Below are 72,089 nucleotides of genomic sequence, written 5' to 3' on the forward strand. Positions count from 1 at the left end.
TGCCGTAGTTTTTCTTGTGGTCTTTATATTTCAGGGCGGTATAAAAAGCACACTTCAAGTACATGTAAAAATCAGTGGAATTGTCATTTCCCAGGTGATTAATTACGTAATTCACATAGTGTCCCATTAACCAATGGACCGAGTTGTTTTTTGCTGCTGGAAAATAGCAAGTCTGAGGCCTGAGGAATGTAACAGGGGGAAAATTTTCCACCGAAGATCTCGTAAGAAAAGCCAGTTTGTTCCCTAATCCAATTACAGAGTTGTAGATTGCCACCGCACGTGAATCTGTGCACTAACGTGTCGATCAATTTACATTTGAGACATAGGTTCGTGTCGCTAACGCCGATTGCATGTAACCTTTCATTGGTGCTTACGGTCTCATTCACTGTTTTATACCACGCTGACTTGACGTCCGATGGTAGACCACGCATATTAATATTTTTCCATATGGCGTCCCAATCAGTGTGTGGGTATTTACTTTCCAATTTGTTTCTCCCCTCCATTTTCTTTCGATGGCACAGAATATCGCGGGCCGTGATCCGTCGTGAGTTGATGATGACACCGCCGAGATAGCTGAATTCCACAAAATATACACGAACGTACTGGAGCCGGTTATTTATTGTTTGCACATTCACCGGCGCCTGTAAACTGGCAGGCCTGACAACTTCAAATAATTTAGTTGTAATGCTATCAGCGTGGTCGCTAAGGATAGTGGCGGTCCTTTTTATAAAAAGCGCAGACGCCTTATTTCTGATGTCAACTAACCCCAAACCTCCATTCCTGGGATCTAAGGTCGCAGTTCTTGCGTCGACTCTGAATATATCCCCTCTCCAAAGATAGCTGGCAATGGTAGACATTATCTTTTTTCCAATCATTTTCGGTAGTGGGAAGATCTGTGCTATAAAGTAACTCCTGGAGAGAATGCAGTGGTTAATGAAAATCACCCTCTGAACTTGGTTCATGTTACGGTGGAGGTTTTCTCTTGTTGTTCCAAGAAGTTGTCCCGACGTATTTCTCCAATTGATAGCTGCCATTTTTAACGGACAAGGTGTCAGTGTTATTCCTAGTGCTTTGCATTGGGTGACCATTGTGGCCCAGGCTAAGGTGGTATGTTGAAAACCCCGCAGGTTTAGGAGTTTGCTCTTGTTTGCGTTGACACCTGCTCCGGAGACTCTACAGTACTTTTTAATTAGCGTTTCCAATTTCAAAATGTCGTCGGGATTTCGCAGGACGACTCCGACATCATCGGCATAGGCGTTTATGACTGTTCGGTGACCAGATAATGTGATGCCAGTTAGAGTGGCATGAACACTGCGGAGGAAAGGTTCTAATGAAAGCACGAATAGGAACATGGAGAGGGGGCTTCCTTGAGGAACGCCGCGCCTGATCTGAATCTGCTTTGTCCTCTGGCAGTTAACTGATATACAAGCGCTGATGCCTGTTGCAACATTTCTGATCACACTTACGACTCGCTCATTAAAACCTATTTTGTTCAGTGTGGCACTAAGGAATCTATGATCCACACGATCAAATGCTTTCTGGAAGTCAATAAACATGATAGCACATTTTATGGTGGTCACAGCAGTGATTGCAATTATATCTCTATATTCAGCTATGCTTTTGAAAATGCTCTTGGTAGGCACACAGGACTGGTATGGACTTACTATCTTTTTGGCCAACTGTGAGAGTCTGTTGTTTAAAATTCTGCCGATGATTTTATAATCGGAGTTTAACAGGGAGATAGGACGAAAGTTGTTGAGGTTTCTTTTTGCAGCATTTTTTGGGATTAGTACTATTGTGCTCTCTTTAAAAACAGCAGGTAAATGCTTTCCCTGAAGCACCTCGTTCGTCATTCGGGTAAACATGTCACCAATCAGTGGCCAGTATCGTTTATAAAATTCAACAGGCAAACCATCCGGTCCCGGCGATTTCCTCAGAGGAGATTTGCAGATGATTCTGTGGATATCTTCGTTAGTACACTCAACGAGAAGGTCTTCGTTTTCCTCGTCTGAGACCTGTGGAGCTATGTAACTAAGGAACTCATCGAAGGACTCTTCACATACCGGGTTGGCAGTGTATAGGTCTTCGTAATATTTGTGCACTGCATTGACGATGTCTCTCTGAGTCGTGAGTGTCTCGCCAGTTTCAGACTGAAGTCCATCAATGAAGGTGCGTCTCCTGTTTCTTTCGTGCTTCAGTAGATGGTACAAGGAAGCATGTTCATCCTCCACGACTGTCTTAGCCTTGGATTTTAATTTCAGACCCTCCATCTGCTGTCTTTTAAGACTGAGCAATTTGGCCTTAGTTTGCTTGATATCTGCCAGACGGACGTTGGAAGTGTTCGCCTGCTCATATAAATTTCGCAGCATGGTATAATAAAATTCTATGGAATGTTTCAAGTCTTTCGATCGTTGTACACTATACTGGATGAGAACTTTTCTCAGTTTAGGCTTTGCCCTGTTGCACCACCAGTCTAGTACTGAGACGTGTCTATCTGCAGAGCGGAGGCACAATGCCCACGCTTCTGTCAAACTTTCTTCTAATCCGTCGTCCTGCATCAGTGACGTATTAAGGTGCCATGAACTTCTAAAACGGCGAGTGGGTTGCGCAGTAAGGTTGATGGAAGCTAGCACGGAGCTATGATCAGAAAAGTAAACTGGAATCGTCTCTGCTTTAATGAAGGAGCTAACTAGACTTTGCGATATGTAGAGTCTGTCGATCCTGCTACGTGAGTGAGGACCTAGGAATGTAAATGCCACAAATGTGGGATACATTATTTCCCAAGCATCTTTAAGCTGTAAAACAGTGACGAAACGCTTCAGTTCAATGCAGTTATTAAAATTCGGAACCTGGTCTTTCTTATTTATCACACAATTAAAATCACCGCCTATTATAAGATCTTTTGGGTTTTTCCGTAATAAATAAATGATTTCTTCTTTATAGAACTGTGCTCTTTCCATTCTATTGGATGTGCCAGAAGGGGCATACAGATTGATAAGGGTAGAACCAAAGACTTTTATACCTATCGCTCTGCCGGAGTCCAACCTCTCGATATCCGAGACAGGAATCCCCTCCCTGACTAAAATTGCTGTACCGACGTTGGTGTCAAGTGAGACATTTAAAATCGCCAAATATCCAGGCACTGTAAGAGTAGTCAGCACTACTTCCTGTAGGAAAGCAATGTCCGTCCCTGACTCATATAAATAATCCTTGAGCGCTGTAACTTTAGTCACGGATGTAATCCTGTTAATATTGATAGTCGTAATTGTATATGCCTGGGACATTTAGTTTGCATAAAAAATAAATAAGTGATTAAAAAGATAACAAAATATTAATAAAAAAAAAAAGAGATGTGCAGCTTCTAGAAGGGAGAAACGACTCCGCTTAAACAAACATCTAAAAGAATAGTCAGTATTTGAAGCTCGGTAAAAACTTCATCTGGTTCCTCTGAAATATGACTAAGACAGTAGTACTATTAGAAATGAAACTGGTTCAACAAAATCCCTTTTTTTTTTTCATCTTACAGCCTCATTTTGGTGCAGGATTCCGAACATCTCGGGTTTTAGTTTTAGCGAGGGGCTTTGCATCACTAATGTCACTTGAAGGTACCTCCTTAGGTCTTTCCGTGATGATTTCATACAAGACGTTCTTGGCCGTCGCTTCCTCTTGTGCTGGTTGTTGTTTGCTTTGGTTACGGGAAGCTTTGAGATTAGGATGCGGTTTGAGTCGGCGTCTTCGGACATCTTGGTTCAACGCGCCGTCATTCGGATTGTCTATCTTTACCACCGTTGTGACCGAAGCTGCCTCAACAGCGTCCTTTTTACGAGTGCCATTTCCTTGTCTTCCGTCACTAGCTCCAGAGCACTGACTGAGTCGGCGGTTTGTGGGTCTGTAAGTTCTTGAGTTGGGTTCCGCTCCGTCACCTCTTGTGCTTCGGAGTGCGCCTCTTCCGTCTCCGCGACAATCGTTACTGCGTCCCCTCCGTGGACCGTTTGTACCTGTTCAGCCGCCGACAGCGGCCGGGTTGCCTCAGCGGCTGTCGTCACGTCAATACATGTACTGTTTGTTTCCTCGAGCACATCCGCATTACACTGCTTCTGCTTGCGGGTGGAAGGCGAATTACGGGCGGACTCGCCGTCCGAGCCGTCATTGGTCGTTTCCAACGGTCGCTTCTTATTCTGGAGATCGCAATCGGGAACAGAAGGGTGTGATGTAATGACGCTCAGGGGAGGGAACTCCGTAGTAGTTATGGCGGGCACTGCAGAAGTACATGCACCACTGTCGTTAACCGAAAGAAGGGAAGTGCTATTTGGTAAGACATCGCTGAGGGTCAGTTTTTGACGCTGTGTTAGATTGTTCCGAAGAACAAAAACACGGCGCGGACAATCTTGTCGGAAATGACCTGTCTCATTGCAAATATTGCACGTGCGCTCCTGACCAGAATACACAACATGTGCTTTATGGCCTGCAACGGATATATGGGACGGAATGTTGGCTTTCACCTCCATTTCAACGGATCTAATGCCATTAAAACACTGTATCTTGTATAGCTTCGACCATCTTTCGTTATAGATAGATTTAACTTCGCCATATTTAGATAGAGCGTCCTTGATCAACTGATTATCAATTTCAATTGGAACATTCAAAATCCTGACATTGGTGTACATGATATCAGCTTTTCGTACAGAGACATTACTTTTTGAACCGTCTCGATGAACAAATTCGACGGAATTACCCCATTTTGCAAGCAACTTATCGACTGTCACTGAGTTCAGAAATTTAACAAAAACACAGTATTTTTCAGCATCTAATTGCGTGGTATGAACAGAGTCAGAAGTTATACCGATTACCTCAGTCAGCCAATCGTGGATTTCCAGCGCAGTGGGTTGGACCGGCCGTGTTTCTTTCTCGAACGAGAAGACTAAAGTATTCTTCCTGACGGTGTCAGACATGGTCGTCGGTTCCGACGAAATTCCGGCAACAACCGAAATTGCGGCGAAGCACGAGACGTGGAACGGACGAAAGCACTATAAAAACACTTATCAGAGACACCACTCAAAAAATAACAGCGAAAATGTACAGCTAACTTCACGTAAACACCAAACACCGGCGATAGCGCTAACGTACGCGGAGTAAACAACAAGCACGTCCGACCGCGGCGACGGCTAAAGCCAGAATGGGGCATTAGGCCACACGGTCACTGACGACCAACATTTACATGTATACGACTCATCTCGAAACGCTCACACCCCTGAGGATTTGTGTTTTCGTTCTACACAGCCGTTGCCCTTGCTCTTTCCCACCCATTCGTTACATTCAACCTCTGACGTGACCGACCAAATATAGACTGAGAAACAAGACCACACACTTTGTGCATTCGGAATCGAAGGCAGGGCGTCCCTCGCCGCATTTGCTACGATTGCCATTTGCTACTTCTGCAGAAGCGGCGGCGGCGACGACGACGACGACGACGACGACGACGACGAATATCGCGAGAGGCTCTGAGATATGTGAGAAATACATCTATAAAATGTAATTCAGACTGCCTCGTCCCACCTTATGCTGTACCGCTTTGGCAAATGCTTTATCTGCGCCATTCGCCTTAATCGCATCTGAGAGTAATTCTTAAAAAAACGCCTGTCGCTAATTGTTCGTCATCACAGGTACTGTTTGCAATACGGTCACGACGGGCAACTGATTTCCAAAATTCATCTTTCTCCTGTGAGGATGGAACTTACGACCCCTGGTTTATTACACCAGTGCTCTACCACTGAGCTAAAAAGGGGCGGCCTAGCGGTACTCTTGGGTACTTCGTCCTAACGGTCGTCTGCATCATCAGACTTTAGCTGACAACACTTAATATTACCTGCTAATATATGCAGCTATGGCGACAAATTACTGCTTGGCTACACATCTGACACGTAACCGATGTGCTCTCCAAACAACAACACTTGCATTTCAGAACATGTCTTTCACACATGTCTACAAAATCACCTTCACCTTCAAATACAGTTTCCTTGCGACTGACAGAGACGTAGGCAAAGTTTAAAGTTGCTATTTCCATTAAATCTCGTTAATCAGAAAAACGGTGATTTACACCGGCAGCGGAACAAAATTCCGTTCCGCCCAGCGTCTGCCTCGAACCCACGACCCTGGGTTTAAGAGTCTGACGCTCTACCGACTGAGCTAGCCGGCTACCTCGGTGAATACCTGCCGGGTAGCACGTCACACAGTACTCGTTTGGGTTGGGTGGTCCCATACAGAATCTCTCCATGATGCCTAATGTTTTCCTAACGTCACACTCGTCACGTACTTCACTTTTATGTCATAATCATTTCTGAGAGGTAAAGAAATTGCATGACAACATGCAGAGCTAGTGGCGTCAAAATTAACACACATACTTTATGTGACTCAAAAGCCGAACGAGTTACTTTCCGACGTTGTTTTAGATGTGCAAGTGATAGTCAAAACTCGCTGTGTCGGCACTCTGCCGACCATTTCGCTAGTTAACACCAGTCTTGTTGTGTGTGTTACAAGCTGAAGAGCATCTCCAAGCAAAAAATGGTCAACAGCAACATTCAGACTGTTTCGTACTGCTCAATTGCTACATTACAACGTTATGTTTCTTTTTCACAACTGGAAAAAAACAAACGTGACAGCATTCGAAACTGTAATCTTCACATCCGAAGTCCGACGCCTTATCCATTAGGCCACACGGTCACTGACGACCAACATTTACATGTATACGACTCATCTCGAAACGCTCACACCCCTGAGGATTTGTGTTTTCGTTCTACACAGCCCCTGCCCTTGCTCTTTCCCACCCATTCGTTACATTCAACCTCTGACGTGACCGACCAAATATAGACTGAGAAACAAGACCACACACTTTGTGCATTCGGAATCGAAGGCAGGGCGTCCCTCGCCGCATTTGCTACGATTGCCATTTGCTACTTCTGCAGAAGCGGCGGCGGCGACGACGACGACGACGACGACGACGACGACGAATATCGCGAGAGGCTCTGAGATATGTGAGAAATACATCTATAAAATGTAATTCAGACTGCCTCGTCCCACCTTATGCTGTACCGCTTTGGCAAATGCTTTATCTGCGCCATTCGCCTTAATCGCATCTGAGAGTAATTCTTAATAAAACGCCTGTCGCTAATTGTTCGTCATCACAGGTACTGTTTGCAATACGGCCACGACGCGCAACTGATTTCCAAAATTCATCTTTCTCCTGTGAGGATGGAACTTACGACCCCTGGTTTATTACACCAGTGCTCTACCACTGAGCTAAACAGGCGCGGCATAGCGGTACTCTTGGGTACTTCGTCCTAACGGTCGTCTGCATCATCAGACTTTAGCTGACAACACTTCATATTACCGGCTAATATTTGCAGCTATGGCGACAAATTACTGCTTGGCTACACATCTGACACGTAACCGATGTGCTCTCCAAACAACAACACTTGCATTTCAGAACATGTCTTTCACACATGTCTACAAAATCACCTTCACCTTCAAATACAGTTTCCTTGCAACTGACAGAGACGTAGGCAAAGTTTAAAGTTGCTATTTCCATTAAATCTCGTTAATCAGAAAAACGGTGATTTACACCGGCAGCGGAACAAAATTCCGTTCCGCCCAGCGTCTGGCTCGAACCCACGACCCTGGGTTTAAGAGTCTGACGCTCTACCGACTGAGCTAGCCGGCTACCTCGGTGAATACCTGCCGGTTAGCACGTCACACAGTACTCGTTTGGGTTGGGTGGTCCCTTACAGAATCTCTCCATGATGCCTAATGTTTCCCTAACGTCACACTCGTCACGTACTTCACTTTTATGTCATAATCGTTTCTGAGAGGTAAAGAAATTGCATGACAACATGCAGAGCTAGTGGCGTCAAAATTAACACACATACTTTATGTGACTCAAAAGCCGAACGAGTTACTTTCCGACGTTGTTTTAGATGTGCAAGTGATAGTCAAAACTCGCTGTGTCGGCACTCTGCCGACCATTTCGCTAGTTAACACCGGTCTTGTTGTGTGTGTTTCAAGCTGAAGAGCATCTCCAAGCAAAAAATGGTCAACAGCAACATTCAGACTGTTTCGTACTTCTCAATTGCTACATTAAAACGTTATGTTTCTTTTTCACAACTGGAAAAACACAAGCGTGACAGCATTCGAACCTGTAATCTTCAGATCCGAAGTCCGACGCCTTATCCATTAGGCCACACGGTCACTGACGATCAACATTTACATGTATACGACTCATCTCGAAACGCTCACACCCCTGAGGATTGGTGTTTTCGTTCTACACAGCCGCTGCCCCTTGCTCTTTCCCACCCATTCGTTACATTCAACCTCTGACGTGACCGACCAAATATAGACTGAGAAACAAGACCACACACTTTGTGCATTCGGAATCGAAGGCAGGGCGTCCCTCGCCGCATTTGCTACGATTGCCATTTGCTACTTCTGCAGAAGCGGCGGCGACGACGACGACGACGACGACGAATATCGCGAGAGGCTCTGAGATATGTGAGAAATACATCTATAAAATGTAATTCAGACTGCCTCGTCCCACCTTATGCTGTACCGCTTTGGCAAATGCTTTATCTGCGCCATTCGCCTTAATCGCATCTGAGAGTAATTCTTAATAAAACGCCTGTCGCTAATTGTTCGTCATCACAGGTACTGTTTGCAATACGGCCACGACGGGCAACTGATTTCCAAAATTCATCTTTCTCCTGTGAGGATGGAACTTACGACCCCTGGTTTATTACACCAGTGCTCTACCACTGAGCTAAACAGGCGCGGCCTAGCGGTACTCTTGGGTACTTCGTCCTAACGGTCGTCTGCATCATCAGACTTTAGCTGACAACACTTCATATTACCGGCTAATATTTGCAGCTATGGCGACAAATTACTGCTTGGCTACACATCTGACACGTAACCGATGTGCTCTCCAAACAACAACACTTGCATTTCAGAACATGTCTTTCACACATGTCTACAAAATCACCTTCACCTTCAAATACAGTTTCCTTGCAACTGACAGAGACGTAGGCAAAGTTTAAAGTTGCTATTTCCATTAAATCTCGTTAATCAGAAAAACGGTGATTTACAAGGGCAGCGGAACAAAATTCCGTTCCGCCCAGCGCCTGGCTCGAACCCACGACCCTGGGTTTAAGAGTCTGACGCTCTACCGACTGAGCTAGCCGGCTACCTCGGTGAATACCTGCCGGTTAGCACGTCACACAGTACTCGTTTGGGTTGGGTGGTCCCATACAGAATCTCTCCATGATGCCTAATGTTTTCCTAACGTCACACTCGTCACGTACTTCACTTTTATGTCATAATCATTTCTGAGAGGTAAAGAAATTGCATGACAACATGCAGAGCTAGTGGCGTCAAAATTAACACACATACTTTATGTGACTCAAAAGCCGAACGAGTTACTTTCCGACGTTGTTTTAGATGTGCAAGTGATAGTCAAAACTCGCTGTGTCGGCACTCTGCCGACAATTTCGCTAGTTAACACCGGTCTTGTTGTGTGTGTTTCAAGCTGAAGAGCATCTCCAAGCAAAAAATGGTCAACAGCAACATTCAGACTGTTTCGTACTGCTCAATTGCTACATTAAAACGTTATGTTTCTTTTTCAGAACTGGAAAAACACAAGCGTGACAGCATTAGAACCTGTAATTTTCAGATCCGAAGTCCGACGCCTTATCCATTAGGCCACACGGTCACTGACGACCAACATTTACATGTATACGACTCATCTCGAAACGCTCACACCCCTGAGGATTGGTGTTTTCGTTCTACACAGCCGCTGCCCCTTGCTCTTTCCCACCCATTCGTTACATTCAACCTCTGACGTGACCGACCAAATATAGACTGAGAAACAAGACCACACACTTTGTGCATTCGGAATCGAAGGCAGGGCGTCCCTCGCCGCATTTGCTACGATTGCCATTTGCTACTTCTGCAGAAGCGGCGGCGACGACGACGACGACGACGACGAATATCGCGAGAGGCTCTGAGATATGTGAGAAATACATCTATAAAATGTAATTCAGACTGCCTCGTCCCACCTTATGCTGTACCGCTTTGGCAAATGCTTTATCTGCGCCATTCGCCTTAATCGCATCTGAGAGTAATTCTTAAAAAAACGCCTGTCGCTAATTGTTCGTCATCACAGGTACTGTTTCAATACGGCCACGATGCGCAACTGATTTCCAAAATTCATCTTTCTCCTGTGAGGATGGAACTTACGACCCCTGGTTTATTACACCAGTGCTCTACCACTGAGCTAAATAGGCGCGGCCTAGCGGTACTCTTGGGTACTTCGTCCTAACGGTCGTCTGCATCATCAGACTTTAGCTGACAACACTTCATATTACCGGCTAATATTTGCAGCTATGGCGACAAATTACTGCTTGGCTACACATCTGACACGTAACCGATGTGCTCTCCAAACAACAACACTTGCATTTCAGAACATGTCTTTCACACATGTCTACAAAATCACCTTCACCTTCAAATACAGTTTCCTTGCGACTGACAGAGACGTAGGCAAAGTTTAAAGTTGCTATTTCCATTAAATCTCGTTAATCAGAAAAACGGTGATTTACACCGGCAGTGGAACAAAATTCCGTTCCGCCCAGCGTCTGGCTCGAACCCACAACCCTGGGTTTAAGAGTCTGACGCTCTACCGACTGAGCTAGCCGGCTACCTCGGTGAATACCTGCCGGGTAGCACGTCACACAGTACTCGTTTGGGTTGGGTGGTCCCATACAGAATCTCTCCATGATGCCTAATGTTTTCCTAACGTCACACTCGTCACGTACTTCACTTTTATGTCATAATCATTTCTGAGAGGTAAAGAAATTGCATGACAACATGCAGAGCTAGTGGCGTCAAAATTAACACACATACTTTATGTGACTCAAAAGCCGAACGAGTTACTTTCCGACGTTGTTTTAGATGTGCAAGTGATAGTCAAAACTCGCTGTGTCGGCACTCTGCCGACCATTTCGCTAGTTAACACCGGTCTTGTTGTGTGTGTTTCAAGCTGAAGAGCATCTCCAAGCAAAAAATGGTCAACAGCAACATTCAGACTGTTTCGTACTGCTCAATTGCTACATTAAAACGTTATGTTTCTTTTTCACAACTGGAAAAACACAAGCGTGACAGCATTCGAACCTGTAATCTTCAGATCCGAAGTCCGACGCCTTATCCATTAGGCCACACGGTCACTGACGACCAACATTTACATGTATACGACTCATCTCGAAACGCTCACACCCCTGAGGATTGGTGTTTTCGTTCTACACAGCCGCTGCCCCTTGCTCTTTCCCACCCATTCGTTACATTCAACCTCTGACGTGACCGACCAAATATAGACTGAGAAACAAGACCACACACTTTGTGCATTCGGAATCGAAGGCAGGGCGTCCCTCGCCGCATTTGCTACGATTGCCATTTGCTACTTCTGCAGAAGCGGCGGCGACGTCGACGACGACGACGACGAATATCGCGAGAGGCTCTGAGTTATGTGAGAAATACATCTATAAAATGTAATTCAGACTGCCTCGTCCCACCTTATGCTGTACCGCTTTGGCAAATGCTTTATCTGCGCCATTCGCCTTAATCGCATCTGAGAGTAATTCTTAAAAAAACGCCTGTCGCTAATTGTTCGTCATCACAGGTACTGTTTGCAATACGGCCACGACGCGCAACTGATTTCCAAAATTCATCTTTCTCCTGTGAGGATGGAACTTACGACCCCTGGTTTATTACACCAGTGCTCTACCACTGAGCTAAAGAGGCGCGGCCTAGCGGTACTCTTGGGTACTTCGTCCTAACGGTCGTCTGCATCATCAGACTTTAGCTGACAACACTTCATATTACCGGCTAATATTTGCAGCTATGGCGACAAATTACTGCTTGGCTACACATCTGACACGTAACCGATGTGCTCTCCAAACAACAACACTTGCATTTCAGAACATGTCTTTCACACATGTCTACAAAATCACCTTCACCTTCAAATACAGTTTCCTTGCGACTGACAGAGACGTAGGCAAAGTTTAAAGTTGCTATTTCCATTAAATCTCGTTAATCAGAAAAACGGTGATTTACACCGGCAGTGGAACAAAATACCGTTCCGCCCAGCGTCTGGCTTGAACCCACAACCCTGGGTTTAAGAGTCTGACGCTCTACCGACTGAGCTAGCCGGCTACCTCGGTGAATACCTGCCGGGTAGCACGTCACACAGTACTCGTTTGGGTAGGGTGGTCCCATACAGAATCTCTCCATGATGCCTAATGTTTTCCTAACGTCACACTCGTCACGTACTTCACTTTTATGTCATAATCATTTCTGAGAGGTAAAGAAATTGCATGACAACATGCAGAGCTAGTGGCGTCAAAATTAACACACATACTTTATGTGACTCAAAAGCCGAACGAGTTACTTTCCGACATTGTTTTAGATGTGCAAGTGATAGTCAAAACTCGCTGTGTCGGCACTCTGCCGACCATTTCGCTAGTTAACACCGGTCTTGTTGTGTGTGTTTCAAGCTGAAGAGCATCTCCAAGCAAAAAATGGTCAACAGCAACATTCAGACTGTTTCGTACTGCTCAATTGCTACATTAAAACGTTATGTTTCTTTTTCACAACTGGAAAAACACAAGCGTGACAGCATTCGAACCTGTAATCTTCAGATCCGAAGTCCGACGCCTTATCCATTAGGCCACACGGTCACTGACGACCAACATTTACATGTATACGACTCATCTCGAAACGCTCACACCCCTGAGGATTGGTGTTTTCGTTCTACACAGCCGCTGCCCCTTGCTCTTTCCCACCCATTCGTTACATTCAACCTCTGACGTGACCGACCAAATATAGACTGAGAAACAAGACCACACACTTTGTGCATTCGGAATCGAAGGCAGGGCGTCCCTCGCCGCATTTGCTACGATTGCCATTTGCTACTTCTGCAGAAGCGGCGGCGACGACGACGACGACGACGACGAATATCGCGAGAGGCTCTGAGATATGTGAGAAATACATCTATAAAATGTAATTCAGACTGCCTCGTCCCACCTTATGCTGTACCGCTTTGGCAAATGCTTTATCTGCGCCATTCGCCTTAATCGCATCTGAGAGTAATTCATAAAAAAACGCCTGTCGCTAATTGTTCGTCATCACAGGTACTGTTTGCAATACGGCCACGACGCGCAACTGATTTCCAAAATTCATCTTTCTCCTGTGAGGATGGAACTTACGACCCCTGGTTTATTAGACCAGAGCTCTACCACTGAGCTAAAGAGGCGCGGCCTAGCGCTACTCTTGGGTACTTCGTCCTAACGGTCGTCTGCATCATCAGACTTTAGCTGACAACACTTCATATTACCGGCTAATATTTGCAGCTATGGCGACAAATTACTGCTTGGCTACACATCTGACACGTAACCGATGTGCTCTCCAAACAACAACACTTGCATTTCAGAACATGTCTTTCACACATGTCTACAAAATCACCTTCACCTTCAAATACAGTTTCCTTGCGACTGACAGAGACGTAGGCAAAGTTTAAAGTTGCTATTTCCATTAAATCTCGTTAATCAGAAAAACGGTGATTTACACCGGCAGTGGAACAAAATTCCGTTCCGCCCAGCGTCTGGCTCGAACCCACAACCCTGGGTTTAAGAGTCTGACGCTCTACCGACTGAGCTAGCCGGCTACCTCGGTGAATACCTGCCGGGTAGCACGTCACACAGTACTCGTTTGGGTTGGGTGGTCCCATACAGAATCTCTCCATGATGCCTAATGTTTTCCTAACGTCACACTCGTCACGTACTTCACTTTTATGTCATAATCATTTCTGAGAGGTAAAGAAATTGCATGACAACATGCAGAGCTAGTGGCGTCAAAATTAACACACATACTTTATGTGACTCAAAAGCCGAACGAGTTACTTTCCGACGTTGTTTTAGATGTGCAAGTGATAGTCAAAACTCGCTGTGTCGGCACTCTGCCGACCATTTCGCTAGTTAACACCGGTCTTGTTGTGTGTGTTTCAAGCTGAAGAGCATCTCCAAGCAAAAAATGGTCAACAGCAACATTCAGACTGTTTCGTACTGCTCAATTGCTACATTAAAACGTTATGTTTCTTTTTCACAACTGGAAAAACACAAGCGTGACAGCATTCGAACCTGTAATCTTCAGATCCGAAGTCCGACGCCTTATCCATTAGGCCACACGGTCACTGACGACCAACATTTACATGTATACGACTCATCTCGAAACGCTCACACCCCTGAGGATATGTGTTTTCGTTCTACACAGCCGCTGCCCCTTGCTCTTTCCCACCCATTCGTTACATTCAACCTCTGACGTGACCGACCAAATATAGACTGAGAAACAAGACCACACACTTTGTGCATTCGGAATCGAAGGCAGGGCGTCCCTCGCCGCATTTGCTACGATTGCCATTTGCTACTTCTGCAGAAGCGGCGGCGACGACGACGACGACGACGACGACGAATATCGCGAGAGGCTCTGAGATATGTGAGAAATACATCTATAAAATGTAATTCAGACTGCCTCGTCCCACCTTATGCTGTACCGCTTTGGCAAATGCTTTATCTGCGCCATTCGCCTTAATCGCATCTGAGAGTAATTCTTAAAAAAACGCCTGTCGCTAATTGTTCGTCATCACAGGTACTGTTTGCAATACGGCCACGACGGGCAACTGATTTCCAAAATTCATCTTTCTCCTGTGAGGATGGAACTTACGACCCCTGGTTTATTACACCAGTGCTCTACCACTGAGCTAAAGAGGCGCGGCCTAGCGGTACTCTTGGGTACTTCGTCCTAACGGTCGTCTGCATCATCAGACTTTAGCTGACAACACTTCATATTACCGGCTAATATTTGCAGCTATGGCGACAAATTACTTCTTGGCTACACATCTGACACGTAACCGATGTGCTCTCCAAACAACAACACTTGCATTTCAGAACATGTCTTTCACACATGTCTACAAAATCACCTTCACCTTCAAATACAGTTTCCTTGCGACTGACAGAGACGTAGGCAAAGTTTAAAGTTGCTATTTCCATTAAATCTCGTTAATCAGAAAAACGGTGATTTACACCGGCAGTGGAACAAAATTCCGTTCCGCCCAGCGTCTGGCTCGAACCCACAACCCTGGGTTTAAGAGTCTGACGCTCTACCGACTGAGCTAGCCGGCTACCTCGGTGAATACCTGCCGGGTAGCACGTCACACAGTACTCGTTTGGGTTGGGTGGTCCCATACAGAATCTCTCCATGATGCCTAATGTTTTCCTAACGTCACACTCGTCACGTACTTCACTTTTATGTCATAATCATTTCTGAGAGGTAAAGAAATTGCATGACAACATGCAGAGCTAGTGGCGTCAAAATTAACACACATACTTTATGTGACTCAAAAGCCGAACGAGTTACTTTCCGACGTTGTTTTAGATGTGCAAGTGATAGTCAAAACTCGCTGTGTCGGCACTCTGCCGACCATTTCGCTAGTTAACACCGGTCTTGTTGTGTGTGTTTCAAGCTGAAGAGCATCTCCAAGCAAAAAATGGTCAACAGCAACATTCAGACTGTTTCGTACTGCTCAATTGCTACATTAAGACGTTATGTTTCTTTTTCACAACTGGAAAAACACAAGCGTGACAGCATTCGAACCTGTAATCTTCAGATCCGAAGTCCGACGCCTTATCCATTAGGCCACACGGTCACTGACGACCAACATTTACATGTATACGACTCATCTCGATACGCTCACACCCCTGAGGATATGTGTTTTCGTTCTACACAGCCGCTGCCCCTTGCTCTTTCCCACCCATTCGTTACATTCAACCTCTGACGTGACCGACCAAATATAGACTGAGAAACAAGACCACACACTTTGTGCATTCGGAATCGAAGGCAGGGCGTCCCTCGCCGCATTTGCTACGATTGCCATTTGCTACTTCTGCAGAAGCGGCGGCGACGACGACGACGACGACGACGAATATCGCGAGAGGCTCTGAGATATGTGAGAAATACATCTATAAAATGTAATTCAGACTGCCTCGTCCCACCTTATGCTGTACCGCTTTGGCAAATGCTTTATCTGCGCCATTCGCCTTAATCGCATCTGAGAGTAATTCTTAAAAAAACGCCTGTCGCTAATTGTTCGTCATCACAGGTACTGTTTGCAATACGGCCACGACGGGCAACTGATTTCCAAAATTCATCTTTCTCCTGTGAGGATGGAACTTACGACCCCTGGTTTATTACACCAGTGCTCTACCACTGAGCTAAAGAGGCGCGGCCTAGCGGTATTCTTGGGTACTTCGTCCTAACGGTCGTCTGCATCATCAGACTTTAGCTGACAACACTTCATATTACCGGCTAATATTTGCAGCTATGGCGACAAATTACTGCTTGGCTACACATCTGACACGTAACCGATGTGCTCTCCAAACAACAACACTTGCATTTCAGAACATGTCTTTCACACATGTCTACAAAATCACCTTCACCTTCAAATACAGTTTCCTTGCGACTGACAGAGACGTAGGCAAAGTTTAAAGTTGCTATTTCCATTAAATCTCGTTAATCAGAAAAACGGTGATTTACACCGGCAGTGGAACGAAATTCCGTTCCGCCCAGCGTCTGGCTCGAACCCACAACCCTGGGTTTAAGAGTCTGACGCTCTACCGACTGAGCTAGCCGGCTACCTCGGTGAATTCCTGCCGGGTAGCACGTCACACAGTACTCGTTTGGGTTGGGTGGTCCCATACAGAATCTCTCCATGATGCCTAATGTTTTCCTAACGTCACACTCGTCACGTACTTCACTTTTATGTCATAATCATTTCTGAGAGGTAAAGAAATTGCATGACAACATGCAGAGCTAGTGGCGTCAAAATTAACACACATACTTTATGTGACTCAAAAGCCGAACGAGTTACTTTCCGACGTTGTTTTAGATGTGCAAGTGATAGTCAAAACTCGCTGTGTCGGCACTCTGCCGACCATTTCGCTAGTTAACACCGGTCTTGTTGTGTGTGTTTCAAGCTGAAGAGCATCTCCAAGCAAAAAATGGTCAACAGCAACATTCAGACGGTTTCGTACTGCTCAATTGCTACATTAAAACGTTATGTTTCTTTTTCACAACTGGAAAAACACAAGCGTGACAGCATTCGAACCTGTAATCTTCAGATCCGAAGTCCGACGCCTTATCCATTAGGCCACACGGTCACTCACGACCAACATTTACATGTATACGACTCATCTCGAAACGCTCACACCCCTGAGGATTGGTGTTTTCGTTCTACACAGCCGCTGCCCCTTGCTCTTTCCCACCCATTCGTTACATTCAACCTCTGACGTGACCGACCAAATATAGACTGAGAAACAAGACCACACACTTTGTGCATTCGGAATCGAAGGCAGGGCGTCCCTCGCCGCATTTGCTACGATTGCCATTTGCTACTTCTGCAGAAGCGGCGGCGACGACGACGACGACGACGACGAATATCGCGAGAGGCTCTGAGATATGTGAGAAATACATCTATAAAATGTAATTCAGACTGCCTCGTCCCACCTTATGCTGTACCGCTTTGGCAAATGCTTTATCTGCGCCATTCGCCTTAATCGCATCTGAGAGTAATTCTTAAAAAAACGCCTGTCGCTAATTGTTCGTCATCACAGGTACTGTTTGCAATACGGCCACGACGGGCAACTGATTTCCAAAATTCATCTTTCTCCTGTGAGGATGGAACTTACGACCCGTGGTTTATTACACCAGTGCTCTACCACTGAGCTAAAGAGGCGCGGCCTAGCGGTACTTTTGGGTACGTCGTCCTAACGGTCGTCTGCATCATCAGACTTTAGCTGACAACACTTCATATTACCGGCTAATATTTGCAGCTATGGCGACAAATTACTGCTTGGCTACACATCTGACACGTAACCGATGTGCTCTCCAAACAACAACACTTGCATTTCAGAACATGTCTTTCACACATGTCTACAAAATCACCTTCACCTTCAAATACAGTTTCCTTGCGACTGACAGAGACGTAGGCAAAGTTTAAAGTTGCTATTTCCATTAAATCTCGTTAATCAGAAAAACGGTGATTTACACCGGCAGTGGAACAAAATTCCGTTCCGCCCAGCGTCTGGCTCGAACCCACAACCCTGGGTTTAAGAGTCTGACGCTCTACCGACTGAGCTAGCCGGCTACCTCGGTGAATACCTGCCGGGTAGCACGTCACACAGTACTCGTTTGGGTTGGGTGGTCCCATACAGAATCTCTCCATGATGCCTAATGTTTTCCTAACGTCACACTCGTCACGTACTTCACTTTTATGTCATAATCATTTCTGAGAGGTAAAGAAATTGCATGACAACATGCAGAGCTAGTGGCGTCAAAATTAACACACATACTTTATGTGACTCAAAAGCCGAACGAGTTACTTTCCGACGTTGTTTTAGATGTGCAAGTGATAGTCAAAACTCGCTGTGTCGGCACTCTGCCGACCATTTCGCTAGTTAACACCGGTCTTGTTGTGTGTGTTTCAAGCTGAAGAGCATCTCCAAGCAAAAAATGGTCAACAGCAACATTCAGACTGTTTCGTACTGCTCAATTGCTACATTAAAACGTTATGTTTCTTTTTCACAACTGGAAAAACACAAGCGTGACAGCATTCGAACCTGTAATCTTCAGATCCGAAGTCCGACGCCTTATCCATTAGGCCACACGGTCACTGACGACCAACATTTACATGTATACGACTCATCTCGAAACGCTCACACCCCTGAGGATTGGTGTTTTCGTTCTACACAGCCGCTGCCCCTTGCTCTTTCCCACCCATTCGTTACATTCAACCTCTGACGTGACCGACCAAATATAGACTGAGAAACAAGACCACACACTTTGTGCATTCGGAATCGAAGGCAGGGCGTCCCTCGCCGCATTTGCTACGATTGCCATTTGCTACTTCTGCAGAAGCGGCGGCGACGACGACGACGACGACGACGAATATCGCGAGAGGCTCTGAGATATGTGAGAAATACATCTATAAAATGTAATTCAGACTGCCTCGTCCCACCTTATGCTGTACCGCTTTGGCAAATGCTTTATCTGCGCCATTCGCCTTAATCGCATCTGAGAGTAATTCTTAAAAAAACGCCTGTCGCTAATTGTTCGTCATCACAGGTACTGTTTGCAATACGGCCACGACGGGCAACTGATTTCCAAAATTCATCTTTCTCCTGTGAGGATGGAACTTACGACCCCTGGTTTATTACACCAGTGCTCTACCACTGAGCTAAAGAGGCGCGGCCTAGCGGTACTCTTGGGTACTTCGTCCTAACGGTCGTCTGCATCATCAGACTTTAGCTGACAACACTTCATATTACCGGCTAATATTTGCAGCTATGGCGACAAATTACTGCTTGGCTACACATCTGACACGTAACCGATGTGCTCTCCAAACAACAACACTTGCATTTCAGAACATGTCTTTCACACATGTCTACAAAATCACCTTCTCCTTCAAATACAGTTTCCTTGCGACTGACAGAGACGTAGGCAAAGTTTCAAGTTGCTATTTCCATTAAATCTCGTTAATCAGAAAAACGGTGATTTACACCGGCAGTGGAACAAAATTCCGTTCCGCCCAGCGTCTGGCTCGAACCCACAACCCTGGGTTTAAGAGTCTGACGCTCTACCGACTGAGCTAGCCGGCTACCTCGGTGAATACCTGCCGGGTAGCACGTCACACAGTACTCGTTTGGGTTGGGTGGTCCCATACAGAATCTCTCCATGATGCCTAATGTTTTCCTAACGTCACACTCGTCACGTACTTCACTTTTATGTCATAATCATTTCTGAGAGGTAAAGAAATTGCATGACAACATGCAGAGCTAGTGGCGTCAAAATTAACACACATACTTTATGTGACTCAAAAGCCGAACGAGTTACTTTCCGACGTTGTTTTAGATGTGCAAGTGATAGTCAAAACTCGCTGTGTCGGCACTCTGCCGACCATTTCGCTAGTTAACACCGGTCTTGTTGTGTGTGTTTCAAGCTCAAGAGCATCTCCAAGCAAAAAATGGTCAACAGCAGCATTCAGACTGTTTCGTACTGCTCAATTGCTACATTACAACGTTATGTTTCTTTTTCAGAACTGGAAAAACACAAGCGTGACAGCATTCGAACCTGTAATCTTCACATCCGAAGTCCGACGTCTTATCCATTAGGCCACACGGTCACTGACGACCAATATTTACATGTATACGACTCATCTCGTAACGCTCACACCCCTGAGGATTTGTGTTTTCGAGTACACAGCCGCTGCCCCTTGCTCTATCCCACCCATTCGTTACATTCAACCTCTGACGTGACCGACCAAATATAGACTGAGAAACAAGACCACACACTTTGTGCATTCGGAATCGAAGGCAGGGCGTCCCTCGCCGCATTTGCTACGATTGCCATTTGCTACTTCTGCAGAAGCGGCGGCGGCGACGACGACGACGACGACGACGACGACGAATATTGCGAAAGGCTCTGAGATATGTGAGAAATACATCTATAAAATGTAATTCAGACTGCCTCGTCCCACCTTATGCTGTACCGCTTTGGCAAATGCTTTATCTGCGCCATTCGCCTTAATCGCATCTGAGAGTAATTCTTAAAAAAACGCCTGTCGCTAATTGTTCGTCATCACAGGTACTGTTTGCAATACGGCCACGACGCGCAACTGATTTCCAAAATTCATCTTTCTCCTGTGAGGATGGAACTTACGACCCCTGGTTTATTACACCAGTGCTCTACCACTGAGCTAAAGAGGCGCGGCCTAGCGGTACTCTTGGGTACTTCGTCCTAACGGTCGTCTGCATCATCAGACTTTAGCTGACAACACTTCATATTACCGGCTAATATTTGCAGCTATGGCGACAAATTACTTCTTGGCTACACATCTGACACGTAACCGATGTGCTCTCCAAACAACAACACTTGCATTTCAGAACATGTCTTTCACACATGTCTACAAAATCACCTTCACCTTCAAATACAGTTTCCTTGCGACTGACAGAGACGTAGGCAAAGTTTAAAGTTGCTATTTCCATTAAATCTCGTTAATCAGAAAAACGGTGATTTACACCGGCAGTGGAACAAAATTCCGTTCCGCCCAGCGTCTGGCTCGAACCCACAACCCTGGGTTTAAGAGTCTGACGCTCTACCGACTGAGCTAGCCGGCTACCTCGGTGAATTCCTGCCGGGTAGCACGTCACACAGTACTCGTTTGGGTTGGGTGGTCCCATACAGAATCTCTCCATGATGCCTAATGTTTTCCTAACGTCACACTCGTCACGTACTTCACTTTTATGTCATAATCATTTCTGAGAGGTAAAGAAATTGCATGACAACATGCAGAGCTAGTGGCGTCAAAATTAACACACATACTTTATGTGACTCAAAAGCCGAACGAGTTACTTTCCGACGTTGTTTTAGATGTGCAAGTGATAGTCAAAACTCGCTGTGTCGGCACTCTGCCGACCATTTCGCTAGTTAACACCGGTCTTGTTGTGTGTGTTTCAAGCTGAAGAGCATCTCCAAGCAAAAAATGGTCAACAGCAACATTCAGACTGTTTCGTACTGCTCAATTGCTACATTAAAACGTTATGTTTCTTTTTCACAACTGGAAAAACACAAGCGTGACAGCATTCGAACCTGTAATCTTCAGATCCGAAGTCCGACGCCTTATCCATTAGGCCACACGGTCACTGACGACCAACATTTACATGTATACGACTCATCTCGAAACGCTCACACCCCTGAGGATTGGTGTTTTCGTTCTACACAGCCGCTGCCCCTTGCTCTTTCCCACCCATTCGTTACATTCAACCTCTGACGTGACCGACCAAATATAGACTGAGAAACAAGACCACACACTTTGTGCATTCGGAATCGAAGGCAGGGCGTCCCTCGCCGCATTTGCTACGATTGCCATTTGCTACTTCTGCAGAAGCGGCGGCGACGACGACGACGACGACGACGAATATCGCGAGAGGCTCTGAGATATGTGAGAAATACATCTATAAAATGTAATTCAGACTGCCTCGTCCCACCTTATGCTGTACCGCTTTGGCAAATGCTTTATCTGCGCCATTCGCCTTAATCGCATCTGAGAGTAATTCTTAAAAAAACGCCTGTCGCTAATTGTTCGTCATCACAGGTACTGTTTGCAATACGGCCACGACGGGCAACTGATTTCCAAAATTCATCTTTCTCCTGTGAGGATGGAACTTACGACCCCTGGTTTATTAGACCAGTGCTCTACCACTGAGCTAAAGAGGCGCGGCCTAGCGGTACTCTTGGGTACTTCGTCCTAACGGTCGTCTGCATCATCAGACTTTAGCTGACAACACTTCATATTACCGGCTAATATTTGCAGCTATGGCGACAAATTACTGCTTGGCTACACATCTGACACGTAACCGATGTGCTCTCCAAACAACAACACTTGCATTTCAGAACATGTCTTTCACACATGTCTACAAAATCACCTTCACCTTCAAATACAGTTTCCTTGCGACTGACAGAGACGTAGGCAAAGTTTAAAGTTGCTATTTCCATTAAATCTCGTTAATCAGAAAAACGGTGATTTACACCGGCAGTGGAACAAAATTCCGTTCCGCCCAGCGTCTGGCTCGAACCCACAACCCTGGGTTTAAGAGTCTGACGCTCTACCGACTGAGCTAGCCGGCTACCTCGGTGAATACCTGCCGGGTAGCACGTCACACAGTACTCGTTTGGGTTGGGTGGTCCCATACAGAATCTCTCCATGATGCCTAATGTTTTCCTAACGTCACACTCGTCACGTACTTCACTTTTATGTCATAATCATTTCTGAGAGGTAAAGAAATTGCATGACAACATGCAGAGCTAGTGGCGTCAAAATTAACACACATACTTTATGTGACTCAAAAGCCGAACGAGTTACTTTCCGACGTTGTTTTAGATGTGCAAGTGATAGTCAAAACTCGCTGTGTCGGCACTCTGCCGACCATTTCGCTAGTTAACACCGGTCTTGCTGTGTGTGTTTCAAGCTGAAGAGCATCTCCAAGCAAAAAATGGTCAACAGCAACATTCAGACTGTTTCGTACTGCTCAATTGCTACATTAAAACGTTATGTTTCTTTTTCACAACTGGAAAAACACAAGCGTGACAGCATTCGAACCTGTAATCTTCAGATCCGAAGTCCGACGCCTTATCCATTAGGCCACACGGTCACTGACGACCAACATTTACATGTATACGACTCATCTCGAAACGCTCACACCCCTGAGGATATGTGTTTTCGTTCTACACAGCCGCTGCCCCTTGCTCTTTCCCACCCATTCGTTACATTCAACCTCTGACGTGACCGACCAAATATAGACTGAGAAACAAGACCACACACTTTGTGCATTCGGAATCGAAGGCAGGGCGTCCCTCGCCGCATTTGCTACGATTGCCATTTGCTACTTCTGCAGAAGCGGCGGCGACGACGACGACGACGACGACGACGAATATCGCGAGAGGCTCTGAGATATGTGAGAAATACATCTATAAAATGTAATTCAGACTGCCTCGTCCCACCTTATGCTGTACCGCTTTGGCAAATGCTTTATCTGCGCCATTCGCCTTAATCGCATCTGAGAGTAATTCTTAAAAAAACGCCTGTCGCTAATTGTTCGTCATCACAGGTACTGTTTGCAATACGGCCACGACGGGCAACTGATTTCCAAAATTCATCTTTCTCCTGTGAGGATGGAACTTACGACCCCTGGTTTATTACACCAGTGCTCTACCACTGAGCTAAAGAGGCGCGGCCTAGCGGTACTCTTGGGTACTTCGTCCTAACGGTCGTCTGCATCATCAGACTTTAGCTGACAACACTTCATATTACCGGCTAATATTTGCAGCTATGGCGACAAATTACTGCTTGGCTACACATCTGACACGTAACCGATGTGCTCTCCAAACAACAACACTTGCATTTCAGAACATGTCTTTCACACATGTCTACAAAATCACCTTCACCTTCAAATACAGTTTCCTTGCGACTGACAGAGACGTAGGCAAAGTTTAAAGTTGCTATTTCCATTAAATCTCGTTAATCAGAAAAACGGTGATTTACACCGGCAGTGGAACAAAATTCCGTTCCGCCCAGCGTCTGGCTCGAACCCACAACCCTGGGTTTAAGAGTCTGACGCTCTACCGACTGAGCTAGCCGGCTACCTCGGTGAATTCCTGCCGGGTAGCACGTCACACAGTACTCGTTTGGGTTGGGTGGTCCCATACAGAATCTCTCCATGATGCCTAATGTTTTCCTAACGTCACACTCGTCACGTACTTCACTTTTATGTCATAATCATTTCTGAGAGGTAAAGAAATTGCATGACAACATGCAGAGCTAGTGGCGTCAAAATTAACACACATACTTTATGTGACTCAAAAGCCGAACGAGTTACTTTCCGACGTTGTTTTAGATGTGCAAGTGATAGTCAAAACTCGCTGTGTCGGCACTCTGCCGACAATTTCGCTAGTTAACACCGGTCTTGTTGTGTGTGTTTCAAGGTCAAGAGCATCTCCAAGCAAAAAATTGTCAACAGCAACATTCAGACTGTTTCGTACTGCTCAATTGCTACATTAAAACGTTATGTTTCTTTTTCAGAACTGGAAAAACACAAGCGTGACAGCATTCGAACCTGTAATCTTCAGATCCGAAGTCCGACGCCTTATCCATTAGGCCACACGGTCACTGACGACCAACATTTACATGTATACGACTCATCTCGAAACGCTCACACCCCTGAGGATTTGTGTTTTCGTTCTACACAGCCGCTGCCCTTGCTCTTTCCCACCCATTCGTTACATTCAACCTCTGACGTGACCGACCAAATATAGACTGAGAAACAAGACCACACACTTTGTGCATTCGGAATCGAAGGCAGGGCGTCCCTCGCCGCATTTGCTACGATTGCCATTTGCTACTTCTGCAGAAGCGGCGGCGGCGACGACGACGACGACGACGACGTCGACGACGACTACGACGACGACGACGAATATCGCGAGAGGCTCTGAGATATGTGAGAAATACATCTATAAAATGTAATTCAGACTGCCTCGTCCCACCTTATGCTGTACCGCTTTGGCAAATGCTTTATCTGCGCCATTCGCCTTAATCGCATCTGAGAGTAATTCTTAAAAAAACGCCTGTCGCTAATTGTTCGTCATCACAGGTACTGTTTGCAATACGGCCACGACGCGCAACTGATTTCCAAAATTCATGTTTCTCCCGTAAGGATGGAACTTACGATCCCTGGTTTATTACACCAGTGCTCTACCACTGAGCTAAAGAGGCGCGGCCTAGCGGTACTCTTGGGTACTTCGTCCTTACGGTCGTCTGCATCATCAGACTTTAGCTGACAACACTTCATATTACCGGCTAATATTTGCAGCTATGGCGACAAATTACTGCTTGGCTACACATCTGACACGTAACCGATGTGCTCTCCAAACAACAACACTTGCATTTCAGAACATGTCTTTCACACATGTCTACAAAATCACCTTCACCTTCAAATACAGTTTCCTTGCGACTGACAGAGACGTAGGCAAAGTTTAATGTTGCTATTTCCATTAAATCTCGTTAATCAGAAAAACGGTGATTTACACCTGCTGCGGAACAAAATTCCGTTCCGCCCAGCGTCTGGCTCGAAACCACGACCCTGGGCTTAAGAGTCTGACGCTCTACCGACTGAGCTAGCCGGCTCCCTCGGTGAATACCTGCCGGGTAGCACGTCACACAGTACTCGTTTGGGTTGGGTGGTCCCATACAGAATCTCTCCATGATGCCTAATGTTTTCCTAACGTCACACTCGTCACGTACTTCACTTTTATGTCATAATCATTTCTGAGAGGTAAAGAAATTGCATGACAACATGCAGAGCTAGTGGCGTCAAAATTAACACACATACTTTATGTGACTCAAAAGCCGAACGAGTTACTTTCCGACGTTGTTTTAGATGTGCAAGTGATAGTCAAAACTCGCTGTGTCGGCACTCTGCCGACAATTTCGCTAGTTAACACCGGTCTTGTTGTGTGTGTTTCAAGGTCAAGAGCATCTCCAAGCAAAAAATTGTCAACAGCAACATTCAGACTGTTTCGTACTGCTCAATTGCTACATTAAAACGTTATGTTTCTTTTTCAGAACTGGAAAAACACAAGCGTGACAGCATTCGAACCTGTAATCTTCAGATCCGAAGTCCGACGCCTTATCCATTAGGCCACACGGTCACTGACGACCAACATTTACATGTATACGACTCATCTCAAAACGCTCACACCCCTGAGGATTTGTGTTTTCGTTCTACACAGCCGCTGCCCTTGCTCTTTCCCACCCATTCGTTACATTCAACCTCTGACGTGACCGACCAAATATAGACTGAGAAACAAGACCACACACTTTGTGCATTCGGAATCGAAGGCAGGGCGTCCCTCGCCGCATTTGCTACGATTGCCATTTGCTACTTCTGCAGAAGCGGCGGCGGCGACGACGACGACGACGACGACGTCGACGACGACTACGACGACGACGACGAATATCGCGAGAGGCTCTGAGATATGTGAGAAATACATCTATAAAATGTAATTCAGACTGCCTCGTCCCACCTTATGCTGTACCGCTTTGGCAAATGCTTTATCTGCGCCATTCGCCTTAATCGCATCTGAGAGTAATTCTTAAAAAAACGCCTGTCGCTAATTGTTCGTCATCACAGGTACTGTTTGCAATACGGCCACGACGCGCAACTGATTTCCAAAATTCATCTTTTTCCTGTGAGGATGGAACTTACGACCCCTGGTTTATTACACCAGTGCTCTACCACTGAGCTAAAGAGGCGCGGCCTAGCGGTACTCTTGGGTACTTTGTCCTTACGGTCGTCTGCATCATCAGACTTTAGCTGACAACACTTCATATTACCGGCTAATATTTGCAGCTATGGCGACAAATTACTGCTTGGCTACACATCTGACACGTAACCGATGTGCTCTCCAAACAACAACACTTGCATTTCAGAACATGTCTTTCACACATGTCTACAAAATCACCTTCACCTTCAAATACAGTTTCCTTGCGACTGACAGAGACGTAGGCAAAGTTTAAAGTTGCTATTTCCATTAAATCTCGTTAATCAGAAAAACGGTGATTTACACCTGCAGCGGAACAAAATTCCGTTCCGCCCAGCGTCTGGCTCGAAACCACGACCCTGGGCTTAAGAGTCTGACGCTCTACCGACTGAGCTAGCCGGCTCCCTCGGTGAATACCTGCCGGGTAGCACGTCACACAGTACTCGTTTGGGTTGGGTGGTCCCATACAGAATCTCTCCATGATGCCTAATGTTTTCCTAACGTCACACTCGTCACGTACTTCACTTTTATGTCATAATCATTTCTGAGAGGTAAAGAAATTGCATGACAACATGCAGAGCTAGTGGCGTCAAAATTAACACACATACTTTATGTGACTCAAAAGCCGAACGAGTTACTTTCCGACGTTGTTTTAGATGTGCAAGTGATAGTCAAAACTCGCTGTGTCGGCACTCTGCCGACAATTTCGCTAGTTAACACCGGTCTTGTTGTGTGTGTTTCAAGCTCAAGAGCATCTCCAAGCAAAAAATGGTCAACAGCAACATTCAGACTGTTTCGTACTGCTCAATTGCTACATTAAAACGTTGTGTTTCTTTTTCAGAACTGGAAAAACACAAGCGTAACAGCATTCGAACCTGTAATCTTCAGATCCGAAGTCCGACGCCTTATCCATTAGGCCACACGGTCACTGACGACCAACATTTACATGTATACGACTCATCTCGAAACGCTCACACCCCTGAGGATTTGTGTTTTCGTTCTACACAGCCGCTGCCCTTGCTCTTTCCCACCCATTCGTTACATTCAACCTCTGACGTGACCGACCAAATATAGACTGAGAAACAAGACCACACACTTTGTGCATTCGGAATCGAAGGCAGGGCGTCCCTCGCCGCATTTGCTACGATTGCCATTTGCTACTTCTGCAGAAGCGGCGGCGGCGACGACGACGACGACGACGACGACGACGACGACGACGACGACGACGACGACGAATATCGCGAGAGGCTCTGAGATATGTGAGAAATACATCTATAAAATGTAATTCAGACTGCCTCGTCCCACCTTATGCTGTACCGCTTTGGCAAATGCTTTATCTGCGCCATTCGCCTTAATCGCATCTGAGGGTAATTCTTAAAAAAACGCCTGTCGCTAATTGTTCGTCATCACAGGTACTGTTTGCAATACGGCCACGACGCGCAACTGATTTCCAAAATTCATCTCTCTCCTGTGAGGATGGAACTTACGACCCCTGGTTTATTACACCAGTGCTCTACCACTGAGCTAAAGAGGCGCGGCCTAGCGGTACTCTTGGGTACTTCGTCCTTACGGTCGTCTGCATCATCAGACTTTAGCTGACAACACTTCATATTACCGGCTAATATTTGCAGCTATGGCGACAAATTACTGATTGGCTACACATCTGACACGTAACCGATGTGCTCTCCAAACAACAACACTTGCATTTCAGAACATGTCTTTCACACATGTCTACAAAATCACCTTCACCTTCAAATACAGTTTCCTTGCGACTGACAGAGACGTAGGCAAAGTTTAAAGTTGCTATTTCCATTAAATCTCGTTAATCAGAAAAACGGTGATTTACACCTGCAGCGGAACAAAATTCCGTTCCGCCCAGCGTCTGGCTCGAAACCACGACCCTGGGTTTAAGAGTCTGACGCTCTACCGACTGAGCTAGCCGGCTCCCTCGGTGAATACCTGCCGGGTAGCACGTCACACAGTACTCGTTTGGGTTGGGTGGTCCCATACAGAATCTCTCCATGATGCCTAATGTTTTCCTAACGTCACACTCGTCACGTACCTCACTTTTATGTCATAATCATTTCTGAGAGGTAAAGAAATTGCATGACAACATGCAGAGCTAGTGGCGTCAAAATTAACACACATACTTTATGTGACTCAAAAGCCGAACGAGTTACTTTCCGACGTTGTTTTAGATGTGTAAGTGATAGTCAAAACTCGCTGTGTCGGCACTCTGCCGACAATTTCGCTAGTTAACACCGGTCTTGTTGTGTGTGTTTCAAGCTCAAGAGCATCTCCAAGCAAAAAATGGTCAACAGCAACATTCAGACTGTTTCGTACTGCTCAATTGCTACATTAAAACGTTATGTTTCTTTTTCAGAACTGGAAAAACACAAGCGTGACAGCATTCGAACCTGTAATCTTCAGATCCGAAGTCCGACGCCTTATCCATTTTTTTTTTTTTTTTTTTTTTTATTGTCATCCTTGCGCAGGGGCCATGCTAATCTTCTCTGTATCGTTCCAACTTTAGTATATGTACCGCCGAAGCGAGTACTCCATTAGGCCACACGGTCACTGACGACCAACATTTACATGTATACGACTCATCTCGAAACGCTCACACCCCTGAGGATTTGTGTTTTCGTTCTGCACAGCCGCTGCCCCTTGCTCTTTCCCACCCATTCGTTACATTCAACCTCTGACGTGACCGACCAAATATAGACTGAGAAACAAGACCACACACTTTGTGCATTCGGAATCGAAGGCAGGGCGTCCCTCGCCGCATTTGCTACGATTGCCATTTGCTACTTCTGCAGAAGCGGCGGCGGCGACGACGACGACGACGACGACGACGACGACGACGACGACGAATATCGCGAGAGGCTCTGAGATATGTGAGAAATACATCTATAAAATGTAATTCAGACTGCCTCGTCCCACCTTATGCTGTACCGCTTTGGCAAATGCTTTATCTGCGCCATTCGCCTTAATCGCATCTGAGAGTAATTCTTAAAAAAACGCCTGTCGCTAATTGTTCGTCATCCCAGGTACTGTTTGCAATACGGCCACGACGCGCAACTGATTTCCAAAATTCATCTTTCTCCCGTAAGGATGGAACTTACGACCCCTGGTTTATTACACCAGTGCTCTACCACTGAGCTAAAGAGGCGCGGCCTAGCGGTACTCTTGGGTACTTCGTCCTTACGGTCGTCTGCATCATCAGACTTTAGCTGACAACACTTCATATTACCGGCTAATATTTGCAGCTATGGCGACAAATTACTGATTGGCTACACATCTAACACGTAACCGATGTGCTCTCCAAACAACAACACTTGCATTTCAGAACATGTCTTTCACACATGTCTACAAAATCACCTTCACCTTCAAATACAGTTTCCTTGCGACTGACAGAGACGTAGGCAAAGTTTAAAGTTGCTATTTCCATTAAATCTCGTTAATCAGAAAAACGGTGATTTACACCTGCAGCGGAACAAAATTCCGTTCCGCCCAGCGTCTGGCTCGAAACCACGACCCTGGGTTTAAGAGTCTGACGCTCTACCGACTGAGCTAGCCGGCTCCCTCGGTGAATACCTGCCGGGTAGCACGTCACACAGTACTCGTTTGGGTTGGGTGGTCCCATACAGAATCTCTCCATGATGCCTAATGTTTTCCTAACGTCACACTCGTCACGTACTTCACTTTTATGTCATAATCATTTCTGAGAGGTAAAGAAATTGCATGACAACATGCAGAGCTAGTGGCGTCAAAATTAACACACATACTTTATGTGACTCAAAAGCCGAACGAGTTACTTTCCGACGTTGTTTTAGATGTGCAAGTGATAGTCAAAACTCGCTGTGTCGGCACTCTGCCGACAATTTCGCTAGTTAACACCGGTCTTGTTGTGTGTGTTTCAAGCTCAAGAGCATCTCCAAGCAAAAAATGGTCAACAGCAACATTCAGACTGTTTCGTACTGCTCAATTGCTACATTAAAACGTTGTGTTTCTTTTTCAGAACTGGAAAAACACAAGCGTGACAGCATTCGAACCTGTAATCTTCAGATACGAAGTCCGACGCCTTATCCATTAGGCCACACGGTCACTGACGACCAACATTTACATGTATACGACTCATCTCGAAACGCTCACACCCCTGAGGATTTGTGTTTTCGTTCTACACAGCCGCTGCCCTTGCTCTTTCCCACCCATTCGTTACATTCAACCTCTGACGGACCGACCAAATATAGACTGAGAAACAAGACCACACACTTTGTGCATTCGGAATCGAAGGCAGGGCGTCCCTCGCCGCATTTGCTACGATTGCCATTTGCTACTTCTGCAGAAGCGGCGGCGGCGACGACGACGACGACGACGACGACGACGACGACGACGAATATCGCGAGAGGCTCTGAGATATGTGAGAAATACATCTATAAAATGTAATTCAGACTGCCTCGTCCCACCTTATGCTGTACCGCTTTGGCAAATGCTTTATCTGCGCCATTCGCCTTAATCGCATCTGAGAGTAATTCTTAAAAAAACGCCTGTCGCTAATTGTTCGTCATCACAGGTACTGTTTGCAATACGGCCACGACGCGCAACTGATTTCCAAAATTCATCTTTCTCCTGTGAGGATGGAACTTACGACCCCTGGTTTATTACACCAGTGCTCTACCACTGAGCTAAAGAGGCGCGGCCTAGCGGTACTCTTGGGTACTTCGTCCTTACGGTCGTCTGCATCATCAGACTTTAGCTGACAACACTTCATATTACCGGCTAATATTTGCAGCTATGGCGACAAATTACTGCTTGGCTACACATCTGACACGTAACCGATGTGCTCTCCAAACAACAACACTTGCATTTCAGAACATGTCTTTCACACATGTCTACAAAATCACCTTCACCTTCAAATACAGTTTCCTTGCGACTGACAGAGACGTAGGCAAAGTTTAAAGTTGCTATTTCCATTAAATCTCGTTAATCAGAAAAACGGTGATTTACACCTGCAGCGGAACAAAATTCCGTTCCGCCCAGCGTCTGGCTCGAACCCACGACCCTGGGTTTATGAGTCTGACGCTCTACTGACTGAGCTAGCCGGCTACCTCGGTGAATACTTGCCGGGTAGCACGTCACACAGTACTCGTTTGGGTTGGGTGGTCCCATACAGAATCTCTCCATGATGCCTAATGTTTTCCTAACGTCACACTCGTCACGTACTTCACTTTTATGTCATAATCATTTCTGAGAGGTAAAGAAATTGCATGACAACATGCAGAGCTAGTGGCGTCAAAATTAACACACATACTTTATGTGACTCAAAAGCCGAACGAGTTACTTTCCGACGTTGTTTTAGATGTGCAAGTGATAGTCAAAACTCGCTGTGTCGGCACTCTGCCGACAATTTCGCTAGTTAACACCGGTCTTGTTGTGTGTGTTTCAAGGTCAAGAGCATCTCCAAGCAAAAAATGGTCAACAGCAACATTCAGACTGTTTCGTACTGCTCAATTGCTACATTAAAACGTTATGTTTCTTTTTCAGAACTGGAAAAACACAAGCGTGACAGCATTCGAACCTGTAATCTTCAGATCCGAAGTCCGACACCTTATCCATTTTTTTTTTTTTTTTTTTCTTATTGTCATCCTTGCGCAGTGGCCATGCTAATCTTCTCTGTATCGTTCCAACTTTAGTATATGTACCGCCGAAGCGAGTACTCCATTAGGCCACACGGTCACTGACGACCAACATTTACATGTATACGACTCATCTCGAAACGCTCACACCCCTGAGGATTTGTGTTTTCGTTCTGCACAGCCGCTGCCCCTTGCTCGTTCCCACCCATTCGTTACATTCAACCTCTGACGTGACCGACCAAATATAGACTGAGAAACAAGACCACACACTTTGTGCATTCGGAATCGAAGGCAGGGCGTCCCTCGCCGCATTTGCTACGATTGCCATTTGCTACTTCTGCAGAAGCGGCGGCGGCGACGACGACGACGACGACGACGACGAATATCGCGAGAGGCTCTGAGATATGTGAGAAATACATCTATAAAATGTAATTCAGACTGCCTCGTCCCACCTTATGCTGTACCGCTTTGGCAAATGCTTTATCTGCGCCATTCGCCTTAATCGCATCTGAGAGTAATTCTTAAAAAAACGCCTGTCGCTAATTGTTCGTCATCACAGGTACTGTTTGCAATACGGCCACGACGCGCAACTGATTTCCAAAATTCATCTTTCTCCCGTAAGGATGGAACTTACGACCCCTGGTTTATTACACCAGTGCTCTACCACTGAGCTAAAGAGGCGCGGCCTAGCGGTACTCTTGGGTACTTCGTCTTTACGGTCGTCTGCATCATCAGACTTTAGCTGACAACACTTCATATTACCGGCTAATATTTGCAGCTATGGCGACAAATTACTGCTTGGCTACACATCTGACACGTAACCGATGTGCTCTCCAAACAACAACACTTGCATTTCAGAACATGTCTTTCACACATGTCTACAAAATCACCTTCACCTTCAAATACAGTTTCCTTGCGACTGACAGAGACGTAGGCAAAGTTTAAAGTTGCTATTTCCATTAAATCTCGTTAATCAGAAAAACGGTGATTTACACCTGCAGCGGAACAAAATTCCGTTCCGCCCAGCGTCTGGCTCGAAACCACGACCCTGGGTTTAAGAGTCTGACGCTCTACCGACTGAGCTAGCCGGCTCCCTCGGTGAATACCTGCCGGGTAGCACGTCACACAGTACTCGTTTGGGTTGGGTGGTCCCATACAGAATCTCTCCATGATGCCTAATGTTTTCCTAACGTCACACTCGTCACGTACTTCACTTTTATGTCATAATCATTTCTGAGAGGTAAAGAAATTGCATGACAACATGCAGAGCTAGTGGCGTCAAAATTAACACACATACTTTATGTGACTCAAAAGCCGAACGAGTTACTTTCCGACGTTGTTTTAGATGTGCAAGTGATAGTCAAAACTCGCTGTGTCGGCACTCTGCCGACAATTTCGCTAGTTAACACCGGTCTTGTTGTGTGTGTTTCAAGCTCAAGAGCATCTCCAAGCAAAAAATGGTCAACAGCAACATTCAGACTGTTTCGTACTGCTCAATTGCTACATTAAAACGTTGTGTTTCTTTTTCAGAACTGGAAAAACACAAGCGTGACAGCATTCGAACCTGTAATCTTCAGATCCGAAGTCCGACGCCTTATCCATTAGGCCACACGGTCACTGACGACCAACATTTACATGTATACGACTCATCTCGAAACGCTCACACCCCTGAGGATTTGTGTTTTCGTTCTACACAGCCGCTGCCCTTGCTCTTTCCCACCCATTCGTTACATTCAACCTCTGACGTGACCGACCAAATATAGACTGAGAAACAAGACCACACACTTTGTGCATTCGGAATCGAAGGCAGGGCGTCCCTCGCCGCATTTGCTACGATTGCCATTTGCTACTTCTGCAGAAGCGGCGGCGGCGACGACGACGACGACGACGACGACGACGACGAATATCGCGAGAGGCTCTGAGATATGTGAGAAATACATCTATAAAATGTAATTCAGACTGCCTCGTCCCACCTTATGCTGTACCGCTTTGGCAAATGCTTTATCTGCGCCATTCGCCTTAATCGCATCTGAGAGTAATTCTTAAAAAAACGCCTGTCGCTAATTGTTCGTCATCACAGGTACTGTTTGCAATACGGCCACGACGCGCAACTGATTTCCAAAATTCATCTTTCTCCTGTGAGGATGGAACTTACGACCCCTGGTTTATTACACCAGTGCTCTACCACTGAGCTAAAGAGGCGCGGCCTAGCGGTACTGTTGGGTACTTCGTCCTTACGGTCGTCTGCATCATCAGACTTTAGCTGACAACACTTCATATTACCGGCTAATATTTGCAGCTATGGCGACAAATTACTGCTTGGCTACACATCTGACACGTAACCGATGTGCTCTCCAAACAACAACACTTGCATTTCAGAACATGTCTTTCACACATGTCTACAAAATCACCTTCACCTTCAAATACAGTTTCCTTGCGACTGACAGAGACGTAGGCAAAGTTTAAAGTTGCTATTTCCATTAAATCTCGTTAATCAGAAAAACGGTGATTTACACCTGCAGCGGAACAAAATTCCGTTCCGCCCAGCGTCTGGCTCGAACCCACGACCCTGGGTTTATGAGTCTGACGCTCTACTGACTGAGCTAGCCGGCTACCTCGGTGAATACCTGCCGGGTAGCACGTCACACAGTACTCGTTTGGGTTGGGTGGTCCCATACAGAATCTCTCCATGATGCCTAATGTTTTCCTAACGTCACACTCGTCACGTACTTCACTTTTATGTCATAATCATTTCTGAGAGGTAAAGAAATTGCATGACAACATGCAGAGCTAGTGGCGTCAAAATTAACACACATACTTTATGTGACTCAAAAGCCGAACGAGTTACTTTCCGACGTTGTTTTAGATGTGCAAGTGATAGTCAAAACTCGCTGTGTCGGCACTCTGCCGACAATTTCGCTAGTTAACACCGGTCTTGTTGTGTGTGTTTCAAGGTCAAGAGCATCTCCAAGCAAAAAATGGTCAACAGCAACATTCAGACTGTTTCGTACTGCTCAATTGCTACATTAAAACGTTATGTTTCTTTTTCAGAACTGGAAAAACACAAGCGTGACAGCATTCGAACCTGTAAACTTCAGATCCGAAGTCAGACGCCTTATCCATTAGGCCACACGGTCACTGACGACCAACATTTACATGTATACGACTCATCTCGAAACGCTCACACCCCTGAGGATTTGTGTTTTCGTTCTACACAGCCGCTGCCCTTGCTCTTTCCCACCCATTCGTTACATTCAACCTCTGACGTGACCGACCAAATATAGACTGAGAAACAAGACCACACACTTTGTGCATTCGGAATCGAAGGCAGGGCGTCCCTCGCCGCATTTGCTACGATTGCCATTTGCTACTTCTGCAGAAGCGGCGGCGGCGACGACGACGACGACGACGACGACGACGACGACGACGACGACGAATATCGCGAGATGCTCTGAGATATGTGAGAAATACATCTATAAAATGTAATTCAGACTGCCTCGTCCCACCTTATGCTGTATCGCTTTGACAAATGCTTTATCTGCGCCATTCGCCTTAATCGCATCTGAGAGTAATTCTTAAAAAAACGCCTGTCGCTAATTGTTCGTCATCACAGGTACTGTTTGCAATACGGCCACGACGCGCAACTGATTTCCAAAATTCATCTTTCTCCTGTGAGGATGGAACTTACGACCCCTGGTTTATTACACCAGTGCTCTACCACTGAGCTAAAGAGGCGCGGCCTAGCGGTACTGTTGGGTACTTCGTCCTTACGGTCGTCTGCATCATCAGACTTTAGCTGACAACACTTCATATTACCGGCTAATATTTGCAGCTATGGCGACAAATTACTGCTTGGCTACACATCTGACACGTAACCGATGTGCTCTCCAATCAACAACACTTGCATTTCAGAACATGTCTTTCACACATGTCTACAAAATCACCTTCACCTTCAAATACAGTTTCCTTGCGACTGACAGAGACGTAGGCAAAGTTTAAAGTTGCTATTTCCATTAAATCTCGTTAATCAGAAAAACGGTGATTTACACCTGCAGCGGAACAAAATTCCGTTCCGCCCAGCGTCTGGCTCGAACCCACGACCCTGGGTTTATGAGTCTGACGCTCTACTGACTGAGCTAGCCGGCTACCTCGGTGAATACCTGCCGGGTAGCACGTCACACAGTACTCGTTTGGGTTGGGTGGTCCCATACAGAATCTCTCCATGATGCCTAATGTTTTCCTAACGTCACACTCGTCACGTACTTCACTTTTATGTCATAATCATTTCTGAGAGGTAAAGAAATTGCATGACAACATGCAGAGCTAGTGGCGTCAAAATTAACACACATACTTTATGTGACTCAAAAGCCGAACGAGTTACTTTCCGACGTTGTTTTAGATGTGCAAGTGATAGTCAAAACTCGCTGTGTCGGCACTCTGCCGACAATTTCGCTAGTTAACACCGGTCTTGTTGTGTGTGTTTCAAGGTCAAGAGCATCTCCAAGCAAAAAATGGTCAACAGCAACATTCAGACTGTTTCGTACTGCTCAATTGCTACATTAAAACGTTATGTTTCTTTTTCAGAACTGGAAAAACACAAGCGTGACAGCATTCGAACCTGTAAACTTCAGATCCGAAGTCCGACGCCTTATCCATTAGGCCACACGGTCACTGACGACCAACATTTACATGTATACGACTCATCTCGAAACGCTCACACCCCTGAGGATTTGTGTTTTCGTTGTACACAGCCGCTGCCCTTGCTCTTTCCCACCCATTCGTTACATTCAACCTCTGACGTGACCGACCAAATATAGACTGAGAAACAAGACCACACACTTTGTGCATTCGGAATCGAAGGCAGGGCGTCCCTCGCCGCATTTTCTACGATTGCCATTTGCTACTTCTGCAGAAGCGGCGGCGGCGACGACGACGACGACGACGACGACGACGACGACGACGACGACGACGACGACGGCGACGACGACGACGACGACGACGACGACGACGACGACGAATATCGCGAGAGGCTCTGAGATATGTGAGAAATACATCTATAAAATGTAATTCAGACTGCCTCGTCCCACCTTATGCTGTACCGCTTTGGCAAATGCTTTATCTGCGCCATTCGCCTTAATCGCATCTGAGAGTAATTCTTAAAAAAACGCCTGTCGCTAATTGTTCGTCATCACAGGTACTGTTTGCAATACGGCCACGACGCGCAACTGATTTCCAAAATTCATCTTTCTCCTGTGAGGATGGAACTTACGACCCCTGGTTTATTACACCAGTGCTCTACCACTGAGCTAAAGAGGCGCGGCCTAGCGGTACTGTTGGGTACTTCGTCCTTACGGTCGTCTGCATCATCAGACTTTAGCTGACAACACTTCATATTACCGGCTAATATTTGCAGCTATGGCGACAAATTACTGCTTGGCTACACATCTGACACGTAACCGATGTGCTCTCCAAACAACAACACTTGCATTTCAGAACATGTCTTTCACACATGTCTACAAAATCACCTTCACCTTCAAATACAGTTTCCTTGCGACTGACAGAGACGTAGGCAAAGTTTAAAGTTGCTATTTCCATTAAATCTCGTTAATCAGAAAAACGGTGATTTACACCTGCAGTGGAACAAAATTCCGTTCCGCCCAGCGTCTGGCTCGAACCCACGACCCTGGGTTTATGAGTCTGACGCTCTACCGACTGAGCTAGCCGGCTACCTCGGTGAATACCTGCCGGGTAGCACGTCACACAGTACTCGGTTGGGTTGGGTGGTCCAATACAGAATCTCTCCATGATGCCTAATGTTTTCCTAACGTCACACTCGTCACGTACTTCACTTTTATGTCATAATCATTTCTGAGAGGTAAAGAAATTGCATGACAACATGCAGAGCTAGTGGCGTCAAAATTAACACACATACTTTATGTGACTCAAAAGCCGAACGAGTTACTTTCCGACGTTGTTTTAGATGTGCAAGTGATAGTCAAAACTCGCTGTGTCGGCACTCTGCCGACAATTTCGCTAGTTAACACCGGTCTTGTTGTGTGTGTTTCAAGCTCAAGAGCATCTCCAAGCAAAAAATGGTCAACAGCAACATTCAGACTGTTTCGTACTGCTCAATTGCTACATTAAAACGTTACGTTTCTTTTTCAGAACTGGAAAAACACAAGCGTGACAGCATTCGAACCTGTAATCTTCAGATCCGAAGTCCGACGCCTTATCCATTAGGCCACACGGTCACTGACGACCAACATTTACATGTATACGACTCATCTCGAAACGCTCACACCCCTGAGGATTTGTGTTTTCGTTCTGCACAGCCGCTGCCCCTTGCTCTTTCCCACCCATTCGTTACATTCAACCTCTGACGTGACCGACCAAATATAGACTGAGAAACAAGACCACACACTTTGTGCATTCGGAATCGAAGGCAGGGCGTCCCTCGCCGCATTTGCTACGATTGCCATTTGCTACTTCTGCAGAAGCGGCGGCGGCGGCGACGACGACGACGACGACGACGAATATCGCGAGAGGCTCTGAGATATGTGAGAAATACATCTATAAAATGTAATTCAGACTGCCTCGTCCCACCTTATGCTGAGAAACAAGACCACACACTTTGTGCATTGGGAATCGAAGGCAGGGCGTCCCTCGCCGCATTTGCTACGATTGCCATTTGCTACTTCTGCAGAAGCGGCGGCGGCGACGACGACGACGACGACGACGACGAATATCGCGAGAGGCTCTGAGATATGTGAGAAATACATCTATAAAATGTAATTCAGACTGCCTCGTCCCACCTTATGCTGTACCGCTTTGGCAAATGCTTTATCTGCGCCATTCGCCTTAATCGCATCTGAGAGTAATTCTTAAAAAAACGCCTGTCGCTAATTGTTCGTCATCACAGGTACTGTTTGCAATACGGCCACGACGCGCAACTGATTTCCAAAATTCATCTTTCTCCTGTGAGGATCTAACTTACGACCCCTGGTTTATTAGACCAGTGCTCTACCACTGAGCTAAAGAGGCGCTGCCTAGCGGTACTCGTTGGTACTTCGTCCTTACGGTCGTCTGCATCATCAGACTTTAGCTGACAACACTTCATATTACCAGCTAATATTTGCAGCTATGGCGACAAATTACTGCTTGGCTACACATCTGACACGTAACCGATGTGCTCTCCAAACAACAACACTTGCATTTCAGAACATGTCTTTCACACATGTCTACAAAATCACCTTCACCTTCAAATACAGTTCCCTTGCGACTGACAGAGACGTAGGCAAAGTTTAAAGTTGCTATTTCCATTAAATCTCGTTAATCAGAAAAACGGTGATTTACACCTGCAGCGGAACAAAATTCCGTTCCGCCCAGCGTCTGGCTCGAACCCACGACCCTGGGATTAAGAGTCTGACGCTCTACCGACTGAGCTAGCCGGCTACCTCGGTGAATACCTGCCGGGTAGCACGTCACACAGTACTCGTTTGGGTTGGGTGGTCCCATAAAGAATCTCTCTATGATGCCTAATGTTTTCCTAACGTCACACTCGTCACGTACTTCACTTTTATCTCATAATCATTTCTGAGAGGTAAAGAAATTGCATGACAACATACAGAGCTAGTGGCGTCAAAATTAACACACATACTTTATGTGACTCAAAAGCCGAACGAGTTACTTTCCGACGTTGTTTTAGATGTGCAAGTGATAGTCAAAACTCGCTGTGTCGGCACTCTGCCGACCATTTCGCTAGTTAACACCGGTCTTGTTGTGTGTGTTTCAAGCTCAAGAGCATCTCCAAGCAAAAAATGGTCAACAGCAACATTCAGACTGTTTCGTACTGCTCAATTGCTACATTAAAACGTTATGTTTCTTTTTCAGAACTGGAAAAACACAAGCGTGACAGCATTCGAACCTGTAATCTTCAGATCCGAAGTCCGACGCCTTATCCATTAGGCCACACGGTCACTGACGACCAACATTTACATGTATACGACTCATCTCGAAACGCTCACACCCCTGAGGATTTGTGTTTTCGTTCTGCACAGCCGCTGCCCCTTGCTCTTTCCCACCCATTCGTTACATTCAACCTCTGACGTGACCGACCAAATATAGACTGAGAAACAAGACAACAAACTTTGTGCATTCGGAATCGAAGGCAGGGCGTCCCTCGCCGCATTTGCTACGATTGCCATTTGCTACTTCTGCAGAAGCGGCGGCGGCGGCGGCGACGACGACGACGACGACGACGACGACGACGACGAATATCGCGAGAGGCTCTGAGATATGTGAGAAATACATCTATAAAATGTAATTCAGACTGCCTCGTCCCACCCTATGCTGTACCGCTTTGGCAAATGCTTTATCTGCGCCATTCGCCTTAATCGCATCTGAGAGTAATTCTTAAAAAAACGCCTGTCGCTAATTGTTCGTCATCACAGGTACTGTTTGCTATACGGCCACGACGCGCAACTGATTTCCAAAATTCATCTTATTCATGTGAGGATGGAACTTACAACCCCTGGTTTATTAGACCAGTGCTCTACCACTGAGCTAAAGAGGGGCTGCCTAGCAGTACTCTTGGGTACTTCGTCCTTACGGTCGTCTGCATCATCAGACTTTAGCTGACAACACTTCATATTACCAGCTAATATTTGCAGCTATGGCGACAAATTACTGCTTAGCTACACATCTGACACGTAACCGATGAGCTCTCCAAACAACAACACTTGCATTTCAGAACATGTCTTTCACACATGTCTACAAAATCACTTTCACCTTCAAATACAGTTTCCTTGCGACTGACAGAGACGTAGGCAAAGTTTAAAGTTGCTATTTCCATTAAATCTCGTTAATCAGAAAAACGGTGATTTACACCTGCAGCGGAACAAAATTCCGTTCTGCCCAGCGTCTGGCTCGAACCCACGACCCTGGGATTAAGAGTCTGACGCTCTACCGACTGAGCTAGCCGGCTACCTCAGTGAATACCTGCCGGGTTGCACGTCACACAGTACTCGTTTGGGTTGGGTGGTCCCATACAGAATCTCTCTATGATGCCTAATGTTTTCCTAACGTCACACTCGTCACGTACTTCACTTTTATCTCATAATCATTTCTGAGAGGTAAAGAAATTGCATGACAACATGCAGAGCTAGTGGCGTCAAAATTAACACACATACTTTATGTGACTCAAAAGCCGAACGAGTTACTTTCCGACGTTGTTTTAGATGTGCAAGTGATAGTCAAATCTCGCTGTGTCGGCACTCTGCCGACCATTTCGCTAGTTAACACCGGTCTTGTTGTGTGTGTTTCAAGCTCAAGAGCATCTCCAAGCAAAAAATGGTCAACAGCAACATTCAGACTGTTTCGTACTGCTCAATTGCTACATTAAAACGTTATGTTTCTTTTTCAGAACTGGAAAAACACAAGCGTGACAGCATTCGAACCTGTAATCATCAGATCCGAAGTCCAACGCCTTATCCATTAGGCCACACGGTCACTGACGACCAACATTTACATGTATACGACTCATCTCGAAACGCTCACACCTCTGAGGATTTGTGTTTTCGTTCTACACAGCCGCTGCCCCTTGCTCTTTCCCACCCATTCGTTACATTCAACCTCTGACGTGACCGACCAAATATAGACTGAGAAACAAGACCACACACTTTGTGCATTCGGAATCGAAGGCAGGGCGGCCCTCGCCGCATTTGCTACGATTGCCATTTGCTACTTCTGCAGAAGAGGCGGCGGCGACGACGACGACGACGACGACGACGACGACGACGAATATCGCGAGAGGCTCTGAGATATGTGAGAAATACATCTATAAAATGTAATTCAGACTGCCTCGTCCCACCCTATGATGTACCGCTTTGGCAAATGCTTTATCTGCGCCATTCGCCTTAATCGCATCTGAGAGTAATTCTTAAAAAAACGCCTGTCGCTAATTGTTCGTCATCACAGGTACTGTTTGCTATACGGCCACGACGCGCAACTGATTTCCAAAATTAATCTTTCTCATGTGAGGATGGAACTTACGACCCCTGGTTTATTAGACCAGTGCTCTACCACTGAGCTAAAGAGGGGCGGCCTAGCGGTACTCTTGGGTACTTCGTCCTTACGGTCGTCTGCATCATCAGACTTTAGCTGACAACACTTCATATTACCAGCTAATATTTGCAGCTATGGCGACAAATTACTGCTTAGCTACACATCTGACACGTAACCGATGAGCTCTCCAAACAACAACACTTGCATTTCAGAACATGTCTTTCACACATGTCTACAAAATCACTTTCACCTTCAAATACAGTTTCCTTGCGACTGACAGAGACGTAGGCAAAGTTTAAAGTTGCTATTTCCATTAAATCTCGTTAATCAGAAAAACGGTGATTTACACCTGCAGCGGAACAAAATTCCGTTCCGCCCAGCGTCTGGCTCGAACCCACAACCCTGGGATTAAGAGTCTGACGCTCTACCGACTGAGCTAGCCGGCTACCTCGGTGAATACCCTCCGGGTAGCACGTCACACAGTACTCGTTTGGGTTGGGTGGTCCCATACAGAATCTCTCCATGATGCCTAAAGTTTTCCTAACGTCACACTCGTCACGTACTTCACTTTTATCTCATAATCATTTCTGAGAGGTAAAGAAATTGCATGACAACATGCAGAGCTAGTGGCGTCAAAATTAACACACATACTTTATGTGACTCAAAAGCCGAACGAGTTACTTTCCGACGTTGTTTTAGATGTGCAAGTGATAGTCAAAACTCGCTGTGTCGCACTCTGCCGACCATTTCGCTAGTTAACACCGGTCTTGTTGTGTGTGTTTCAAGCTCAAGAGCATCTCCAAGCAAAAAATGGTCAACAGCAACATTCAGACTGTTTCGTACTGCTCAATTGCTACATTAAAACGTTATGTTTCTTTTTCAGAACTGGAAAAACACAAGCGTGACAGCATTCGAACCTGTAATCTTCAGATCCGAAGTCCGACGCCTTATCCATTAGGCCACACGGTCACTGACGACCAACATTTACATGTATACGACTCATCTCGAAACGCTCACACCCCTGAGGATTTGTGTTTTCGTTCTGCACAGCCGCTGCCCCTTGCTCTTTCCCACCCATTCGTTACATTCAACCTCTGACGTGACCGACCAAATATAGACTGAGAAACAAGACAACACACTTTGTGCATTCGGAATCGAAGGCAGGGCGTCCCTCGCCGCATTTGCTACGATTGCCATTTGCTACTTCTGCAGAAGCGGCGGCGGCGACGACGACGACGACGACGACGACGACGACGAATATCGCGAGAGGCTCTGAGATATGTGAGAAATACATCTATAAAATGTAATTCAGACTGCCTCGTCCCACCCTATGCTGTACCGCTTTGGCAAATGCTTTATCTGCGCCATTCGCCTTAATCGCATCTGAGAGTAATTCTTAAAAAAACGCCTGTCGCTAATTGTTCGTCATCACAGGTACTGTTTGCTATACGGCCACGACGCGCAACTGATTTCCAAAATTCATCATTCTCATGTGAGGATGGAACTTACGACCCCTGGTTTACTAGACCAGTGCTCTACCACTGAGCTAAAGAGGGGCGGCCTAGCAGTACTCTTGGGTACTTCGTCCTTACGGTCGTCTGCATCATCAGACTTTAGCTGACAACACTTCATATTACCAGCTAATATTTGCAGCTATGGCGACAAATTACTGCTTAGCTACACATCTGACACGTAACCGATGAGCTCTCCAAACAACAACACTTGCATTTCAGAACATGTCTTTCACACATGTCTACAAAATCACTTTCACCTTCAAATACAGTTTCCTTGCGACTGACAGAGACGTAGGCAAAGTTTAAAGTTGCTATTTCCATTAAATCTCGTTAATCAGAAAAACGGTGATTTACACCTGCAGCGGAACAAAATTCCGTTCCGCCCAGCGTCTGGCTCGAACCCACGACCCTGGGATTAAGAGTCTGACGCTCTACCGACTGAGCTAGCCGGCTACCTCGGTGAATACCTGCCGGGTAGCACGTCACACAGTACTCGTTTGGGTTGGGTGGTCCCATACAGAATCTCTCCATGATGCCTAATGTTTTCCTAACGTCACACTCGTCACGTACTTCACTTTTATCTCATAATCATTTCTGAGAGGTAAAGAAATTGCATGACAACATGCAGAGCTAGTGGCGTCAAAATTAACACACATACTTTATGTGACTCAAAAGCCGAACGAGTTACTTTCCGACGTTGTTTTAGATGTGCAAGTGATAGTCAAAACTCGCTGTGTCGGCACTCTGCCGACCATTTCGCTAGTTAACACCGGTCTTGTTGTGTGTGTTTCAAGCTCAAGAGCATCTCCAAGCAAAAAATGGTCAACAGCAACATTCAGACTGTTTCGTACTGCTTAATTGATACATTAAAACGTTATGTTTCTTTTTCAGAACTGGAAAAACACAAGCGTGACAGCATTCGAACCTGTAATCTTCAGATCCGAAGTCCGACGCCTTATCCATTAGGCCACACGGTCACTGACGACCAACATTTACATGTATACGACTCATCTCGAAACGCTCACACCCCTGAGGATTTGTGTTTTCGTTCTGCACAGCCGCTGCCCCTTGCTCTTTCCCACCCATTCGTTACATTCAACCTCTGACGTGACCGACCAAATATAGACTGAGAAACAAGACAACACACTTTGTGCATTCGGAATCGAAGGCAGGGCGTCCCTCGCCGCATTTGCTACGATTGCCATTTGCTACTTCTGCAGAAGCGGCGGCGGCGACGACGACGACGACGACGACGACGACGAATATCGCGAGAGGCTCTGAGATATGTGAGAAATACATCTATAAAATGTAATTCAGACTGCCTCGTCCCACCCTATGCTGTACCGCTTTGGCAAATGCTTTATCTGCGCCATTCGCCTTAATCGCATCTGAGAGTAATTCTTAAAAAAACGCCTGTCGCTAATTGTTCGTCATCACAGGTACTGTTTGCTATACGGCCACGACGCGCAACTGATTTCCAAAATTAATCTTTCTCATGTGAGGATGGAACTTACGACCCCTGGTTTATTAGACCAGTGCTCTACCACTGAGCTAAAGAGGGGCGGCCTAGCAGTACTCTTGGGTACTTCGTCCTTACGGTCGTCTGCATCATCAGACTTTAGCTGACAACACTTCATATTACCAGCTAATATTTGCAGCTATGGCGACAAATTACTGCTTAGCTACACATCTGACACGTAACCGATGAGCTCTCCAAACAACAACACTTGCATTTCAGAACATGTCTTTCACACATGTCTACAAAATCACTTTCACCTTCAAATACAGTTTCCTTGCGACTGACAGAGACGCAGGCAAAGTTTAAAGTTGCTATTTCCATTAAATCTCGTTAATCAGAAAAACGGTGATTTACACCTGCAGCGGAACAAAATTCCGTTCCGCCCAGCGTCTGGCTCGAACCCACGACCCTGGGATTAAGAGTCTGACGCTCTACCGACTGAGCTAGCCGGCTACCTCGGTGAATACCTGCCGGGTAGCACGTCACACAGTACTCGTTTGGGTTGGGTGGTCCCATACAGAATCTCTCCATGATGCCTAATGTTTTCCTAACGTCACACTCGTCACGTACTTCACTTTTATCTCATAATCATTTCTGAGAGGTAAAGAAATTGCATGACAACATGCAGAGCTAGTGGCGTCAAAATTAACACACATACTTTATGTGACTCAAAAGCCGAACGAGTTACTTTCCGACGTTGTTTTAGATGTGCAAGTGATAGTCAAAACTCGCTGTGTCGGCACTCTGCCGACCATTTCGCTAGTTAACACCGGTCTTGTTGTGTGTGTTTCAAGCTCAAGAGCATCTCCAAGCAAAAAATGGTCAACAGCAACATTCAGACTGTTTCGTACTGCTTAATTGCTACATTAAAACGTTATGTTTCTTTTTCAGAACTGGAAAAACACAAGCGTGACAGCATTCGAACCTGTAATCTTCAGATCCGAAGTCCGACGCCTTATCCATTAGGCCACACGGTAACTGACGACCAACATTTACATGTATACGACTCATCTCGAAACGCTCACACCCCTGAGGATTTGTGTTTTCGTTCTACACAGCCGCTGCCCCTTGCTCTTTCCCACCCATTCGTTACATTCAACCTCTGACGTGACCGACCAAATATAGACTGAGAAACAAGACCACACACTTTGTGCATTCGGAATCGAAGGCAGGGTGTCCCTCGCCGCATTTGCTACGATTGCCATTTGCTACTTCTGCAGAAGCGGCGGCGGCGACGACGACGACGACGACGACGACGACGAATATCGCGAGAGGCTCTGAGATATGTGAGAAATACATCTATAAAATGTAATTCAGACTGCCTCGACCCACCCTATGCTGTACATCTTTGGCAAATGCCTTATCTGCGCCATTCGCCTTAATCGCATCTGAGAGTAATTCTTAAAAAAACGCATGTCGCTAATTGTTCGTCATCACAAGTACTGTTTGCTATACGGCCACGACGCGCAACTGATTTCCAAAATTCATCTTTCTCATGTGAGGATGGAACTTACGACCCCTGGTTTATTAGACCAGTGCTCTACCACTGAGCTAAAGAGGGGCGGCCTAGCAGTACTCTTGGGTACTTCGTCCTTACGGTCGTCTGCATCATCAGACTTTAGCTGACAACACTTCATATTACCAGCTAATATTTGCAGCTATGGCGACAAATTACTGCTTAGCTACACATCTGACACGTAACCGATGAGCTCTCCAAACAACAACACTTGCATTTCAGAACATGTCTTTCACACATGTCTACAAAATCACTTTCACCTTCAAATACAGTTTCCTTGCGACTGACAGAGACAACAACACTTGCATTTCAGAACATGTCTTTCACACATGTCTACAAAATCACTTTCACCTTCAAATACAGTTTCCTTGCGACTGACAGAGACGTAGGCAAAGTTTAAAGTTGCTATTTCCATTAAATCTCGTTAATCAGAAAAACGGTGATTTACACCTGCAGCGGAACAAAATTCCGTTCCGCCCAGCGTCTGGCTCGAACCCACGACCCTGGGATTAATAGTTTGACGCTCTACCGACTGAGCTAGCTGGCTACCTCGGTGAATACCTGCCGGGTAGCACGTCACACAGTACTCGTTTGGGTTGGGTGGTCCCATACAGAATCTCTCCATGATGCCTAATGTTTTCCTAACGTCACACTCGTCACGTACTTCACTTTTATCTCATAATCATTTCTGAGAGGTAAAGAAATTGCATGACAACATGCAGAGCTAGTGGCGTCAAAATTAACACACATACTTTATGTGACTCAAAAGCCGAACGAGTTACTTTCCGACGTTGTTTTAGATGTGCAAGTGATAGTCAAAACTCGCTGTGTCGGCACTCTGCCGACCATTTCGCTAGTTAACACCGGTCTTGTTGTGTGTGTTTCAAGCTCAAGAGCATCTCCAAGCAAAAAATGGTCAACAGCAACATTCAGACTGTTTCGTACTGCTTAATTGCTACATTAAAACGTTATGTTTCTTTTTCAGAACTGGAAAAACACAAGCGTGACAGCATTCGAACCTGTAATCTTCAGATCCGAAGTCCGACGCCTTATCCATTAGGCCACACGGTAACTGACGACCAACATTTACATGTATACGACTCATCTCGAAACGCTCACACCCCTGAGGATTTGTGTTTTCGTTCTACACAGCCGCTGCCCCTTGCTCTTTCCCACCCATTCGTTACATTCAACCTCTGACGTGACCGACCAAATATAGACTGAGAAACAAGACCACACACTTTGTGCATTCGGAATCGAAGGCAGGGTGTCCCTCGCCGCATTTGCTACGATTGCCATTTGCTACTTCTGCAGAAGCGGCGGCGGCGACGACGACGACGACGACGACGACGACGAATATCGCGAGAGGCCCTGAGATATGTGAGAAATACATCTATAAAATGTAATTCAGACTGCCTCGTCCCACCCTATGCTGTACCGCTTTGGCAAATGCTTTATCTGCGCCATTCGCCTTAATCGCATCTGAGAGTAATTCTTAAAAAAACGCCTGTCGCTAATTGTTCGTCATCACAGGTACTGCTTGCTATACGGCCACGACGCGCAACTGATTTCCAAAATTCATCTTTCTCATGTGAGGATGGAACTTACGACCCCTGGTTTATTAGACCAGTGCTCTACCACTGAGCTAAAGAGGGGCGGCCTAGCAGTACTCTTGGGTACTTCGTCCTTACGGTCGTCTGCATCATCAGACTTTAGCTGACAACACTTCATATTACCAACTAATATTTGCAGCTATGGCGACAAATTACTGCTTAGCTACACATCTGACACGTAACCGATGAGCTCTCCAAACAACAACACTTGCATTTCAGAACATGTCTTTCACACATGTCTACAAAATCACTTTCACCTTCAAATACAGTTTCCTTGCGACTGACAGAGACGTAGGCAAAGTTTAAAGTTGCTATTTCCATTAAATCTCGTTAATCAGAAAAACGGTGATTTACACCTGCAGCGGAACAAAATTCCGTTCCGCCCAGCGTCTGGCTCGAACCCACGACCCTGGGATTAAGAGTCTGACGCTCTACCGACTGAGCTAGCCGGCTACCTCGGTGAATACCTGCCGGGTAGCACGTCACACAGTACTCGTTTGGGTTGGGTGGTCCCATACAGAATCTCTCCATGATGCCTAATGTTTTCCTAACGTCACACTCGTCACGTACTTCACTTTTATCTCATAATCATTTCTGAGAGGTAAAGAAATTGCATGACAACATGCAGAGCTAGTGGCGTCAAAATTAACACACATACTTTATGTGACTCAAAAGCCGAACGAGTTACTTTCCGACGTTGTTTTAGATGTGCAAGTGATAGTCAAAACTCGCTGTGTCGGCACTCTGCCGACCATTTCGCTAGTTAACACCGGTCTTGTTGTGTGTGTTTCAAGCTCAAGAGCATCTCCAAGCAAAAAATGGTCAACAGCAACATTCAGACTGTTTCGTACTGCTTAATTGCTACACTAAAACGTTATGTTTCTTTTTCAGAACTGGAAAAACACAAGCGTGACAGCATTCGAACCTGTAATCTTCAGATCCGAAGTCCGACGCCTTATCCATTAGGCCACACGGTCACTGACGACCAACATTTACATGTATACGACTCATCTCGAAACGCTCACACCCCTGAGGATTTGTGTTTTCGTTCTACACAGCCGCTGCCCCTTGCTCTTTCCCACCCATTCGTTACATTCAACCTCTGACGTGACCGACCAAATATAGACTGAGAAACAAGACCACACACTTTGTGCATTCGGAATCGAAGGCAGGGCGTCCCTCGCCGCATTTGCTACGATTGCCATTTGCTACTTCTGCAGAAGCGGCGGCGGCGACGATGACGACGACGACGACGACGACGACGAATATCGCGAGAGGCTCTGAGATATGTGAGAAATACATCTATAAAATGTAATTCAGACTGCCTCGTCCCACCCTATGCTGTACCGCTTTGGCAAATGCTTTATCTGCGCCATTCGCCTTAATCGCATCTGAGAGTAATTCTTAAAAAAACGCCTGTCGCTAATTGTTCGTCATCACAGGTACTGTTTGCTATACGGCCACGACGCGCAACTGATTTCCAAAATCCATCTTTCTCATGTGAGGATGGAACTTACGACCCCTGGTTTATTAGACCAGTGCTCTACCACTGAGCTAAAGAGGGGCGGCCTAGCAGTACTCTTGGGTACTTCGTCCTTACGGTCGTCTGCATCATCAGACTTTAGCTGACGACACTTCATATTACCAGCTAATTTTTGCAGCTATGGCGACAAATTACTGCTTAGCTACACATCTGACACGTAACCGATGAGCTCTCCAAACAACAACACTTGCATTTCAGAACATGTCTTTCACACATGTCTACAAAATCACTTTCACCTTCAAATACAGTTTCCTTGCGACTGACAGAGACGTAGGCAAAGTTTAAAGTTGCTATTTCCATTAAATCTCGTTTATCAGAAAAACGGTAATTTACACCTGCAGCGGAACAAAATTCCGTTCCGCCCAGCGTCTGGCTCGAACCGACGACCCTGGGATTAAGTGTCTGACGCTCTACCGACTGAGCTAGCCGGCTACCTCGGTGAATACCTGCCGGGTAGCACGTCACACAGTACTCGTTTGGGTTGGGTGGTCCCATACAGAATCTCTCCATGATGCCTAATGTTTTCCTAACGTCACACTCGTCACGTACTTCACTTTTATCTCATAATCATTTCTGAGAGGTAAAGAAATTGCATGACAACATGCAGAGCTAGTGGCGTCAAAATTAACACACATACTTTATGTGACTCAAAAGCCGAACGAGTTACTTTCCGACGTTGTTTTAGATGTGCAAGTGATAGTCAAAACTCGCTGTGTCGGCACTCTGCCGACCATTTCGCTAGTTAACACCGGTCTTGTTGTGTGTGTTTCAAGCTCAAGAGCATCTCCAAGCAAAAAATGGTCAACAGCAACATTCAGACTGTTTCGTACTGCTTAATTGCTACACTAAAACGTTATGTTTCTTTTTCAGAACTGGAAAAACACAAGCGTGACAGCATTCGAACCTGTAATCTTCAGATCCGAGGTCCGACGCCTTATCCATTAGGCCACACGGTCACTGACGACCAACATTTACATGTATACGACTCATCTCGAAACGCTCACACCCCTGAGGATTTGTGTTTTCGTTCTACACAGCCGCTGCCCCTTGCTCTTTCCCACCCATTCGTTACATTCAACCTCTGACGTGACCGACCAAATATAGACTGAGAAACAAGACCACACACTTTGTGCATTCGGAATCGAAGGCAGGGTGTCCCTCGCCGCATTTGCTACGATTGCCATTTGCTACTTCTGCAGAAGCGGCGGCGGCGACGACGACGACGACGACGACGACGACGACGAATATCGCGAGAGGCTCTGAGATATGTGAGAAATACATCTATAAAATGTAATTCAGACTGCCTCGACCCACCCTATGCTGTACCGCTTTGGCAAATGCTTTATCTGCGCCATTCGCCTTAATCGCATCTGAGAGTAATTCTTAAAAAAACGCATGTCGCTAATTGTTCGTCATCACAGGTACTGTTTGCTATACGGCCACGACGCGCAACTGATTTCCAAAATTCATCTTTCTCATGTGAGGATGGAACTTACGACCCCTGGTTTATTAGACCAGTGCTCTACCACTGAGCTAAAGAGGGGCGGCCTAGCAGTACTCTTGGGTACTTCGTCCTTACGGTCGTCTGCATCATCAGACTTTAGCTGACAACACTTCATATTACCAGCTAATATTTGCAGCTATGGCGACAAATTACTGCTTAGCTACACATCTGACACGTAACCGATGAGCTCTCCAAACAACAACACTTGCATTTCAGAACATGTCTTTCACACATGTCTACAAAATCACTTTCACCTTCAAATACAGTTTCCTTGCGACTGACAGAGACGTAGGCAAAGTTTAAAGTTGCTATTTCCATTAAATCTCGTTAATCAGAAAAACGGTGATTTACACCTGCAGCGGAACAAAATTCCGTTCCGCCCAGCGTCTGGCTCGAACCCACGACCCTGGGATTAAGTGTCTGACGCTCTACCGACTGAGCTAGCCGGCTACCTCGGTGAATACCTGCCGGGTAGCACGTCACACAGTACTCGTTTGGGTTGGGTGGTCCCATACAGAATCTCTCCATGATGCCTAATGTTTTCCTAACGTCACACTCGTCACGTACTTCACTTTTATCTCATAATCATTTCTGAGAGGTAAAGAAATTGCATGACAACATGCAGAGCTAGTGGCGTCAAAATTAACACACATACTTTATGTGACTCAAAAGCCGAACGAGTTACTTTCCGACGTTGTTTTAGATGTGCAAGTGATAGTCAAAACTCGCTGTGTCGGCACTCTGCCGACCATTTCGCTAGTTAACACCGGTCTTGTTGTGTGTGTTTCAAGCTCAAGAGCATCTCCAAGCAAAAAATGGTCAACAGCAACATTCAGACTGTTTCGTACTGCTTAATTGCTACATTAAAACGTTATGTTTCTTTTTCAGAACTGGAAAAACACAAGCGTGACAGCATTCGAACCTGTAATCTTCACATCCGAAGTCCGACGCCTTATCCATTAGGCCACACGGTCACTGACGACCAACATTTACATGTATACGACTCATCTCGAAACGCTCACACCCGTGAGGATTTGTGTTTTCGTTCTACACAGCCGCTGCCCCTTGCTCTTTCCCACCCATTCGTTACATTCAACCTCTGACGTGACCGACCAAATATAGACTGAGAAACAAGACCACACACTTTGTGCATTCGGAATCGAAGGCAGGGTGTCCCTCGCCGCATTTGCTACGATTGCCATTTGCTACTTCTGCAGAAGCGGCGGCGACGACGACGACGACGACGACGACGACGACGACGACGACGACGAATATCGCGAGAGGCTCTGAGATATGTGAGAAATACATCTATAAAATGTAATTCAGACTGCCTCGTCCCACCTTATGCTGTACCGCTTTGGCAAATGATTTATCTGCGCCATTCGCCTTAATCACATCTGAGAGTAAATCTTAAAAAAACGCCTGTCGCTAATTGTTCGTCATCACAGGTACTGTTTGCTATACGGCCACGACGCGCAACTGATTTCCAAAATTCATCTTTCTCCTGGGAGGATGGAACTTACGACCCCTGGTTTATTAGACCAGTGCTCTACCACTGAGCTAAAGAGGCGCGGCCTAGCGGTACTCTTGGGTACTTCGTCCATACGGTCGCCTGCACCATCAGACTTTAGCTGACAACACTTCATATTACCGGCTAATATTTGCAGCTATGGCGACAAATTACTGCTTGGCTACACATCTGACACGTAACCGATGTGCTCTCCAAACCACAACACTTGCATTTCAGAACATGTCTTTCACACATGTCTACAAAATCACCTTCACCTTCAAATACAGTTTCCTTGCGACTGACAGAGACGTAGGCAAAGTTTAAAGTTGCTATTTCCATTAAATCTCGTTAATCAGAAAAACGGTAATTTACACCTGCAGCGGAACAAAATTCCGTTCCGCCCAGCGTCTGGCTCGAACCCACGACCCTGGGATTAAGAGTCTGACGCTCTACCGACTGAGATAGCCGGCTACCTCGGTGAATACTTGCCGGGTAGCACGTCACACAGTACTCGTTTGGGTTGGGTGGTCCCATACAGAATCTCTCCATGCTGCCTAATGTTTTCCTAACGTCACACTCGTCACGTACTTCACTTTTATGTCATAATCATTTCTGAGAGGCAAAGAAATTGCATGACAACAAGCAGAGCTAGTGGCGTCAAAATTAACACACATACTTTATGTGACTCAAAAGCCGAACGAGTTACTTTCCGACGTTGTTTTAGATGTGCAAGTGCCAGTCAAAACTCGCGGTGTCGGCACTCTGCCGACCATTTCGTTAGTTAACACCGGTCTTGCTGTGTGTGTTTCAAGCTCAAGAGCATCTCCAAGCAAAAAATGGTCAACAGCAACATTCAGACGGTTTCGTACTGCTCAATTGCTACATTAAAACGGTATGTTTCTTTTTCAGAACTGGAAAAACACAAGCGTGACAGCATTCGAACCTGTAATCTTCAGATACGAAGTCCGACGCCTTATCCATTAGACCACACGGTCACTGACGATCAACATTTACATGTATACGACTCATCTCGAAACGCTCACACCCCTGAGGATTTGTGTTTTCGTTCTACACAGCCGCTGCCCCTTGCTCTTTCCCACCCATTCGTTACATTCAACCTCTGACGAGACCGACCAAATATAGACTGAGAAACAAGGCCACACAATTTGTGCATTCGGAATCGAAGGCAGGCAGTCCTTCGCCGCATTTGCTACGATGGCCATTTGCTACTTCTGCAGAAGCGGCGGCGACGACGACGACGACGACGACGAAGATCGCGAGAGACTCTGAGATATGTGAGAAATACATCTATAAAATGTAATTCAGACTGCCTCGTCCCACCTTATGCTGTACCGCTTTGGCAAATGCTTTATCTGCGCCATTCGCCTTAATCACATCTGAGAGTAAATCTTAAAAAAACGCCTGTCGCTAATTGTTCGTCATCACAGGTACTGTTTGCTATACGGCCACGACGCGCAACTGATTTCCAAAATTCATCTTTCTCCTGTGAGGATGGAACTTAAGACCCCTGGTTTATTAGACCAGTGCTCTACCACTGAGCTAAAGAGGCGCGGCCTAGCGGTACTCTTGGGTACTTCGTCTTTACGGTCGTCTGCATCATCAGACTTTAGCTGACAACAATTCATATTATCGGCTAATATTTGCAGCTATGGCGACAAATTACTGCTTGGCTACACATCTGACACGTAACCGATGTGCTCTCCAAACCACAACACTTGCATTTCAGAACATGTCTTTTACACATGTCTACAAAATCACCTTCACCTTCAAATACAGTTTCCTTGCGACTGACAGAGACGTAGGCAAAGTTTAAAGTTGCTATTTCCATTAAATCTCGGTAATCAGAAAAACGGTAATTTACACCTGCAGCGGAACAAAATTCCGTTCCGCCCAGCGTCTGGGTCGAACCCACGACCCTGGGAATAAGAGTCTGACGCTCTACCGACTGAGATAGCCGGCTACCTCGGTGAATACTTGCCGGGTAGCACGTCACACAGTACTCGGTTGGGTTGGGTGGTCCCATACAGAATCTCTCCATGCTGCCTAATGTTTTCCTAACGTCACACTCGTCACGTACTTCACTTTTCTGTCATAATCATTTCTGAGAGGCTAAGAAATTGCATGACAACAAGCAGAGCTAGTGGCGTCAAAATTAACACACATACTTTATGTGACTCAAAAGCCGAACGAGTTACTTTCCGACGTTGTTTTAGATGTGCAAGTGCCAGTCAAAACTCGCTGTGTCGGCACTCTGCCGACCATTTCGTTAGTTAACACCGGTCTTGCTGTGTGTGTTTCAAGCTCAAGAGCATCTCCAAGCAAAAAATGGTCAACAGCAACATTCAGACGGTTTCGTACTGCTCAATTGCTACATTAAAACGGTATGTTTCTTTTTCAGAACTGGAAAAACACAAGCGTGACAGCATTCGAACCTGTAATCTTCAGACACGAAGTCCGACGCCTTATCCATTAGACCACACGGTCACTGACGATCAACATTTACATGTATACGACTCATCTCGAAACGCTCACACCCCTGAGGATTTGTGTTTTCGTTCTACACAGCCGCTGCCCCTTGCTCTTTCCCACCCATTCGTTACATTCAACCTCTGACGAGACCGACCAAATATAGACTGAGAAACAAGACCACACAATTTGTGCATTCGGAATCGAAGGCAGGCCGTCCCTCGCCGCATTTGCTACGATGGCCATTTGCTACTTCTGCAGAAGCGGCGGCGGCGACGACGACGACGACGACGACGACGACGACGATCGCGAGAGACTCTGAGATATGTGAGAAATACATCTATAAAATGTAATTCAGACTGCCTCGTCCCACCTTATGCTGTACCGCTTTGGCAAATGCTTTATCTACGCCATTCGCCTTAATCACATCTGAGAGTAAATCTTAAAAAAACGCCTGTCGCTAATTGTTCGTCATCACAGGTACTGTTTGCTATACGGCCACGACGCGCAACTGATTTCCAAAATTCATCTTTCTCCTGTGAGGATGGAACTTACGACCCCTGGTTTATTAGACCAGTGCTCTACCACTGAGCTAAAGAGGCGCGGCATAGCGGTACACTTGGTTTCTTCGTCTTTACGGTCGTCTGCATCATCAGACTTTAGCTGACAACAATTCATATTATCGGCTAATATTTGCAGCTATGGCGACAAATTACTGCTTGGCTACACATCTGACACGTAACCGATGTGCTCTCCAAACCACAACACTTGCATTTCAGAACATGTCTTTTACACATGTCTACAAAATCACCTTCACCTTCAAATACAGTTTCCTTGCGACTGACAGAGACGTAGGCAAAGTTTAAAGTTGCTATTTCCATTAAATCTCGTTAATCAGAAAAACGGTAATTTACACCTGCAGCGGAACAAAATTCCGTTTCGCCCAGCGTCTGGCTCGAACCCACGACACTGCGATTAAGTGTCTGACGCTCTACCGACTGAGATAGCCGGCTACCTCGGTGAATATTTGACGGGTAGCACGTCACACAGTACTCGTTAGGGTTGGGTGGTCCCATACAGCATCTCTCCATGCTGCCTAATGTTTTCCTAACGTCACACTCGTCACGCACTTCACTTTTACGTCATAATCATTTCTGAGAGGCAAAGAAATTGCATGACAACAAGCAGTGCTAGTGGCGTCAAAATTAACACACATACTTTATGTGACTCAAAAGCCGAACGAGTTACTTTCCGACGTTGTTTTAGATGTGCAAGTGCCAGTCAAAACTCGCGGTGTCGGCACTCTGCCGACCATTTCGCTAGTTAACACCGGTCTTGCTGTGTGTTTCAAGCTCAAGAGCATCTCCAAGCAAAAAATGGTCAACAGCAACATTCAGACGGTTTCGTACTGCTCAATTGCTACATTAAAACGGTATGTTTCTTTTTCAGAACTGGAAAAACACAAGCGTGACAGCATTCGAACCTGTAATCTTCAGAGCCGAAGTCCGACGCCTTATCCATTAGGCCACACGGTCACTGACGACCAACATTTACATGTATACGACTCATCTCGAAACGCTCACACCCCTGAGGATTTGTGTTTTCGTTCTACACAGCCGCTGCCCCTTGCTCTTTCCCACCCATTCGTTACATTCAACCTCTGACGAGACCGACCAAATATAGACTGAGAAACAAGACCACACAATTTGTGCATTCGGAATCGAAGGCAGGGTGTCCCTCGCCGCATTTGCTACGATTGCCATTTGCTACTTCTGCAGAAGCGGCGGCGACGACGACGACGACGACGACGACGAAGATCGCGAGAGACTCTGAGATATGTGAGAAATACATCTATAAAATGTAATTCAGACTGCCTCGTCCCACCTTATGCTGTACCGCTTTGGCAAATGCTTTATCTGCGCCATTCGCCTTAATCACATCTGAGAGTAAATCTTAAAAAAACGCCTGTCGCTAATTGTTCGTCATCACAGGTACTGTTTGCTATACGGCCACGACGCGCAACTGATTTCCAAAATTCATCTTTCTCCTGTGAGGATGGAACTTACGACCCCTGGTTTATTAGACCAGTGCTCTACCACTGAGCTAAAGAGGCGCGGCCTAGCGGTACTCTTGGGTACTTCGTCTTTACGGTCGTCTGCATCATCAGACTTTAGCTGACAACAATTCATATTATCGGCTAATATTTGCAGCTATGGCGACAAATTACTGCTTGGCTACACATCTGACACGTAACCGATGTGCTCTCCAAACCACAACACTTGCATTTCAGAACATGTCTTTTACACATGTCTACAAAATCACCTTCACCTTCAAATACAGTTTCCTTGCGACTGACAGAGACGTAGGCAAAGTTTAAAGTTGCTATTTCCATTAAATCTCGGTAATCAGAAAAACGGTAATTTACACCTGCAGCGGAACAAAATTCCGTTCCGCCCAGCGTCTGGCTCGAACCCACGACCCTGGGAATAAGAGTCTGACGCTCTACCGACTGAGCTAGCCGGCTACCTCGGTGAATACTTGCCGGGTAGCACGTCACACAGTACTCGTTTGGGTTGGGTGGTCCCATACAGAATCTCTCCATGCTGCCTAATGTTTTCCTAACGTCACACTCGTCACGTACTTCACTTTTATGTCATAATCATTTCTGAGAGGCTAAGAAATTGCATGACAACAAGCAGAGCTAGTGGCGTCAAAATTAACACACATACTTTATGTGACTCAAAAGCCGAACGAGTTACTTTCCGACGTTGTTTTAGATGTGCAAGTGCCAGTCAAAACTCGCGGTGTCGGCACTCTGCCGACCATTTCGTTAGTTAACACCGGTCTTGCTGTGTGTGTTTCAAGCTCAAGAGCATCTCCAAGCAAAAAATGGTCAACAGCAACATTCAGACGGTTTCGTACTGCTCAATTGCTACATTAAAACGGTATGTTTCTTTTTCAGAACTGGAAAAACACAAGCGTGACAGCATTCGAACCTGTAATCTTCAGATACGAAGTCCGACGCCTTATCCATTAGACCACACGGTCACTGACGATCAACATTTACATGTATACGACTCATCTCGAAACGCTCACACCCCTGAGGATTTGTGTTTTCGTTCTACACAGCCGCTGCCCCTTGCTCTTTCCCACCCATTCGTTACATTCAACCTCTGACGAGACCGACCAAATATAGACTGAGAAACAAGACCACACAATTTGTGCATTCGGAATCGAAGGCAGGCCGTCCCTCGCCGCATTTGCTACGATGGCCATTTGCTACTTCTGCAGAAGCGACGACGACGACGACGACGACGACGACGACGACGACGATCGCGAGAGACTCTGAGATATGTGAGAAATACATCTATAAAATGTAATTCAGACTACCTCGTCCCACCTTATGCTGTACCGCTTTGGCAAATGCTTTATCTACGCCATTCGCCTTAATCACATCTGAGAGTAAATCTTAAAAAAACGACTGTCGCTAATTGTTCGTCATCACAGGTACTGTTTGCTATACGGCCACGACGCGCAACTGATTTCCAAAATTCATCTTTCTCCTGTGAGGATGGAACTTACGACCCCTGGTTTATTAGACCAGTGCTCTACCACTGAGCTAAAGAGGCGCGGCCAAGCGGTACTCTTTTGTACTTCGTCCTTACGGTCGTCTGCATCATCAGACTTTAGCTGACAACAATTCATATTATCGGCTAATATTTGCAGCTATGGCGACAAATTACTGCTTGGCTACACATCTGACACGTAACCGATGTGCTCTCCAAACCACAACACTTGCATTTCAGAACATGTCTTTTACACATGTCTACAAAATCACCTTCACCTTCAAATACAGTTTCCTTGCGACTGACAGAGACGTAGGCAAAGTTTAAAGTTGCTATTTCCATTAAATCTCGTTAATCAGAAAAACGGTAATTTACACCTGCAGCGGAACAAAATTCCGTTTCGCCCAGCGTCTGGCTCGAACCCACGACACTGCGATTAAGTGTCTGACGCTCTACCGACTGAGATAGCCGGCTACCTCGGTGAATATTTGACGGGTAGCACGTCACACAGTACTCGTTAGGGTTGGGTGGTCCCATACAGCATCTCTCCATGCTGCCTAATGTCTTCCTAACGTCACACTCGTCACGCACTTCACTTTTATGTCATAATCATTTCTGAGAGGCAAAGAAATTGCATGACAACAAGCAGTGCTAGTGGCGTCAAAATTAACACACATACTTTATGTGACTCAAAAGCCGAACGAGTTACTTTCCGACGTTGTTTTAGATGTGCAAGTGCCAGTCAAAACTCGCGGTGTCGGCACTCTGCCGACCATTTCGCTAGTTAACACCGGTCTTGCTGTGTGTGTTTCAAGCTCAAGAGCATCTCCAAGCAAAAAATGGTCAACAGCAACATTCAGACGGTTTCGTACTGCTCAATTGCTACATTAAAACGGTATGTTTCTTTTTCAGAACTGGAAAAACACAAGCGTGACAGCATTCGAACCTGTAATCTTCAGAGCCGAAGTCCGACGCCTTATCCATTAGGCCACACGGTCACTGACGACCAACATTTACATGTATACGACTCATCTCGAAACGCTCACACCCCTGAGGATTTGTGTTTCCGTTCTACACAGCCGCTGCCCCTTGCTCTTTCCCACCCATTCGTTACATTCAACCTCTGACGAGACCGACCAAATATAGACTGAGAAACAAGACCACACAATTTGTGCATTCGGAATCGAAGGCAGGCAGTCCCTCGCCGCATTTGCTACGATGGCCATTTGCTACTTCTGCAGAAGCGGCGGCGACGACGACGACGACGACGAAGATCGCGAGAGACTCTGAGATATGTGAGAAATACATCTATAAAATGTAATTCAGACTGCCTCGTCCCACCTTATGCTGTACCGCTTTGGCAAATGCTTTATCTGCGCCATTCGCCTTAATCACATCTGAGAGTAAATCTTAAAAAAACGCCTGTCGCTAATTGTTCGTCATCACAGGTACTGTTTGCTATACGGCCACGACGCGCAAGTGATTTCCAAAATTCATCTTTCTCCTGTGAGGATGGAACTTACGACCCCTGGTTTATTAGACCAGTGCTCTACCACTGAGCTAAAGAGGCGCGGCCTAGCGGTACTCTTGGGTACTTCGTCTTTACGGTCGTCTGCATCATCAGACTTTAGCTGACAACAATTCATATTATCGGCTAATATTTGCAGCTATGGCGACAAATTACTGCTTGGCTACACATCTGACACGTAACCGATGTGCTCTCCAAACCACAACACTTGCATTTCAGAACATGTCTTTTACACATGTCTACAAAATCACCTTCACCTTCAAATACAGTTTCCTTGCGACTGACAGAGACGTAGGCAAAGTTTAAAGTTGCTATTTCCATTAAATCTCGGTAATCAGAAAAACGGTAATTTACACCTGCAGCGGAACAAAATTCCGTTCCGCCCAGCGTCTGGCTCGAACCCACGACCCTGGGAATAAGAGTCTGACGCTCTACCGACTGAGCTAGCCGGCTACCTCGGTGAATACTTGCCGGGTAGCACGTCACACAGTACTCGTTTGGGTTGGGTGGTCCCATACAGAATCTCTCCATGCTGCCTAATGTTTTCCTAACGTCACACTCGTCACGTACTTCACTTTTATGTCATAATCATTTCTGAGAGGCTAAGAAATTGCATGACAACAAGCAGAGCTAGTGGCGTCAAAATTAACACACATACTTTATGTGACTCAAAAGCCGAACGAGTTACTTTCCGACGTTGTTTTAGATGTGCAAGTGCCAGCCAAAACTCGCGGTGTCGGCACTCTGCCGACCATTTCGTTAGTTAACACCGGTCTTGCTGTGTGTGTTTCAAGCTTAAGAGCATCTCCAAGCAAAAAATGGTCAACAGCAACATTCAGACGGTTTCGTACTGCTCAATTGCTACATTAAAACGGTATGTTTCTTTTTCAGAACTGGAAAAACACAAGCGTGACAGCATTCGAACCTGTAATCTTCAGATACGAAGTCCGACGCCTTATCCATTAGACCACACGGTCACTGACGATCAACATTTACATGTATACGACTCATCTCGAAACGCTCACACCCCTGAGGATTTGTGTTTTCGTTCTACACAGCCGCTGCCCCTTGACTTTCCCACCCATTCATTACATTCAACCTCTGACGAGACCGACCAAATATAGACTGAGAAACAAGACCACACAATTTGTGCATTCGGAATCGAAGGCAGGCCGTCCCGCGCCGCATTTGCTACGATGGCCATTTGCTACTTCTGCAGAAGCGGCGGCGGCGGCGACGACGACGACGACGACGACGACGACGACGACGATCGCGAGAGACTCTGAGATATGTGAGAAATACATCTATAAAATGTAATTCAGACTGCCTCGTCCCACCTTATGCTGTACCGTTTTGGCAAATGCTTTATCTACGCCATTCGCCTTAATCACATCTGAGAGTAAATCTTAAGAAAACGCCTGTCGCTAATTGTTCGTCATCACAGGTACTGTTTGCTATACGGCCACGACGCGCAACTGATTTCCAAAATTCATCTTTCTCCTGTGAGGATGGAACTTACGACCCCTGGTTTATTAGACCAGTGCTCTACCACTGAGCTAAAGAGGCGCGGCCTAGCGGTACTCTTGGTTACTTCGTCCTTACGGTCGTCTGCATCATCAGACTTTAGCTGACAACAATTCATATTATCGGCTAATATTTGCAGCTATGGCGACAAATTACTGCTTGGCTACACATCTGACACGTAACCGATGTGCTCTCCAAACCACAACACTTGCATTTCAGAACATGTCATTTACACATGTCTACAAAATCACCTTCACCTTCAAATACAGTTTCCTTGCGACTGCCAGAGACGTAGGCAAAGTTTAAAGTTGCTATTTCCATTAAATCTCGTTAATCAGAAAAACGGTAATTTACACCTGCAGCGGAACAAAATTCCGTTTCGCCCAGCGTCTGGCTCGAACCCACGACCCTGGGATTAAGTGTCTGACGCTCTACCGACTGAGATAGCCGGCTACCTCGGTGAATATTTGACGGGTAGCACGTCACACAGTACTCGTTAGGGTTGGGTGGTCCCATACAGCATCTCTCCATGCTGCCTAATGTTTTCCTAACGTCACACTCGTCACGCACTTCACTTTTATGTCATAATCATTTCTGAGAGGCAAAGAAATTGCATGACAACAAGCAGTGCTAGTGGCGTCAAAATTAACACACATACTTTATGTGACTCAAAAGCCGAACGAGTTACTTTCCGACGTTGTTTTAGATGTGCAAGTGCCAGTCAAAACTCGCGGTGTCGGCACTCTGCCGACCATTTCGCTAGTTAACACCGGTCTTGCTGTGTGTGTTTCAAGCTCAAGAGCATCTCCAAGCAAAAAATGGTCAACAGCAACATTCAGACGGTTTCGTACTGCTCAATTGCTACATTAAAACGGTATGTTTCTTTTTCAGAACTGGAAAAACACAAGCGTGACAGCATTCGAACCTGTAATCTTCACATCCGAAGTCCGACGCCTTATCCATTAGGCCACACGGTCACTGACGACCAACATTTACATGTATACGACTCATCTCGAAACGCTCACACCCCTGAGGATTTGTGTTTTCGTTCTACACAGCCGCTGCCCCTTGCTCTTTCCCACCCATTCGTTACATTCAACCTCTGACGAGACCGACCAAATATAGACTGAGAAACAAGACCACACAATTTGTGCATTCGGAATCGAAGGCAGGCAGTCCCTCGCCGCATTTGCTACGATGGCCATTTGCTACTTCTGCAGAAGCGGCGGCGACGACGACGACGACGACGACGACGACGAAGATCGCGAGAGACTCTGAGATATGTGAGAAATACATCTATAAAATGTAATTCAGACTGCCTCGTCCCACCTTATGCTGTACCGCTTTGGCAAATGCTTTATCTGCGCCATTCGCCTTAATCACATCTGAGAGTAAATCTTAAAAAAACGCCTGTCGCTAATTGTTCGTCATCACAGGTACTGTTTGCTATACGGCCACGACGCGCAACTGATTTCCAAAATTCATCTTTCTCCTGTGAGGATGGAACTTACGACCCCTGGTTTATTAGACCAGTGCTCTACCACTGAGCTAAAGAGGCGCGGCCTAGCGGTACTCTTGGGTACTTCGTCTTTACGGTCGTCTGCATCATCAGACTTTAGCTGACAACAATTCATATTATCGGCTAATATTTGCAGCTATGGCGACAAATTACTGCTTGGCTACACATCTGACACGTAACCGATGTGCTCTCCAAACCACAACACTTGCATTTCAGAACATGTCTTTTACACATGTCTACAAAATCACCTTCACCTTCAAATACAGTTTCCTTGCGACTGACAGAGACGTAGGCAAAGTTTAAAGTTGCTATTTCCATTAAATCTCGGTAATCAGAAAAACGGTAATTTACACCTGCAGCGGAACAAAATTCCGTTCCGCCCAGCGTCTGGCTCGAACCCACGACCCTGGGAATAAGAGTCTGACGCTCTACCGACTGAGATAGCCGGCTACCTCGGTGAATACTTGCCGGGTAGCACGTCACACAGTACTCGTTTGGGTTGGGTGGTCCCATACAGAATCTCTCCATGCTGCCTAATGTTTTCCTAACGTCACACTCGTCACGTACTTCACTTTTATGTCATAATCATTTCTGAGAGGCTAAGAAATTGCATGACAACAAGCAGAGCTAGTGGCGTCAAAATTAACACACATACTTTTGTGACTCAAAAGCCGAACGAGTTACTTTCCGACGTTGTTTTAGATGTGCAAGTGCCAGTCAAAACTCGCGGTGTCGGCACTCTGCCGACCATTTCGTTAGTTAACACCGGTCTTGCTGTGTGTGTTTCAAGCTCAAGAGCATCTCCAAGCAAAAAATGGTCAACAGCAACATTCAGACGGTTTCGTACTGCTCAATTGCTACATTAAAACGGTATGTTTCTTTTTCAGAACTGGAAAAACACAAGCGTGACAGCATTCGAACCTGTAATCTTCACATCCGAAGTCCGACGCCTTATCCATTAGGCCACACGGTCACTGACGACCAACATTTACATGTATACGACTCATCTCGAAACGCTCACACCCCTGAGGATTTGTGTTTTCGTTCTACACAGCCGCTGCCCCTTGCTCTTTCCCACCCATTCGTTACATTCAACCTCTGACGAGACCGACCAAATATAGACTGAGAAACAAGACCACACAATTTGTGCATTCGGAATCGAAGGCAGGCAGTCCCTCGCCGCATTTGCTACGATGGCCATTTGCTACTTCTGCAGAAGCGGCGGCGACGACGACGACGACGACGACGACGACGAAGATCGCGAGAGACTCTGAGATATGTGAGAAATACATCTATAAAATGTAATTCAGACTGCCTCGTCCCACCTTATGCTGTACCGCTTTGGCAAATGCTTTATCTGCGCCATTCGCCTTAATCACATCTGAGAGTAAATCTTAAAAAAACGCCTGTCGCTAATTGTTCGTCATCACAGGTACTGTTTGCTATACGGCCACGACGCGCAACTGATTTCCAAAATTCATCTTTCTCCTGTGAGGATGGAACTTACGACCCCTGGTTTATTAGAGCAGTGCTCTACCACTGAGCTAAAGAGGCGCGGCCTAGCGGTACTCTTGGGTACTTCGTCTTTACGGTCGTCTGCATCATCAGACTCTAGCTGACAACAATTCATATTATCGGCTAATATTTGCAGCTATGGCGACAAATTACTGCTTGGCTACACATCTGACACGTAACCGATGTGCTCTCCAAACCACAACACTTGCATTTCAGAACATGTCTTTTACACATGTCTACAAAATCACCTTCACCTTCAAATACAGTTTCCTTGCGACTGACAGAGACGTAGGCAAAGTTTAAAGTTGCTATTTCCATTAAATCTCGGTAATCAGAAAAACGGTAATTTACACCTGCAGCGGAACAAAATTCCGTTTCGCCCAGCGTCTGGCTCGAACCCACGACCCTGGGATTAAGTGTCTGACGCTCTACCGACTGAGATAGCCGGCTACCTCGGTGAATATTTGACTGGTAGCACGTCACACAGTACTCGTTAGGGTTGGGTGGTCCCATACAGCATCTCTCCATGCTGCCTAATGTTTTCCTAACGTCACACTCGTCACGTACTTCACTTTTATGTCATAATCATTTCTGAGAGGCAAAGAAATTGCATGACAACAAGCAGAGCTAGTGGCGTCAAAATTAACACACATACTTTATGTGACTCAAAAGCCGAACGAGTTACTTTCCGACGTTGTTTTAGATGTGCAAGTGCCAGTCAAAACTCGCGGTGTCGGCACTCTGCCGACCATTTCGTTAGTTAACACCGGTCTTGCTGTGTGTGTTTCAAGCTCAAGAGCATCTCCAAGCAAAAAATGGTCAACAGCAACATTCAGACGGTTTCGTACTGCTCAATTGCTACATTAAAACGGTATGTTTCTTTTTCAGAACTGGAAAAACACAAGCGTGACAGCATTCGAACCTGTAATCTTCAGATACGAAGTCCGACGCCTTATCCATTAGACCACACGGTCACTGACGATCAACATTTACATGTATACGACTCATCTCGAAACGCTCACACCCCTGAGGATTTGTGTTTTCGTTCTACACAGCCGCTGCCCCTTGCTCTTTCCCACCCATTCGTTACATTCAACCTCTGACGAGACCGACCAAATATAGACTGAGAAACAAGACCACACAATTTGTGCATTCGGAATCGAAGGCAGGCCGTCCCTCGCCGCATTTGCTACGATGGCCATTTGCTACTTCTGCAGAAGCGGCGGCGACGACGACGACGACGACGACGACGAAGATCGCGAGAGACTCTGAGATATGTGAGAAATACATCTATAAAATGTAATTCAGACTGCCTCGTCCCACCTTATGCTGTACCGCTTTGGCAAATGCTTTATCTGCGCCATTCGCCTTAATCACATCTGAGAGTAAATCTTAAAAAAACGCCTGTCGCTAATTGTTCGTCATCACAGGTACTGTTTGCTATACGGCCACGACGCGCAACTGATTTCCAAAATTCATCTTTCTCCTGTGAGGATGGAACTTACGACCGCTGGTTTATTAGACCAGTGCTCTACCACTGAGCTAAAGAGGCGCGGCCTAGCGGTACTCTTGGGTACTTCGTCTTTACGGTCGTCTGCATCATCAGACTTTAGCTGACAACAATCCATATTATCGGCTAATATTTGCAGCTATGGCGACAAATTACTGCTTGGCTACACATCTGACACGTAACCGATGTGCTCTCCAAACCACAACACTTGCATTTCAGAACATGTCTTTTACACATGTCTACAAAATCACCTTCACCTTCAAATACAGTTTCCTTGCGACTGACAGAGACGTAGGCAAAGTTTAAAGTTGCTATTTCCATTAAATCTCGGTAATCAGAAAAACGGTAATTTACACCTGCAGCGGAACAAAATTCCGTCCCGCGCAGCGTCTGGCTCGAACCCACGACCCTGGGAATAAGAGTCTGACGCTCTACCGACTGAGATAGCCGGCTACCTCGGTGAATACTTGCCGGGTAGCACGTCACACAGTACTCGTTTGGGTTGGGTGGTCCCATACAGAATCTCTCCATGCTGCCTAATGCTTTCCTAACGTCACACTCGTCACGTACTTCACTTTTATGTCATAATCATTTCTGAGAGGCTAAGAAATTGCATGACAACAAGCAGAGCTAGTGGCGTCAAAATTAACACACATACTTTATGTGACTCAAAAGCCGAACGAGTTACTTTCCGACGTTGTTTTAGATGTGCAAGTGCCAGTCAAAACTCGCGGTGTCGGCACTCTGCCGACCATTTCGTTAGTTAACACCGGTCTTGCTGTGTGTGTTTCAAGCTCAAGAGCATCTCCAAGCAAAAAATGGTCAACAGCAACATTCAGACGGTTTCGTACTGCTCAATTGCTACATTAAAACGGTATGTTTCTTTTTCAGAACTGGAAAAACACAAGCGTGACAGCATTCGAACCTGTAATCTTCAGATACGAAGTCCGACGCCTTATCCATTAGACCACACGGTCACTGACGATCAACATTTACATGTATACGACTCATCTCGAAACGCTCACACCCCTGAGGATTTGTGTTTTCGTTCTACACAGCCGCTGCCCCTTGCTCTTTCCCACCCATTCGTTACATTCAACCTCTGACGAGACCGACCAAATATAGACTGAGAAACAAGACCACACAATTTGTGCATTCGGAATCGAAGGCAGGCAGTCCCTCGCCGCATTTGCTACGATGGCCATTTGCTACTTCTGCAGAAGCGGCGGCGACGACGACGACGACGACGACGACGACGACGACGACGATCGCGAGAGACTCTGAGATATGTGAGAAATACATCTATAAAATGTAATTCAGTCTGCCTCGTCCCACCTTATGCTGTACCGCTTTGGCAAATGCTTTATCTACGCCATTCGCCTTAATCACATCTGAGAGTAAATCTTAAAAAAACGCCTGTCGCTAATTGTTCGTCATCACAGGTACTGTTTGCTATACGGCCACGACGCGCAACTGATTTCCAAAATTCATCTTTCTCCTGTGAGGATGGAACTTACGACCCCTGGTTTATTAGACCAGTGCTCTACCACTGAGCTAAAGAGGCGCGGCCAAGCGGTACTCTTTTGTACTTCGTCCTTACGGTCGTCTGCATCATCAGACTTTAGCTGACAACAATTCATATTATCGGCTAATATTTGCAGCTATGGCGACAAATTACTGCTTGGCTACACATCTGACACGTAACCGATGTGCTCTCCAAACCACAACACTTGCATTTCAGAACATGTCTTTTACACATGTCTACAAAATCACCTTCACCTTCAAATACAGTTTCCTTGCGACTGACAGAGACGTAGGCAAAGTTTAAAGTTGCTATTTCCATTAAATCTCGTTAATCAGAAAAACGGTAATTTACACCTGCAGCGGAACAAAATTCCGTTTCGCCCAGCGTCTGGCTCGAACCCACGACCCTGGGATTAAGTGTCTGACGCTCTACCGACTGAGATAGCCGGCTACCTCGGTGAATATTTGACGGGTAGCACGTCACACAGTACTCGTTAGGGTTGGGTGGTCCCATACAGCATCTCTCCATGCTGCCTAATGTTTTCCTAACGTCACACTCGTCACGCACTTCACTTTTATGTCATAATCATTTCTGAGAGGCAAAGAAATTGCATGACAACAAGCAGTGCTAGTGGCGTCAAAATTAACACACATACTTTATGTGACTCAAAAGCCGAACGAGTTACTTTCCGACGTTGTTTTAGATGTGCAAGTGCCAGTCAAAACTCGCGGTGTCGGCACTTTGCCGACCATTTCGCTAGTTAACACCGGTCTTGCTGTGTGTGTTTCAAGCTCAAGAGCATCTCCAAGCAAAAAATGGTCAACAGCAACATTCAGACGGTTTCGTACTGCTCAATTGCGACATTAAAACGGTATGTTTCTTTTTCAGAACTGGAAAAACACAAGCGTGACAGCATTCGAACCTGTAATCTTCAGAGCCGAAGTCCGACGCCTTATCCATTAGGCCACACGGTCACTGACGACCAACATTTACATGTATACGACTCATCTCGAAACGCTCACACCCCTGAGGATTTGTATTTTCGTTCTACACAGCCGCTGCCCCTTGCTCTTTCCCACCCATTCGTTACATTCAACCTCTGACGAGACCGACCAAATATAGACTGAGAAACAAGACCACACAATTTGTGCATTCGGAATCGAAGGCAGGCAGTCCCTCGCCGCATTTGCTACGATGGCCATTTCCTACTTCTGCAGAAGCGGCGGCGACGACGACGACGACGACGACGACGACGAAGATCGCGAGAGACTCTGAGGTATGTGAGAAATACATCTATAAAATGTAATTCAGACTGCCTCGTCCCACCTTATGCTGTACCGCTTTGGCAAATGCTTTATCTGCGCCATTCGCCTTAATCACATCTGAGAGTAAATCTTAAAAAAACGCCTGTCGCTAATTGTTCGTCATCACAGGTACTGTTTGCTATACGGCCACGACGCGCAACTGATTTCCAAAATTCATCTTTCTCCTGTGAGGATGGAACTTACGACCCCCGGTTTATTAGACCAGTGCTCTACCACCGAGCTAAAGAGGCGCGGCCTAGCGGTACTCTTGGGTACTTCGTCTTTACGGTCGTCTGCATCATCAGACTTTAGCTGACAACAATTCATATTATCGGCTAATATTTGCAGCTATGGCGACAAATTACTGCTTGGCTACACATCTGACACGTAACCGATGTGCTCTCCAAACCACAACACTTGCATTTCAGAACATGTCTTTTACACATGTCTACAAAATCACCTTCACCTTCAAATACAGTTTCCTTGCGACTGACAGAGACGTAGGCAAAGTTTAAAGTTGCTATTTCCATTAAATCTCGTTAATCAGAAAAACGGTAATTTACACCTGCAGCGAAACAAAATTCCGTTCCGCCCAGCGTCTGGCTCGAACCCACGACCCTGGGAATAAGAGTCTGACGCTCTACCGACTGAGCTAGCCGGCTACCTCGGTGAATACTTGCCGGGTAGCACGTCACACAGTACTCGTTTGGGTTGGGTGGTCCCATACAGAATCTCTCCATGCTGCCTAATGTTTTCCTAACGTCACACTCGTCACGTACTTCACTTTTATGTCATAATCATTTCTGAGAGGCTAAGAAATTGCATGACAACAAGCAGAGCTAGTGGCGTCAAAATTAACACACATACTTTATGTGACTCAAAAGCCGAACGAGTTACTTTCCGACGTTGTTTTAGATGTGCAAGTGCCAGTCAAAACTCGCGGTGTCGGCACTCTGCCGACCATTTCGTTAGTTAACACCGGTCTTGCTGTGTGTGTTTCAAGCTCAAGAGCATCTCCAAGCAAAAAATGGTCAACAGCAACATTCAGACGGTTTCGTACTGCTCAATTGCTACATTAAAACGGTATGTTTCTTTTTCAGAACTGGAAAAACACAAGCGTGACAGCATTCGAACCTGTAATCTTCAGATACGAAGTCCGACGCCTTATCCATTAGACCACACGGTCACTGACGATCAACATTTACATGTATACGACTCATCTCGAAACGCTCACACCCCTGAGGATTTGTGTTTTCGTTCTACACAGCCGCTGCCCCTTGCTCTTTCCCACCCATTCATTACATTCAACCTCTGACGAGACCGACCAAATATAGACTGAGAAACAAGACCACACAATTTGTGCATTCGGAATCGAAGGCAGGCCGTCCCTCGCCGCATTTGCTACGATGGCCATTTGCTACTTCTGCAGAAGCGGCGGCGGCGGCGACGACGACGACGACGACGACGACGACGACGATCGCGAGAGACTCTGAGATATGTGAGAAATACATCTATAAAATGTAATTCAGACTGCCTCGTCCCACCTTATGCTGTACCGTTTTGGCAAATGCTTTATCTAAACCATTCGCCTTAATCACATCTGAGAGTAAATCTTAAAAAAACGCCTGTCGCTAATTGTTCGTCATCACAGGTACTGTTTGCTATACGGCCACGACGCGCAACTGATTTCCAAAATTCATCTTTCTCCTGTGAGGATGGAACTTACGACCCCTGGTTTATTAGACCAGTGCTCTACCACTGAGCTAAAGAGGCGCGGCCTAGCGGTACTCTTGGTTACTTCGTCCTTACGGTCGTCTGCATCATCAGACTTTAGCTGACAACAATTCATATTATCGGCTAATATTTGCAGCTATGGCGACAAATTACTGCTTGGCTACACATCTGACACGTAACCGATGTGCTCTCCAAACCACAACACTTGCATTTCAGAACATGTCATTTACACATGTCTACAAAATCACCTTCACCTTCAAATACAGTTTCCTTGCGACTGACAGAGACGTAGGCAAAGTTTAAAGTTGCTATTTCCATTAAATCTCGTTAATCAGAAAAACGGTAATTTACACCTGCAGCGGAACAAAATTCCGTTTCGCCCAGCGTCTGGCTCGAACCCACGACCCTGGGATTAAGTGTCTGACGCTCTACCGACTGAGAT

General features: G+C 46.0%; 3 non-coding genes across 3 annotated transcripts; all 3 read right to left on the minus strand.

Annotated features, from left to right (window-relative positions):
- Positions 1–29,464: 29,464 nt before the first annotated feature.
- On the minus strand, positions 29,465–29,572 carry LOC126305204 (U6 spliceosomal RNA). Its single transcript, XR_007553344.1, has one exon. It is a non-coding gene; the product is annotated as a U6 spliceosomal RNA (small nuclear RNA).
- A 3,056-nt stretch (positions 29,573–32,628) lies between these two features.
- On the minus strand, positions 32,629–32,735 carry LOC126305208 (U6 spliceosomal RNA). The gene has a single exon (XR_007553347.1). It is a non-coding gene; the product is annotated as a U6 spliceosomal RNA (small nuclear RNA).
- Positions 32,736–39,623: 6,888 nt separating this feature from the next.
- On the minus strand, positions 39,624–39,695 carry Trnai-aau (transfer RNA isoleucine (anticodon AAU)). Its single transcript has one exon. It is a non-coding gene; the product is annotated as a tRNA-Ile (tRNA).
- Between the last annotated feature and the right edge of the window lie 32,394 nt (positions 39,696–72,089).

This window comes from Schistocerca gregaria, unplaced genomic scaffold (assembly GCF_023897955.1).
Source record: "Schistocerca gregaria isolate iqSchGreg1 unplaced genomic scaffold, iqSchGreg1.2 ptg000285l, whole genome shotgun sequence".
Lineage (NCBI taxonomy): Eukaryota > Metazoa > Arthropoda > Insecta > Orthoptera > Acrididae > Schistocerca > Schistocerca gregaria.